The 72089-nt window shown below is 34.3% G+C and overlaps 3 protein-coding genes across 4 annotated transcripts; all 3 read right to left on the reverse strand.

Moving 5' to 3' along the window:
• Positions 1-24492: 24492 nt before the first annotated feature.
• On the reverse strand, positions 24493-33066 carry LOC146882030 (disease resistance protein RPV1-like). The gene is made up of 5 exons (XM_085668079.1): positions 32558-33066; positions 30976-32077; positions 30583-30858; positions 29702-30478; positions 24493-24977 (listed from the first exon to the last, which is right to left on the reverse strand). Exons 1-5 carry the CDS (start codon positions 33049-33051, stop codon positions 24579-24581), a joined length of 3048 nt encoding a protein of 1015 aa, XP_085524205.1. The 5' UTR covers positions 33052-33066; the 3' UTR covers positions 24493-24578.
• Positions 33067-33313: 247 nt separating this feature from the next.
• LOC114167037 (disease resistance protein RUN1-like) lies at positions 33314-37723 on the reverse strand. Its single transcript, XM_028051948.2, has 5 exons — positions 37104-37723; positions 35907-37011; positions 35492-35767; positions 34602-35354; positions 33314-33877 (listed from the first exon to the last, which is right to left on the reverse strand). The coding sequence occupies exons 1-5, from the start codon at positions 37610-37612 to the stop codon at positions 33314-33316; spliced, it is 3207 nt and encodes a 1068-aa protein (XP_027907749.2). The 5' UTR covers positions 37613-37723.
• A 9476-nt stretch (positions 37724-47199) lies between these two features.
• On the reverse strand, positions 47200-53362 carry LOC114167038 (disease resistance protein RPV1-like). 2 transcript variants are annotated; one of them, XM_028051949.2, is made up of 5 exons: positions 52783-53356; positions 50027-51128; positions 49643-49918; positions 48768-49547; positions 47200-47781 (listed from the first exon to the last, which is right to left on the reverse strand). In XM_028051949.2, the coding sequence occupies exons 1-5, from the start codon at positions 53277-53279 to the stop codon at positions 47335-47337; spliced, it is 3102 nt and encodes a 1033-aa protein (XP_027907750.1). In that variant the 5' UTR covers positions 53280-53356; the 3' UTR covers positions 47200-47334. The 2 variants fall into 2 exon arrangements, with proteins under 2 accessions (XP_027907750.1, XP_027907752.1); XM_028051951.2 differs by lacking the exon at positions 48768-49547 and having other exon boundaries at positions 52783-53362.
• Positions 53363-72089: the final 18727 nt, after the last annotated feature.

The following is a 72089-nucleotide window of genomic DNA, read 5'->3' on the forward strand; positions in this document are numbered from 1 at the left end:
AGGTGTGGTAGCAAGACACCTCGAGGTACTCATCAGAACATCAGAAGACATAAAACACGAGTAATATGGTGGTGGCCATGTGATAACGAATTTCATTGAGAGTACCTAGTTTTGCAATAAATTTGTAAACATTTATGTGACATTTTTATATTTATTTCAAGTTTATAATTTATGGATTTTGGATTATTTGCTTATGTAATAAATGTTTTAAATTCCTCGTGTTTTAAGGATCGAGACATGATAAATGATGTTTTATATATATATATATATATATATATATATATATATATATATATATATATATATATATATATATATATATATATATATATATATATATATATATCTATTTTATTTTATTAAAAATTCGTAATATGCAGTCAGGATGTTACAAGAGGTGTTGAGCTCGTGATTTTGACGTGATTGGTTAAATTGTATATGTATGAAATAAATTATGCATCATTCATCTATGTACATATCTCGAGTTTTTGGGTTTCTGGAAATTTTTCCAAAAATCGCCTGGCGGACATTCAAACCCAGGTTCTCGGTTTCCGCTTTGAATCGCCTAGCGGCGAAAAACTATCACCAGGCAATGTATGCAAGGCTATTATGTTTTGGATGTTATTTAGTTTTTGGGAACTTGACGGACTCATGGGAGTCTCTATAATCTGGGATGCTGCGCAATTAGACTAATTGTGTGGTGATAACCGATAATTTCTATTATTCAATGGAGATTGATATATGTAAGTACTAGGGTTGAATATTTGGGGGATTTATGTTATGAAACAGATTGTGTAATCAATAGCAATACAATTCAGGTGTTGGAAATTTTGATGTAATAAGAGTAATTAATTGCATATGCGTGAAGTGTATAAAGTGGAAAATAGAGAAACTAGCCTGGAATCAGACTTTGGGTTTCTCGCAGGTGCGTGGCAAAATTTTGGGTTTCCCAGGACTGATGCACCACCTGGTGGCAGGCTAGGTGCCGCTAGGCGCCAACACAAAGGCAAGGGGTTATGCATGGCTCTTGGGTACAGTGGTGAGTTGGGTCTCTGCGGAAGTAGAATTTAATTATGATATAAATTATAGGTCATTAGATAGAGGCCTAGGATAGTTTATTTATGAATTAGTAGTATGAATTAACTTGGGGTTAATTGGGGTTTGGGAAGAATCATGAAAATAACAACACTACAGTAAAGGCGTCATTAAATTATAGTCCTGTTGGATTGAAATGCATAATACAATTAGGAACTTCAGTGTCAATGAAGATGCATGAGTTGGATATGAGGTGAATTATGGGTTAAATTTGGACTCTTAGGGGGGTTGAAATTGGGTGTACATGGAGGTAGAAATTGGGAACAGTGGTAGCATCTTTGCGATATGAGGTGACTTTGGCATATTGATGTAAGCATAGGTTGTATTTGGTTATTTCAAATGGATGGTATGGTGGAATTGGTGAATAGATTTGGGAATAAAAAAATTAGTAAGACCATGGAGTATAGGTTACCATTCATTTGAATGAGACTTAAATAACTGATCGTACTGTGAGGAACTTGTAATGGTCTAATTGTATCCTAGTGCGTATGAAGTGAAAACCAGTAAACTCATGTACTAGTGTAGCGCCTGGCGGTGAGGTTTGAATCGCCAAGTGAAAGCTACAAAATAGAAGGTCCTGGAACGCGAGGCGTCTAGCACTGAGTGTTGTCCCGCCAGGCGATATCTGCAGGGTAGAGGCATCAAAGGCCCTTGGCACCTAGTAGTACGCGGCCCCTGTCACGCGGTCTGAAAGCAAAGTTCGCCTGGCGGCTCAGGAGTAGCACCAAGCGATAACCTAGAGTCAGAGTGCCTGTGTTCTTTTGATGTGTGTGGTCTACAAGGCTTTAGTGATACCTTAAAGGCCAACTTACTGGAGTGTTCTTTGAGTTTTGGCTCGGAACGTATCCCTTGAGTTGTGGCTCAAGATGGCGGATGAACACGAAGAACTCTTGAGTTGTGGCTTAGGTTGGCGAGTGTTACCGTTGCGACTGTGCGAGTTGTGGCTAGTACGGATGGGTTCAGATAGATTGCCCTCCCCAATATTTAGCTGACGAGTTTGGTAGTCTTGGGACGTTACGAATTATGTTTGTATTGGGAACTCCACTTGGCGTTACGGAGTATGGTCCGTAGCAGGTTTCCTGCACGTGTTCTACAAGTTGTGGCTTGTAGATGTAGCAGCAAGACATCTTGAGGTATTCATCTAAAGACGTAGAGTATGGATGACATGGTGGTAGCCATGTTGTGTGGAATAAAAGGATATGAGTTCCTTTGATATTTGTGCATATACTTGATTGTATGTATGTATATATCTTTATATTATTAGCTCACCCTATTTGTTTGTGTTTGACGATTATCATGTATTACGTTTTAATGGGAGCAGATGATATTGCAAGTGGTTCTAGTGAGGTATAGAGCCGGAGCGTGGGCTATCTTGGAGGATTTTACTACGAAGTTTTATTGCTTTGATGGATTTTAAAGATGTTGTAATCCTTTTATTCTCGAACTTGGTTTTCTTATTTCATATTTATAATGTTAAGGATTCTAAGCTTTTGACGTTGTAATAAAGTCTTCAATTTTCCCGCATTTTTGGGAAAGGTTGTATAATAAATTATGTTGATTTATTATTTCTCTTTCATTTTATTGAAAATTCGTAATATCCGAGCAAAATGTTACATGTTATATCCACTTTCCAACCTCTATATAAATAAAGGCTTAAGTTCACCTCCGTAAACACACAACTCATGCTTCCTTTCATTCTATCTTGTTTCTCCATCTTTCCCATCTTATACTTCTGTTATAGTATTTTGGGTTAGGTTATTTATTTACTCTTTTTAAGAGATAGTTTTGCTAGATTCTGAGATTCTCGAAAATTATGAGAAATTCTTGTTATATTCTAAAGTTTGCACAATACACCATGGATAAGTCTTTTAGAACAATGAATCTACACGCGTCGAAAAGTCTTTTTGGTTTGTGATTTTGTCACCTACTACAACACTTCGGATGGTTCGACATAGTAAAATACGGGCACAACTCTTAGGCCACAAGTTTGGTGGCATTCAAAGATTTTTTTGAAGCTCATCAAGACACCAACTAGATTCAGCGTATCTTTTGGAGAAAACTACTACTGCTATTTGAGACACTTCTATTGCTCGCAATAGTTTCTTGCAGCTCCATTCCCTTGAGCAGATTCTCCTCGTCAAGGAAGGTTTTCACTCCAGCTTGAGAGCGAAGAATGGAGATGAGAAACGAACTTCTTGCGGGTGTCTACTCCCCTGAAATTGATGAACACGTCGCATATCCGTTCGGATTTGGATGATGGTGGAGAAGACTCGAATGTCATCAAGGGAATTGAGGTCAACGGTTACTACAGAAAGCAATTATTCAAAATACAGAGAGATGATGATCTTTACTGCTACCAACCTTTCCCTTCGGTAACTTATATACAAAACCTACCACGCTTTTTAATTAGTAAAGCTTAAATTACTTTTGAAATTTCTAAATAGCTGTTCGAAGTAAAAAAAAAAAAAAAAGAAAAAAAAATATAGTCTCTATATTAAAAACGTGACCTGAAATTGTTAGAAAAAATATTTTTTTCAATTTTAAAACCTAAAGGTTAATGACTTAAATTAAATTAGTTGGTTTACTCAAAAATATAAATTTTAATAAATTGAAAAGCAAGCTGACTCCATCCTTAAGTTAAACTTTTCAATGAATATTAAAACATACGATTATTTTATTAAATATTTAAATAATTAATTTCTAAGATAAATGTTTCTGTATAATTTCACCTATTTTTAAAAAAAAAATATGTTAAATATTATTATAAAGTTTTGCATTTGAAAATTGAGAATTCATTCATCATTTGACTTCACATAAAACATATTATTAAAAGGGAAACAAGAAAAATAAAAAATCATAGGAAACAAGCCAAAAGTCGTACTCAAAAGATAAAGAACAAACACCTTACCATAAAACTATACAACCTGAAGCATAAGGGAGTTGATATTCTAAAAGAAAAAAACATTAAGACAAATAAAAGCATGAAGGGAACTAAGCCACTTGAACTCGAGTTGATATTCTAAAAGAAAAAAACATTAAGACAAATAAAAGCATGAAGGGAACTAAACCACTTGAACTCCTGGCACTAGTGCAGAAAAGGGCTTTGGCAACGGTTGTTTTCAATACTTTGCACCGGTTCCAAGACCGAAGCATATTGGGACGAGGCCAAAAGGGAACGCTTTTGGTCTCGGTTATGACCCGAAGCCACAGAGAACCTTTCTGCCTCAGTTCAAGTTTACCCGAAACCATATATCTCCACCTTTCTGCTTCGGTTTAATCCTACCCGAAGCCATATGTGCCATTAATTTTTAATATTTAAAAATTGAATCATCTTTTAGACTCGGTTTTGGTTTGAATTTGTTGTTTACATTACTACATTACTTTTGCTTGAATCCTCTGTCATCACCCTCATCGTACCTCCACCCTTTGACCAAATTTTATCACCATCATCATTTCCATTCCCTCATTCATTCACCTTCATCGAAACCAATCATCCTCATATTCCTTCTCCTGCATCCTTCTCCTAGAATAGAACCCTCCACCATCATTCATCACCACATAGCCAGTCATAATCAACCACCAATCCTCACCCTTTTTTGCTTGTTCATTCTAACACGGTTGGTATCATCAACGCACCGAAAAAACTCATTGTCCATTAAGCTGCTGCAAACCAATTCCTCCAGTTATCACCACCTTCCGCAACACTCTCATTCGTAGAACCACCACCTTAACATCACAACACCATTCCAACCTACAAACATAACATACAAGCAAAACACAAGAATCACAACTTCATCCCTGCAATAAGACATCACACCAGATCAGAACCCCCATCCTAGTAGAAAGCTCTCACGTTCCATCTTCCCCAATCGTTCACACCCAAGAACAAATCAGAAATAGAGAAACAGAGCGATCGTTGTCGCGGCGGCCGGAGGGCTGGTTTCCTTGGTGCTCGCGGACCCAGTCTCGGTGACTGGTGTGGTGGTAGCGAGTTGTAGGACCTAGAACGTTTCTCTTGTGCAGAAGAAGAGAGATAGGGTTTGAAGACGAATGCGCGCCAGCGTGGACGCCAACGACGGCTGGAATCATTGACGTAGTCTTAGGCGGACAGGGCCGCGCAGCCGTGAGAGGGATCGACGTTGTCGTGCAGTCACACGAGCAAGAAGCGGTCGTTATCTTGCGATGGGGAGGAAGGAAGAGAAAATGTGTCACTGCCGGCTAAGCTCCTAGCGGTGGCCGGCGTTGTCACAAGGGTTCATCACCGGTTAGAATGGGTGCGGCATAGATGGGTGCTGATGTTTGCTTTGTTCATGCGTGAGGTGAAAGGGAGAGGGGATCCAGGAGACTAGCGAGACGCAGAGAGAGATGGAGGAGATGCAGCGCGCGCGAGGAAGAAGTAATAGGGTTCGCATTTTTTTGCCCTAATTAAACTATATGGCCTCGATTCAATTAATAACCGGGGCATATAGCCCTATTTGTCCTCGGTTCAGTGCCACCCGAGGCCAAAGACGTAACGGCTAGTGGCATTTTTAAAATTTCTAGCCACGTTTTTGGCTTCGGGTCTGTTCAACCGAAGCATATAAGCACCTTTTGGCACCGGTTTTTTTGAACCAAAGCCTATAACCCCTTTTGGCTTCGGGTTTTTCTTGAACCGAGGCATAAAAGTTGCCTGAAATTGCAAAAATGTCACCGCGCCGTTATATGCTTCGGTTCCTTGCCAACCGAGTCCTATAAGGCGAGGTAAAAATGAAATTATGCACTAGTGTGGCTCTTACCATGATGACACTCAATAGTTGCTACCTTGACCGACAGTCCAAACAGTGACCCGCATTGCAAAAGTTAAAACTGAAACGTAATTTACAAGACTCCAATGAAGACAAATATTCTCAAATAAAAAATTATATTTTAACTCTCATTCTTTATTTCCTGAAATAGTTTAGTCTGGACCATTAATTCTTTTAAAAGAAAATATAGTAGTACATTAATCAATTATCTACACTAAGTTACGTCAGGAAACAAAGAATTAGAGCCCTACATTGATTTGTTAAGTGACCTCTTTTTTGACAATTCCAACAAGTGATATCATTTTGGAATTTTTGTTGTGATCTCCCTCTAGACTTTGATATGCCTCGACCTTAATTACAACCTTTCGGGCTACTTCTTCCTCTAGTTTCTGTACTCAATCTCGAACCAAAATTAGAACTAGAAGATTCCTCTAAGATTTTCTAGTGAACATCTTCGCTTAAGATCAAGTTGTGAATGTTATCAAGCTTTAACTTGCTATTACTTGCAGAATTACTAACTGTAGTAATAGTTGCACTCCAACTTTCCGGAAGAGATGATAATAAAATTAATGCTCTCACCTCATCATCAAATGTTATCTGCACTAATGTCAACTGCGCAATAATTGTATTAAATTAACTAATATGATTAGTAACCAAGTTACCCTTACCCCTTTTTAGGTTGACTAGCCTGTGAATCAAATACACTTTATTGGCTATAGATAGCTTTTCATACATATTTGACAATGCTTGCATCAAATCTATAGTTGTTTTCTCGTTTATGATGTTGAACGCAACATTCTTGGCTAATGTCAACCGAATTACACCGAGTGTCTGCCGATCTAACAACTCCCATTCTGACAGCTCCATGTCGGTTGGCTTTTGCCCTATTAAGGGTAGATACAACTTTCTCTGATATAGGTAGTCCTGTATCTACATCTTCCAGAACTCGAAGTCACTACCATCAAACTTCTCAATCCTCACCTACCCATCTTCCAATGTCATTGCTTCTGCTGCTTTTGATGAAAGCTCTTGTTGCTTTGACGAAAGCTCCTGTTGCTTTGACGAAAACTCATGTTGCTTTGACAAAAGCTCTTGCTGCTTTTGATAAAAGCTCCTGCTACCTTTGACCAAAGCCCCCACTACTTCTCTAAACTGAGATTCCTAAGTAGAAAAAAGAAACCAAATCTTTTCTGATGTGGAAGATCAGACAAGCTGCAACCATCAAGCATACTAAGAAAAATGGCTCTTGATACCAATTATTAGGAACAAGGCAATAAAGGAAAGAATAAAGGAGAGAAAAATAGACACGAAGAATTTAATGTGATTCGATGTACATATATTTTTTTCATACAACATACATCCTTAACTCAACCATGCATTTTGCCATCATATAATCCCTAACAACTCATCCGGAAACATACAATTCACTTTTTTCACAGATCAAAAACTCATTTGCACCACTAGAATCCGCATTTACCAATATAAGCTCATGTGATGCAACAACAAATGACTTATCAACAAAACAAAAATTTACTTCTCAATTCCATAATAATCTTATAATGAGAATAACATTTAACAAATAGATAAACCATTCTGTACATTGTTTCAACCCAAGACAACAATCAATCACGTTCACATACAAACTAAAAATTAAATGGATAAATATTTTGGTTTCTGAACTTTTAATAAAAATTGAAATTAGTGTCTTTTCGAAATTTTGATTCACTTTAGTCCCTCAACTTTTAAAATGTTTATTGTGATAGTATTGACCATTTGCTAACTTGTATATCAGTGTTCTAGAATGGTACTTTATTTTCTAACACGTCAACAAACATGTGAATTGAAAACTTATTTCTGGATTTAATTTAAATTTAAATAAGACATTGCATTAAAAACATTTTCTATTTGGAAATGTCAAACAGTGACAATCAAAACGAAAGCCTTTATCTGTTTAGTGATTTTGCTTGCTCAAGAGGACTCCATTAGTGAAGAACACTAGTGAAAAGTACTAGGGTCACACAAATGTTGTTGAAGAGGACTGCTTTTTGAAAGCTCGTCATCAAAGCTCTTGAAATCGCGTGTGGGGTTAAGTGCAACAACAGTACAAATAAGGTGATTGTTTGTGAGTTCATTTTGACGTCAACATTGGGAGTTTTTGTTCAATACATTGTTATTGTGTATTTCCATTTTGATTGTTGCATTTGGGTTTAGGTTTATTTAGTTTTTTTATTGATTGTTGTATAAAAATGAAATATATGGGTTCATTGTACTCTTCCATCACATGGGCAGGTTCATAAAGACTAGAACGAGGGATTTCCATTAAGAGGGTGGAGAGAAACATCTAGTGGGAGGTTTAGATCATGTGGTCATATTTTGAAGCCTCAGCGATGGTAGGGAGTTTAAATATATGGGTGACGTCAAACTTGTTGGGTTTTTAATAAACTTAAATGTATTAACCATTACGGATAACTAGCCGTTGTAAGAAACTAGCCGTTATGAGTGGTTAATGTACTAACCGTTGAAGTCTAGGTAGTTAATGAGTTAGCTGTGTTTTTAGTACAACAGTCAAAAAATGTGAGTTTATAAATTGTATCGTATATTGTATGAATATACAACAACAATAACAACAAGAGGTGAATAAAGTTTTTTTCACAAGAAGAGAGTTTTTGTCTATATAACAAAACTTTGGTGGAAGTTGAAGAAAGGTAGGGTGGATAATGCATTTAGAACTTTGAGTTCAGATAAATATGCTATAGAGTTGGCTATATATGCAGAAAATGATAAAGAAGAGATTTACATTTATGTGGAGCATGTTGTTAGTTCAGCGCAAGTTGTGGAATTCATTGAAGGTTCCATCGGTGAAGGAGTGAATGTTAGTGTGCAGGTTTAGGGTATTGATTGTGTTGCCAATGAATAACATATTATTGAGGGTATACTGATGGTGTTGCCAATGAAGAACAGGTTATAAAGGTCGCGGGAATGAAGAAAAATAGGCTAATGTGCGTGGTGATGGTGGTCCGAATGAAGATGAATGGTATAAGGTTGGTGGGAATGAATAAAAGAGGCTGTTGAGGTAGGTCATGCTCATCTTGAAGAAGAAGCTTGTATTGATGCTAGTGGGAATGGTAAAAAACATGTTCAGGGAGATAGGAATGAAGAACCAAATATTGTTCAGGATGTCTTAGATGATGACATTAGTAGTGATAAAAGTCAACATTTTTATCTTCATGACAGTGAAGAAGAAAGAGATGCAGTGGATGATGGTGGCTTTTGAGAGAAGACTACCCCTGCAGAAATATTGCAGATGTATTAAAGCGATGGCAAAAACGTTGGTGTTTGTTCCCATGTCATGGATGATAATTACAACACTGATGAGCTTGACAATGATATAGACAGTCATGGTGATAATCATTAACATGGGGAAAATGACAACTAACGAGATTATTGATAATGTATAAAACGAGTCTAGATTCTCTACTTATTTTTTTGGTGTTGTCTTCCATTAAACATTAAAAATACACTGAGTTGTTATTTTAAATATCTTTTTAATATATTTTAAAAGGTTAAAATGAGTAGTAATCAATGTATTACGAAGACACAGTAGAGGAACAACACAAAAAATCCAACAAATATCCAAATTCGTATAAAACACATACACTACTAGTGTAACAACTTAGAGAGCACTCAAAGCAAAACAAAAGCCATGGAAATACTAGAGGGTGATGGTGAGAAACAATATATACTGCTCTATAACTATATCGCCTAATTGAGAAGGGTTTCTCCTGAAACATGTAAGATGAAAATGAATCAGCCTTGTCCTACTTTGCAAGCACACTGACATTGTTACTAGATGACATTAGGGATTTACAAAGAAATCGTTGGGTATTCAGTTCTTATCAACAAAAGCTGTGAATATTGTTACTTACAATGTGTCTGCCACTTTTGTTAGCCACTCATATTATGACTCCTTAATTATTCGTGAAATGAATCTAGTAAAATTGGTGTGCACAAACCTTTGGCATTTACCAATTTGCCACATCACAGAATACGACACTCTCATGCTCGCCAAGAGCCATGCACTTACATAGGTGTTAAACAATGCACATGTATAGCACGTAACAAACTCACTCACTCTTTGAGATAAATTGGGGCTTTTATTATAGGCATAAATTGAGATAAGAATGCCCACGTAAAGAGGGGATCTTATTATATGAAAACCCCTTCATGGCCAACTTCTTTACACCTTTAAAAAAATGCTTCAAGCATGACAAGATTTCATAACAATAACAATATCTTTGAATAATATACTTCATAACAATACCAAGCAATACAACTCAGTTTCACTTAAAATAATGAAACCCCACCTTACAAAGTATCTTTCCTAATGTACACTACCCCTTACAATTGGTCTTTAGCACAAATATCACATAAAAGATTATTTGTACGTTTCCAAGAAGAAAAAAAACATCTTAATCGGCCCAAGTTTTTCTCTAAAATTAATTTTCTCTTTTACTTCTAAGTTTTGACATCTCCAAAATATTCTACCATTATTCTTCCAAAATATTCAACCATTATTCTTCACTGTACTTGTTTCTAAGAAGTAACAACCATTCTCCACAACCACAAAATTTACCTACCATATGCAAACGATGCAAAAGATGCACATGAACCACCTCTCCCAAACCAACCACCTTCATCCAAGTTTTCCCAAAATCACCATGAAGCAACCAACTAAATGCTGATAGTTACGCTGGAACTTTATTAAAATTGTCGCTATGCTCGAAGGTTGTTGTTTTATTTAAATTTTAATTTTAATTAATGGGTTAAATATGTTTTTGGTCTCCAGTTAAAATTGGAATGTGTTGATTTAGTCCTTTTAACAAAATTTTGTTTAGTTTATTTGACGTTTCAACACGTTTCATGATAGCATTTGAGTTGTTCACAACATTTGACACATTTTCGCTTTCATGTTACTTATGAAACACATTTGAAAAGTCAAATAAACTTAACAAAATTTGGTTAAGAAAACTAAATCCATGCATTTCTAGATATGAGGGATTAAATTGGTCCAAAGCTTTGAAGAGAAAATAATTCTAATTTTCACTAAAAGTTAAAGGACCAAAACATATTTAACCCTAAATTAAATCCAGAAATAAGTTTTCAATTCACATGTGTTTGATGACGTGTCAAAAAATAAAGTGTCATTCTGGAACGTCATTATATAGGTCAGCAAATGGTTAACATCATAACAATACAAGGATTAAATCCAAACATTTCAAAAGTTGGAGAACTAAAATAAGTTAAATTTCAAGAAGGGACTAATTTCAATTTTCATTGAAATTTCAAGAACCAAAAACATATTTATCTCAAAATTAAAATAAGGTTAGCTCCCCTTGACTTGACCCACAACATGTATTTCCTTCTGTCAAAGTCAATCAAATTGCCCATCCAAAAGTAATAACGGCTTGATGCTTAACGGTCAAGACCAAGTCAAAGCGGTTACTGCAGAATAATTTCTTTTCTGCTCTTCTGTACCAGTATATATATTTTATATACTTTTCCCTTTCTTTCTCACTTACTGTAACGACAAAACGTTTACCCACTCATAATACAAATTTCAGTTTCGTTTTCTTCTCTTTCGTGTTCATGACTCTCATAACTTTTCAACTCTTATGCAATGTCAACCAACACCTCTATCCACAGGAATCAGGTTAAACAAGATGGTATCAGAGCTCTTCCCTTGAAGAGCTCTGCTGCGCATCACTCTGATCTTTTACCCTCTTTTTCCTATTTCTTTTCTCTATCTGGTTTTACTCTGTACTTTTTCGTTGTCTGTTTCTCCCTTTCTTCACCATGGCGTCGCAAGATGATTCCAAGATTGTTGCTGGAACTGGTGATTTCAATGCTCCGCACAGTTTTCTCTACCTTCATCCCAGCGAGAACCCAGCAATTTCTTTGGTTTCACCTGTTCTGGAATCTCACAACTATCATTCGTGGAGCAAGTCGTTTGCCACTGCCCACAGTGCGAAAAACAAGGTCGAATTCATTGACGGCACCGCTCCTGAACTTGCCAAAACCGATCCTTCACACCAAGCCTGGAAGAGATGCAACAATATGGTTGTGTCTTCGTTAACCCATTCTGTTTCACCCTCTATCAGACAGAGCATACTGTGGATGGATAAATCTGAGGATATATAGAGAGATTAAATCCAGGTTCTTTCAAGGAAACCTCCTCCGTATATCTGAATTGCAATCGGAAGCTTCTTCCCTTAAACAAGGAAATGCCTCTGTGACTGAATATTTTACCAAGATGCGCGTTCTTTGGGATGAACTAGATAGCTTTCGCCCATATCTGATTTGCAGTTGTTCAACTAAGTGTTCTTGTGATCTTGCTGGAATTTCTCATCAAAGGAAGACGGAGGACCACGCTATGCAATTTTTGAGAGGCTTGAACGAACAGTACAGCAACGTCACGTCTCATGTTTTAATGATGGACCCAATCCCATCTATTTCAAAAATCTTCTCCTATGTTGTTCAGCAGGAAAGGCAGATCGAAGGACACAGCTTCTTTAATGGGGTCGAAGCCAAGATTAATAGCGCCACTGCTACTTGTAGCTATTGCAAGAAAGCTGGTCACACCGAGTCTGTCTGCTATAGGAAGCATGGGTTCCCTGGCAACAACAATACTGAAAACAAAAACACAAGGTATGCTAAAAAGATTTGCTCTTTTGTGGTCGCAATAGGCATACAATAGAAAATTGTTACAAGAAGCATGGCTTTCCACCTGGATATAAAGCAAACAACAAGAACAATGTTGTGAATAGTGTAGACACCATTCAGGAAGCTAAGAATGAATCTGGTGCAGAAGACCAAGATTTTAAATTGTCACAGCAGCAATATCACGCCCTCATGAGTCTATTGAAGCAAAAGAGTGGTAATAACACTGATAATGTATCTGTTAATCAGGTTGGTCCTATTGTTTCTTGCAGCATGAACCAAGGTAAAAATAATTGTTTCTCTTTGACTGGTTTGAACAATCATAATAATTGGATTATAGATTCTGGTGGCACAGACCATATAAGTTGTTCCCTTTCGAATTTGATTTCTTCAAAACAGATATCACTTATAAAAGTTAGTCTGCCTGATGGAACAAAAGTTCAAGCTACACATTTAGGTGTTGCTAAGATTTCTGAAAGATTATACATAAGAGATGTTCTTTTCGTCCCTGCTTTTTCATATAACTTGATATCTATCTCCAAACTTGTTTCCCATTCTGACTACTCTGTTATCTTCAGCACTAACACTTGTGTTATCCAGGACAAGATGTCAATCAAGAAGATTGGTATAGCTGATCTTCAATCAGGATTATACATACTAGCAGGTGATAAAGAAGATGGAAGCAGTCTCTCTTCACGAATTTGCAACAGTGCTGTGAGTCAGAATGTTTGGCATATGCGGCTCGGACATCCTTCTCGTCAAAGGATGGCTATTCTCAATAAGAGGTTCTCCTATATAAGTCTTCCTGATACTACAAGTTGTGATGTATGCCACCTAGCTAAACAACGTAAATTGACTTTTCCCGTTAGTACTTCATATGCTTCCTCTATTTTTGATCTTGTGCATGTAGATATTTGGGGCCCATGTGCTATGACTTCCATGAACAGTGATAAATACTTTCTTACCATTGTAGATGATCATTCTCGTTTTACTTGGGTGCATATCATGAAAAATAAAGCTGAAACTCGTGTCCATCTAACCAATTTTGTTTCCATGGTTAAAACTCAATTTCAGAAAAAGGTTAAAATTATCAGAACTGATAATGGTTTGGAATTTAACATGTTGCAATTCTTTTAACACTGAGGGCATCACTCATCAGACAAGTTGCATTGAGACTCCTGAGCAAAATGGGTTAGTTGAAAGAAAACACCAACATATTTTAAACGTCACTCGTGCCTTATTGTTTCAATCAAATTTGCCTCAAAATTTCTGGAATTATGCTGTCCAATATGTTGTGATTTTAATAAACTGCTTGCCCACTCCTTTTCTTAAAAATTCTAGTCCTTTTGAGATTTTGTATGACCATTCTTTCAATATGAATCAGCTGCACGTTTTTGGATGCTTGTGCTATCTTTCTACTATATCTGCCAATCGGACTAAGCTTGATCCCAGAGCAAGATCAGGCCTGTTTCTCGGACTCAAATAGAATGTAAAAGGATATATTGTGTATGATTTAAAATCACATAACATTCATGTTTCTAGAAATGTTGTTTTTTATGAAAGTCTGTTTCCTTATAAAGCTCAAAATCATGAAAACTTTCCTGAAAGTGACACTGTTGTTTCTGTTCCTGAACAAATCAATACTTGTGATTTAGATCTTCCTCAAACCAGTATACCCAATAATGACTGTAATACTGAAAATGATGTTGTTCACACTCAAAATGATATTGATCATATTGTTTCCAGTGAAACTGACGCAACCCAGCTTGAACAAACTATTAATTCTGGTACTGATGATAATTTTCTGAGGAGATCTAATAGGCATAAAACTGTTCCTGCCTATTTAAAAGATTTCCACACTTCTTTTACGACTAAATCTGATAGTAATTCTAGATACCCCATTGATGCTTATGTTCCCTAGCAAGGCTATCTCCTTCCTTTAAACAGGTTATCTGCTCCATTGACTCTCATGAGGAGCCTGATTCATATGAAGCTGCTTCCCAACACAAGCACTGGCAGACAGCCATGAGTGAAGAATTGACAGCCCTTCAACAAAACAAAACTTGGACAATGACTTCTTTGCCCAAAGGGAAACGTGCCATTGGATGCAAATGGGTATACAAGGTTAAATACAGAGCAGATGGCAGCATAGAACGCTATAAAGCACGCTTGGTCACAAAGGGGTACACACAAAAAGAAGGTCTAGATTACTTACACACATTCTCACCCGTGGCCAAGATCACAACCATCAGGTTAATTCTTTCCCTGGCTTCCATACATAATTGGCATTTAAAACAACTAGATGTTAATAATGCTTTTTTACATGGTGACTTAGATGAAGAAGTTTACATGCATTTGCCTCCAGGTTTTAATGAACATCATAAGTCTTTATATGGCCTTAAACATGCTAGTAGACAATGGTACTTTAAGCTTTCCGAATTCTTATGTTCCCATGGATATAATCAATCCTTTGCTGATCATTCTCTATATCTCAAATTTAACAAATCCCGCATCACTGCCTTGCTTATTTACGTTGATGATGTTATCTTAGCGGGAGATGATATAGATGAAATCAATGCCATTACTGATTTGCTCAACTGCACTTTTAGAATTAAAAATCTAGGAAACTTAACATATTTTCTTGGTTTTGAGATTGCAAGGAACAATAAAGGCATTCATTTATGTCAGCAGAAATACACCCTAGACATTCTAAAAGAAGCTGGAATGCTTGGATCTGCTCCCATGCCAACGCCTATGAATTTTTCCAGACACAAGAGCACAAACATAGGAGAACCTCTCGCAAATCCTACTCCCTTTCGTAGACTTCTTGGTCGTCTTATATACCTCACGCACACCAGACCAGATATCACCTTTGCTGTTCACCACTTAAGTCAATTCATCGCAGCCCCTACCACCTTACATCATCAAGCTTCCATGAGAATTCTGTGTTACTTAAAGCGTCATCCAGGACAAGGGATCTTTTTTTATTCTACCAGTAATCTTCAATTGAAAGCCTTCTGCGACTCCGATTGGGCTGGCTGCCCTACAACAAAACGCTCAGTAACTGGCTACATCATCTACATTGGCAAATCTCCCATTTGCTGGAAATCCAAAAAACAACAAACTGTCTCTAGAAGTTCTTTCGAGGCAGAATATCATGCTATCGCTTCCACCACATGTGAGATTCAATGGCTCCATCACCTTATGCAAGACTTAAAAATTGATCACCAACAACCATCCATTCTTTACTGTGACAACTTATTAGCAATACAAATTGCTTCCAACCAAGTCTTCCATGAAAGGACAAAACATATAGAGATAGATTGTCATTTGATAAGAGAAAAGATCAAGAAAAGGGTCATCAAGCTACTCCATATCAATACTCAACACCAACAAGCGGACATTTTGACTAAAGCTCTCTCCCCTGCTGTTTTCCACAATCTTATGACCAAGCTTGGGCTCCTCAATATATACGCCCAGCTTGAGGGGGGCTGTCAAAGTCAATCAAATTGCCCATCCAAAAGTAATAACGGTTTGATGCTTAACGGTCAAGACCAAGTCAAAGCAGTTACTGCAGAATAATTTCTTTTCTGCTCTTCTATACCAGTATATATATTTTATATACTTTTCCCTTTCTTTCTCACTTACTGTAACGACAAAACGTTTACCCACTCATAATACAAATTTCAGTTTCGTTTTCTTCTCTTTCATGTTCATGACTCTCGTAACTTTTCAACCCTTATGCAATGTCAACCAACACCTCTATCCACAGGAATCAGGTTAAACAAGACCTTCTATACTCCTTCCCCGCTTTTGATCAAATACTTAAGAGAACCAAAGAATAAAACTTTTATAATATTTACACCACTAGATATTATCCCTTTTGACAAATAAAGAAGGAGAAAGAAGTGAGTCTAGACCGCTAGTATTACTTGTTGTAACCGGTAGCATAGGACTAATTTCATATATATATATATATATATATATATATATATATATATATATATATATATATATATATAAAGCATTGCCACGAAGCTTGCTGAAGACACCACCATCACTTCACACAATATTTGTCACCAGTTTTTAGTTTTTCACTTCGTGGAAGCTCTAGAGACCAAATTCTACAGAGCAAACTTTATGTTTTGGAGTATTTTACGTTTATCACCATTATCAACATTCGATTTGTCCGAACAAATAAATAATTTTCAAAATTAAGAAAAAAATAGTAAATCGAGTCCCCAACGGAGTCCTTGATTCAAATATATTTGTTTTAATTAAGTGTTTCAACCCATTGTTTCTATTTTTACCACCCATATTCATGAACCCAATTTCTAAGTACTAACCTCACTCCCTATTTTTTTTCTTTCAACCCCAAAATCCTAACCCACTATTGAGATGCCATGTGGTACTCTCTTTAAACCTCCACATTTATCACTGAAAGCTCAATATTCCCACACACACTCGTTGTCTGGGGACGCACACTTCACACACCTAATAGATTCACTCACCTAAGACTCACTCAACCAACTCACATTCACACATCACGCTCACTATAAAACAGAAAGAAAGGCTCACGCACAGGGGGAAGAGACCCACCATTCTCACAAAGGCGGGAACTGAGGGGTATTCATCTTTCAAGCTATCATTAAATTTCTTCACGCTGGACAGAACCACAACTACCTTGCTTTTCATGAATTCACGGACTCTCTTCCTCTTCATCCTTCAATTTCTTCTTCTTCTCCACGGAACCCATTTCTGGGAATAATACAAGAATAATACAAGTCTTCTCCTTCATTTCATCATCACCTTCACCTCACGGCAAAACTACCATTCTCACTTTTTCCCGCAAGTCCCACCAACAGAGCAATAAGCCAGGGACTCGTTGTTCGCCATCAACTTCTCGCCGTTTGCCAAAATTGTCTCCGGTTAATTCTCACACTCTCACCCCTTACGTTCATTTTTGTTTTCTTTTTTTTTATGGGAAATATAATGTTCAAAATCCTTTGTTAAATGTGCGAAAGTGGAATGGAAATGTGGACTTGGCTTGAGTAAGGTAGAATTAGGGTTGGAGATAAAGAATTGTGAGAGTATGAATGAATCAAGAGAGAGAAATTGGGCTGAGGTGAGGATGTCGCGGTAGCCTTGACCTGAACGACGACTCTGAGCTATGGTTGTGTGATGATAGAAACGGCGGTGGTTTGGGCGTTGTCAGTGGTGATCAGAAAGATCGAACAGAACGAAGGTGAGGGAACAACCCTAATGTGGCGATTGAAGTGGCAGTGGTTTGGGTTGACAAAAGTGTGCGGCGACGTGATCACGGTGGGCAGCGATTTTCGTGAACGGCAAAGCAACCATGACTGGTGATGGCCTGTTTCATCTTTTATGGTTGAGTGTGGCGGTGAGTCCATTAGGCCACGACTGGTGAGGTGGAGAGGGATGAGTCAAATGTTAGGCTGGCTTAAATGGTTTCCTTCTTCACACTCACAACATTTTATTCAATGCACCTTTATTCATTATTGTTTACACCCATTGGCCATTGTTTTAATATTTGCATTCCTGTTAGATAGAAGATTATGTTGTCTGCATCCTTATTTTATGTTATTCATACTCGCGGCCTTCTCCTCCACCTTCAATGGCTTCTTCAGTATTCCAAATGTCAGTATTTATTACCATTATAACCTTACCTAAAATGGCTGTTGAGGTAATTAAAAAAAAAAAGTTACTGAGAATCATGTTTTTAACGGAAACATTGCACCTCCAAATTTCTTCTGTTCTGAATAGCCATTGTGCTTTCTATACCAACCTGCACCTCCAAATTTCCTCTATTCTCAACATATACTGTGTTGTCCAACAAAACGAAATTTTTGTGAAACATTCTGCTCACTCTGGTCCCTGCTGTTCGAACCTCTCAGCGTGGTGGTTCCTGTTCGAATCTCGTGATCCCCTTTGGCACCGAAGTCTTTCTCTTTCTCATCGTTCCCATTCTCATTGTTTATCGTTTGACACAACAAGTTAGTGAATGTTTGTTGTTGAGCTTAAATAAATGACATTGCATGCGGACAAAATAATAAGTATCAGTTTTTAACATCCGGTATTTATACTATATAATCATTATGTCGACATCCACTGAAAATACCCACAACTCTGAAGATTATTGTAAATCGGATGTAGACATTCGTTGCCATTCAGTTCTCATTGTGGACATCCGGTACTGAAGTACATATAGTATTTTATGAATATCGACTGTGGACATCCGGTGTGCATTGTTGTAAACCGGACGTAGATTTTCGGTTTGTATGGTTACAGGCCTCGACATTTGATTTAAAGCCACTTAATAATTAATATTAAAAAAATAATAAAATACATACAGAATATAGATTTTCGTAAAATATACAAATTTTGAAAAATAAATTATAAATGTCAACATTCATAAGTTAAATTTTTATATCAAATGTCAACCTTCATAAAACTCACAAATTTTGAAAAAAATTAGACTACGAATGTGGACAACCGTAACAGAAATTCCAGAACCAAATGTTAACATTCGTTTTCATGCAATTGGCAAATCTAACAAAAAACGAACATAACAAGCACCGGATCAGCAAACGATAAAGCAAAACATGCAGCAGCGAGTACAATTTCAAGTCTAAAACAACTTCTTCTCAAGTATAATACGTAAAACAACTTCTTCTCAAGTATAATACGTAAAAATGAAAAAAAAAAAAAAAAGTAAACAACTTACCTAAAGGAAGCCTTACGGATGTGGGAGCAAGAGGCTTGCAAGAGGCTTGCAAGATGCTTGCAGATGTGGGAAAGCAACACTATACTTGCGGATGTAGGAAAGTGGGAAGGAAGAGAGGTTGGCAGGGAGAAGAGAAAGCACTTGCAGATGTGGAGGAGTAACTTGGTCAAAATTGGGGGTGGGACTGCGCATTAGATAGGAGTGAGAAATAGGAGAGGAAAATTTACTTATATTTTAACATAGGGTAATTTAGGAATTTTCAAATTTATTGGCGGTACAGAAGAACCCATTAGAGGTGCAGGAAGAAGCCTCTTCATACTCCTACATCATCTGCATCATGTTTTAATTGGGCTTCATGTTTTTATAATTACAATAGTTTTACTATTTGTCATTTCATTTTTTACGTAAAGATATTTCTTTGTTGATCATAATTACAAATTAAAATTTTTATAATAATATTGAAAATTATTTATTATCACGTTAAATATCTGAATTTTTTGATACTTTAAATTTTTATTTTTACAAAAATTAAAAATTTTAATTATCATGTCAAAGTCTCAGACTTACTTAATAATTAAATCCTTATCTCTTAAATAAAATTTGATTCTTACGAAAAGTTTCAAATTTATTTGATAATTAAATTTTTGTTTTTTGTCCCTTAACTTTTAAAATTAAAACTAGTTCTTCTTCAAAACTTTTGTCAAATTTAGTCTCCTAACTTTAGAAATATGTAGATTTAGTCATTTTAACCAAATTTTGTTAATTTTATTTAATATTTTAATTGTGTTTCATGATATTATTTGAGTTGTTTACACCTTTTGACATATACTCACTTCAATGTTAGCTAAGAAACTATCTTGAAACACGTTTGAAACGTCAGATAAACTTAACAAAATTTGCTTAAAAAAACTAAATTACGAATTTTTAAAGTTGGGGGACTAAATTAGACCAAAGTTTCAAAGATGGAATAATTCCAACTTTTACTAAAAGTTAAGGGACCAAAAACATATTTAACCCTTTATTTTTCTCTCATTTTATTGTCTTATTCTTAACAATTGGTATCAAAAGCCAATTTCTTAGTATGATTTGTGGTTGCAGCTTTATCTGATCTCCCACATCATAAAAGTTTTGGTTTTCTTTCTTGGGAATATCACTTTAGAGAAGTAATTGGAGCTTTCTTCGAAAGCATTAGGAGCTTTCTTCGAAAGCAATAGGAGCAACGACATTGGAAGAAGGGAAAGTGGGGATTGATAAGTTCTATGGCAATGACTTCAGATTCTGGAAGATGCAAATAGAGGACTACCTGTACCAGAAGAAGTTATATCTACCCTTAACAGGGTATAAGCCAAAATAACATGGAGTAGTCAGATTGGAAGTTGTTAGATCGACATACACTCGGTGTGTTCTGGCTAACATTAGCCAAAAATATTACGTTCAACATCATGAATGAGAAAACAACCGTAGATTTGATGTAGGTGTTGTCAAATATGTATGAGAAGCCATCTACAATCAATTAAGTAGATTCGTAGGTAGTTAACCTCAAAATGGGTGAAGGTAATTTGGTTACTAATCATATTAGTGAATTTAATACAATTATTGCGCAATTGACATAAGTGCAGATAAGTTTTAATGATGGGGTTAAAACATTAATTTTATAATCATCTCCTTTGGAAAGTTGGGGTGGAATTGTTACTATAGTTAGTAATTCTACAAGTAATAGTAAGTTAGAGCTTGATAACATTGGCAACTTGATCTTAAGCGAAGATATTCGTAGGAAAAGTTTAGAGGAATCTTTCAATTCTAATTTTGGTTCAATATTGAGTACTAAAACTAGAGGAAGAAGTAGCCAGAAATGTCGTAATCAAAGTCGAGACAGATCAAAGTCTAAAGGGACATCACAAATAAAATTCTGAAATGACATCACTTGTTGGACTTTTCCAAAAAAAAAAGTTACTTTACAAATCAATATTTGTCTTCAAGGAAGTACAACAACAAAAAGAAGCAAGATGATGATCAATCAGCAAATGCAACAATTGATGAAATTGAAGATGCACTAATATGTAGCTTAGATAGTTTTATTAACTCATGGATTATGGACTCAAGTGTGTCATTTCATACTACATCTTCCTTAGAACTATTATCTAACTACGTTTCATGAAAGTTTGGAAAGTCTACCTTGCAGATGGAAAATCTCTTGATATTATAAAAAGATGTGATATTAACATTAGAACCTATAATGGAAGTGTGTGGACTTTGAGTAATGTCAGACATATTCCCACCTTAAAGAGAAACTTAATATCTATATGGCACTTCGATGATGAGGGGCATTACACCACTTTTGGAAATGGACATTGGAAGGTAATGTTGTTGTTGCTCATGGAAAGAAGCAAGGATCTCTCTACATGATTGCAAATAAGTATATGATATCAATTGCAAAAGTTGGCAATAGTTCCTATTTATGGCATTAGAGACTTAGGCATATGAGTGAGAAAGGAATGAAGCTCGTGGTCTTAAAAGGTAAAAAAGCTAACTTGAAGCATATTGACGTTGGAGCTTGTAAACATTGTATCTTTGGAAAGCAGAAAAGGTTAGCTTCTCCAAAACAAGTATAACGTCTATAGTTGAAAGATAAGAACTAGTGCATACAAATGTTGAGGGTCAAATCTAGTGAAATTCTTTGGAGGTTCACATTATTATGTAACATTCATTGATGACTCTACAAGAAAGATGTGGGTTCATTTTGTTAAAATGAAATCTTATGTGTTTTTTGTGTTTAAAATGTGGAAAAAGAAGGTCAAGACTCAAACAAGTTTCTAGGTTAAATGTTTGAAATATAATAATGGTGGAGAATATGACAGTAGTGAATTTAAGGAGTTTTGTTCAAAGAATGAGATCAAAATGATCAAGACATATCTGGGAACACCAAAACAAAATGATGTGGCAAAAGAATGTACAAAACCTTAAATGAGATATCAAGATGTATGTGAATTAGTCAGGACTACCCAAAGTATTTGGGGCAGACGCAATAAACACAACAACTTATCTCATAAATAGAGGACCATCAGTTCCTTTAGACTATCAGTTACCTAAAGAAGTATGGTCTGAAAATGAGGTAAATCTTTCATACTTGAAAGTTTTTAGTTGTGTTTCATATATTTTATTAGACTCTAATAGTAGAGATAAACTGAAGTCTAAGGCAAAATGATGTTATTTCATTGGTTATGAATCTGACATGTATTACTATGGCTTTTGGGATGACCAAAACAAGAAAATTATCAAAAGTAACAATGTTATTTTTAATGAAAATATGTTCAATAAGAAAAGACTACAAAATTCATAAATGAAAATAAAAAGTCAAAGCAAGTACCATTAGAAGAAATTTCAGAAAGTGATGTAGTCAACAAAATGCATAATGTAGAAATAGAGCCTGAGTCAGAATATGACAAATAGTAGAGTCAGAAACTCCTGAAGTCCTGATTAGAAGATCTAACAAACAATTGTAGCACCACAAAGGTATTCTCCTTCATTACATTACTTGTTGACTGATGTTAGTAAGCCAAAGCATTTTGTCGAGGCTATGCAAGGAGATGAATCTATTAAGTGGGAGATAGGAATGAAATATGAGATAAAGTCTCTTTAGAAGAATAAAACATGATTTTTAACCAAGCTACTAGAAGGAAAGAAGGTTTTGCAAAACAGGTGGGACTATAGGAAAAGAAGAACCACATGACAACAAAAGATATAAGGCTAGACTCGTAGTAAAATGGTTCCAACAGAAATAAGGAATTAACTTCACAGAAATTTTCTCTCCTATTGTCAAGATGACTACATTCAGAATTATCTTAAGTATAGTAGTTGCAGAAAAGCTTCATCTAGAGCACTTAGATGTCAAAATTATATTTCTACAAATGGATCTTAAGGACAAAATCTTTATAACACTTCCAAAAGGTTTTAAAATACAAGGTAAAGGTAATCTTGTATGAAAGTTTCATAAAAGTTTCATACAATGTTACAAGAAGTGTAATGAGTTTAAGAGAAACTCAAAAATTCACAAATGTGAAGAAGATCATTGTTGTTGCATGAAAAAATATGTTGACAGTTATATCATTCTTGATTTATATGTTGACAACATATTGATTGTTGGAGCTAATATGGCAGAAATTAACAGGTTGAAGAAACAGTTGACATAAAACTTTGAAATAAAAGATCTTGGTCCAAATAAACAAATTCTTGGTATGAGAATCTTCATGGACAAATCTGACGGTATTATGAACTTATTTCAGGAGAAATATATAGAAAAATCACTTAATAGATATAATGTTGGAAATGCTAAAACCAGGAATACATATTTGGGAACTCTCTTAAAGTTTTCAAAAAGACAATTTTCTCATACAAATGAAAAAGAAAGTCACATGTCTAAAGTGTAATATGCATTTGCAGTAGGGAGCTTGATGTGTGTTATAGTTTAAATCATACTTGACATAACACTTGCAATGGGAGTTGTGAGTATGTTTCTATCAAATCTCAGAAAATAGCACAAAGAAGGTGTGGAGTGAATATTGAGATATTTGAAGAGCACTTTAAAGATGCATTTGTTTTTTAGAAGTAATCTTACTTTACAAGGATTTTCTTACGTAGACTTAAGAGGAGATTTGGATTGTAGAAAAAGCACAACATGTTACATTTTTATATTGGGTAGTACAATTATCAATTGGAAGTCTAAACTTCAAGGAAGAGTCTCCCTCTCAACCCCTAAAGTGGAGTATGTAGCTATCTTAGACACAACGAAAGAGATGATATGGTTGAAGAACCTTCTAAACGAAATACGAAAATAGCAGAATGACTCTCCGTTGTTTAGTGACTGTCAGAGTTTTATGTGTCTTGCTAAAAATCCAATTCTTCATTCTAGATGCAAGCACATTGAATTGAAGTATCATTTTAACAAAAACCTGATAAATGATAGAGACTTGTTTTTGTTGAAGATTTCATGTGCAGTGAATCCAATGGGAGAATTGTTAGTATTAAGGAGCTTGATTTAGTCCCATATTGTTTAGTATTGTAAGATGTTCTCTATTTTGCTATATAAGCAACCCTCTGTAAAGTTAGATATAAACACAAAAATAAAATATTTCCTAGTGTAGTCGGTGGATGTTGGCATACAAATTGTATGTTGAACCACATTAAATTTTTGTGTCGTTTATTTTTGTCTCCTTTTATTATCTTATTCCTAACACTAGTTACATTGACATTCTGTCAATTGATCCATCACACACTAGATAGACACTTGTCTTCCGGACTTCAAATCCATCCCTAAAAATAACAAAAATCCCCACCTTATCTCCATATGCCAGATGTGATATCATGCCCTGCCAATCTACATCATTAAAGGAAGTGATTGTGTCTCGCTTGAATAATTGGATTGTGCACTTTGTATAATTAACAATTAAGACACTATCAAGACAGTCAGTTGGGTCTCCAAAGGTTGATGAATGCTCAACACATAATATCATTCCATCCGTGTGAAAATTTTTTGGCATAGTGAAATAGACCGAGTGTCCCTCATCCATATAAGTTAACCAATGAGGATAATTATCACTAGGGAGAGAAACATTACCCGTCTGTCTGGCTGCCAATCCCTATAGCATGAGAAAAATAGCTTAGTAATTTTGTAATGGTTCTATTCATATGGACTTCTTCAATCATTTTTATTTCAAAGTATTAAACATAAAATTTAAGAAAATAACATCATAATAAATAAATTACAACATAATTCTTGTAAGTAATTTGCTTAGAATGTGGAATTAGGCTCGATAATAAATACTACAAAACTTTCTAGTACGGTGAAATGTTATACCACTTATATATTATAATTTGACATATCACTAATCATTTTGAGATCTCCAACACATTCACTCTTACTGATGATTGCATATATCAAGCATATTATGAATAGTTCAATAGTTGTATGATAACATATGTTACAATATGTCCAAGTAACTTCATCCTACAAAATCAACTTGTAAGATAAGTTTTAAATTAGCTATATACTATAATTTAGTCATAACTCTCCTTGATTTGAGACTTCCAACAAATTCAATCAAATTTTGTTTAATAGTTTTGGTGTGTATAAATCAGTCAATCATCAGTGTTAGATATTTTTTAGATATTGTTTGATATTGTTAAAATATTGTTAGAGATATTTTTTAGATATTGTTTGATATTGTTAAGATATTGTTAGATACTGTTAGATATTGTTAATCAAAATATCAAACAAAATATTATATTTACTCTATTTATTTTTAGTTACTCTTTTTAGTTGTACCTCTCTCTATTATAAATAAATTACCCTATGTATGGTTTATACACAAGGGAGATTAATCTCAAACCATATTTTCTCTATATTTAACATGGTATCAAAGCCCTAAACGATCCATGATTGAGAAGGGATCCTTGTAGCAATTCATCTTCCTAAACCCTTAGCCTTTAGCCCTTAGCCTTACGTCTCTTTCGTAAATTTTATGATTAAGGGATTCTTGCAATAGTTCATCTTTCCTATGCCCTAAGCCTCTTTCGCAATTTTTCAGATTTCACGTGATTGCAATTTTGCAATTGTTTTCTACTTTGAGGCGTTTCTAGAGGTTCTGCCCCATGTTCTTTATGTCATTTTAAGGAATTTGCAATCATCTAATATTGGGATTTGTTTTGTTTGTTACTTCTGTTGTGTGATTCACATTTTTGTTGTGTATTCGATTTACTATGGCATCTCATTGTGATGACCGAACTCATCCTCGCAAACAGGGAAAAAGGCGTCTTAAGTATGAACATTGTGGTAAGCTAGGTCACAAGATTGACAAGTGTTATACATTACATGGTCGTCCTCCTCGATTTGTTGTAGTTGTTCAGATCGATCTTTCCCCACCTTCGTCTGTTGGGGATCCTCCTTCTTTTGTTTCATTTGATACACCTGCTATGTTCAACAAATTTCTCAAATGGCATAAGAATCAACAGTCTTATAGTTCCACTGCATTTGTTGCACACACATGTATGTCGTTTGCTAGTCTAACCCAATCTTCTTCTCCTGGTCCTTGGGTTTTTGATTCAGGAGCCACTGATCATATTACTAGTAACAAATCTTTGTTCTCTTCTTTATCCTCTCTTAATCCTTTAACTTCTATGATACTAACTGATGGCTCTAAAGTATCATTTCATGGTGTTGGCATTGCTAAACTTTTTCCTTCTTTAACCATTGATAATGTCCTTTATATCCCTAAGTCTCCTTTTATCATGTTGTGCATCAGTCGTATAACTCATTCTCTGGATTGTGTTGTCTCTTTTACCAACAATTTTGTGTGTTTACAGGACCGGAGTTTGAAACAGGTGATTGGCACAAGATGTGAGTCACATGGTCTTTATCATCTTCGTCCCTCTACACATGGTGATGCAGTTATGGAGTCTCCCTCTCTTCTTCATGCTCAATTAGGTCATCCAAGCCTTGCCAAGTTATAGTAGCTTATCCCAACGTTATCCAAGTTGTCTCATTTGGTGTATGAGTCATGTCAATTAGGCACGCATAGGTGTACTTCCTTTCCTCAAAGTGTCACACGTGGTGCTTCGTCCCCTTTTGTCATGGTTCACTCTGACATTTGGGGACCTAGATGCGTTAAGTCTATTTTAGATTTTCAATATTTTGAATTATTTCATATCTTTCAATCTTTTTTTTAATGAAATTAAAACTCAATTCGGTGTCTCTATTAGAGTTTTGCATAGTGATAATGGTCGTAAATATCTTTCTCATTCTTTTAAACAATTTATGGTTTCTCACGGTATTCTGCATCAAACTTCTTGTGCTTATACACCTCAACAAATAGACATCTTATTGAAACAACTCGCACTCTTTTAATTCATGGAGAGGTTCCTCAACATTTTTTAGGTGATGTTATTCTTACTACATGTCTCATCAATCGCATGCCTTCTTCGGTTTTAGATAATAACATACCTCATTCGCTTTTATTCCCTCATAAACATCTTCATCCCTTACCTCTAAGAGTTTTCGGGTCTACATGTTTTGTTCATAATTTCAGTCTTGGTCTTGACAAGCTTTCTCCTAAATAACATAAGTTTGTTTTCTTCGGATTTACAAGATCACAAAAAGGATACAAATGTTTTTCTCCTTCTCTTAACCGTTATTTTGTGTATGTAGATGTCACATTTGATGAGTTCTCCCTTTATTTTAAGAGTCAACCTTCACCTCTGTCTCCATCCGATCTTGTCAACACTCCTAGTACATTTAATGCTCTTGTTGTTTGTGACATTCTCATTTTGTCTTCTTCACCATCAGTTCCTGCTCGCTATTCAACTTCTTCTCCATTACCCCTTCAGGTTTATAATCGCTAAAACCAATCACAACCACCACCATGTGACTCTAATCAAGTGCCAACTACTTTGTCTCCTCCGACTCTAACACCTGAGTTTGACCTTCCTATTACCCTCCGAAAAGGTATGTGTTCTACATGTAATCTCTCTCCCCACTATATTACTTTGAGTTATCATCGATTGTTATTACCTTTTTATACATGTCTTTTCTCTATTTCTTTTGTGACCATTCCAAAAATTGTCTATGAAGCTTTAGCCCATCCTAATTGGCATCAGGTCATGAAGCTTTTATCGCCATGGCTGCTCTTTCAACAATGGCCTCTTTATCAACTGGATATTAAAAATGTTTTCCTCAATGGTGATTTGTAAGAAAAAATCTATATGGAGCAACCTCTTGGGTTTGTTGCTCAGGAGGAGTCTTCTGGGATGGTATGTCGTCTTCGCAAATCCCTATATGACCTAAAACAGTCTCCTAGGGCTTGGTTTGAAAAGTTTAATAATGTTGTTCAACAATTTGGTACGACTCGGTGTAAAGTAGATCATTCTGTCTTTTATCAACACTCGAATGTTGGATGTGTTTACTTGATAGTATATGTTGATGGCATCGTTCTTACAAGTAGTGACAACCATGACATCTCTTAGCTGAAACAATATCTCTGTCACCATTTTAAAACCAAAGATCTTGGCAAACTTAGATCTTTCTTGGGTAGTGAGGTGGCATAGTCCAACAATGGTATTGTTATATCTCAAAGGAAGTATGTCATTGATATTTTGGAGGAAACTGAGTTGGTGAGCTCAAAGTCTGTTGATACACCAATTGAACCCAATATTAAACTTCTGCCAAATCAAGGGGAGCCTATATCTGATCCTAAACAGTATAGAAGAGTGATTGGGAAATTGAATTATCTTACAATTATTCAACCTGACATTTCCTTTCCAGTCAGTGTGGTAAGCTAATTTCTTAATTCCCCATAGCAAGATTATTGGAATGCAGTCATTCATATCTTAAAGTATATTAAAGGATCTCCTGGAAAAGAATTGTTATATGGTTCTAATAACCATACAAGAGTTGTTTGTTATTCAGATGTTGATCGGACATAATCTCCTTTTGATTGAAGATCTACATCTAGGTATTGTGTCTCCATTGCTGGTAACTTGATCTCGGGGAAAAGTAAGAAATAGAGTGTTGTGGCTAGATCTAGTGCAGAAGCATAATATAGAGCTATGACCTCAGCTACTTGTGAACTTGTTTGGCTCAAGCAATTACTTAGAGAGTTATAATTTGGAGATGTCACTCAAATGACACTTGTGTGTAACAATCAAGTTGCTATTCATACTAGCTTTAATCCCTGTTTCATGAGAGGACCAAACACATTGAGATTGACAATCATTTCATTCGGGAAAAGATTATGTCTGGAGACATCAAGACTGAGTTTGTTAACTCAAGTTATCAGTTAGCAAATATTTTTACTAAGTCTTTACAGGGGCCTAGAATTGATTATATTTGTAAAAAGCTTGGCACATTCGATTTGTATGCTCCAGCTTAAGGGGGAGTGTTAGATATTGTTCAGTTATTGTTTGATATTGTTAAGATATTGTTAGATATTGTTAATTACAATATCAAACAATATCTTCTATTTACTTTATTTATTTTTAGTTACTCTCTTTAGTTGTACCTCTTTCTATTATAAATAGATTACTCTATGTGTGTGTTTATACACAAAGAAAATTAATCCCAAATCCTATTTTCTCTATATTCAACAATCAAGATATCGATCTTTCAACACAATTTTCGTTATACATGTGTTATGAAGCAAGCATTGCAAGCATAAGGTGGAAAACAACTTCCTAGTGGTTATAGAAGGGGAAGGTGCTAAAATAGTGTTAGGATTAAATTTAATATTTTTTTTAAGGGAATGTTTCATGTTCTTTAAATTAACAGCTAAAATGAATAGTAAAAGTGAGCTGAGAGAAAAAGAGATGGAACCTCATAAATGCTCTTGCGAAGAGTATTGAAGACTTCTTCTTGATAACCTCCAAATTCAATCAAATATGATCTTAAGGGATGGTTCGAAATTTCGGGTGTAGAAGGTCTTATTTTCAACGTAGTCCAAGTAGCACCACGAATTTCCTCCAAAATTGTTCTTACTTGAGATATTTGATACTCAGTGACACATTGCACTAAAACAGTACGCAGATTTAAAATGCTGCTAAGGATTGGTGCTAGATCTCCCAAATCATTATTCTCCGTATTCATGGAAATTAGAGATAATGAAATGCCTCGAAATGGACGAATATGATACAGGGGATTAAAAGTATGGGACATCCAAGACCAAATGATTGAACGAAAATCAGCTAGTAATAATCCTTTTTTCTCGTCTAGAAGTATGTATCCAATGCTTTTTGAGCTTACCACTGAAATGGGAACTTGTTTCACACCAGTATCTTCAGAAATTAGAGTTATCAAGGATTCCAAGTGCAGTATATCTTGTGTAAAGATACCAATCTTCAGACAACCAGATAGGATAAGAGTTTTCAAAGATTTCAACTTATATGTCTCACTTGGGAGATTGCTTAGGTTTATACAACCTTTCAAATTTACTAGTAGAAGATTGTGTAGATCTCCAATGGATTGGTGTACCTTGCGCAAACTTGGACAATGCTTGAGAATGAGCTTCTCAAGATTCGGTAATTTTGAAAAGTCTGGAGTTTCTGTCAAGTACTTGGAATGACTAAGATTGAGGATTTTTAGCAACGGCAAAACCTAAAAAAAAATAAAGTATTTTTACAAAATAAATAAGTAACAATTGTTACAATTGTAATTACCCTATGAGTGTGAAAAGAAAAAAATGGGGATGTAATATATACCTCGGGTTCTTTCCACACTAGTCTAAGGTTACTGCGTTGGAAATCCATCACAATTGCACCTTTCAAGTAAAAGTTGTTAGGTATGGATTCTAAAGGAAATCCTTGCCAGTAGATCCATCTCAGTTGCTTAGAAAGATACCCATAATCTCCAGTCATTTGTACATGATCCAGTTGCAAGAATCTCAACATCTTCATTTTCTCAAAAGCATAAGCTTCGAAGAAATCACTGTTCGGTAGCTGACAATTCAGAGACAATCCCACAATAGCTTCTGTCCCCTGTGATGATAAGAGAAAATAAATAAATTAGGAAATCATATTGTTAGCCCACTGGAAAATGAAACAAAAAGGAAAACACCTTCAAGTTTCAAAATGTTCTATGAAGAATCTACTTACAGTATTCTTTTTCAATACATCAAGTACATCCTTGCGAAGCCACAATCGACTGCGCTTCCCAGGTTGCATTGTCGAACTTTGACGCACAATCTCTCGTCCCATATCCAGGAGCAAACGATGCATTCCAAGTTTATTGTTCTTTTCAATTTTTATAAGACCACGTTTTATGAGAACTATTATTCCAATATCAGCATGCAGTCCACAACCATTTAGTATTTCTGTAACATAGTCTCTGTCTTTACCAATAAAAAAACAACATACATCGAGAAATATATCCTTTTCCATTACACATAAGCCGTCAAAGCTTATTCTTAGTATGTTCTGAACTTGAGTATTGGGAATTATTTCTAGTTTTGACAATACACTTTTCCATTCATTCTCTGACCTCTTTCTTAAAAAAGAACCAAGGATTTCAAGTGCGAGTGGTAGTCCACCACAATAAGTAACTGCAGATTTTGCAAGTTCATTGAAGTCTTCTCTCGGTTTTGCTTCTCCAAAAGCATGCCAACTAAAAAGTTCAACAGAATCACTTTCGTCCAGCTCATCCATCTCATAAACATAATCAACATTAAATTGATAAAGCAGGTCTAAATTTCTTGTTGTTATGATTACTACACTCCCTCGACTAAACCATTTACCATTTCCACATAGTTGTTTTAATTGGTCTATCTCGTTCACATCGTCGAGCACAATGAACAACCTTTTTCCAGAATGTCTGATCTCATTCATAGTTTCTTCCATCTCACCCCTCTCTATCTTCCATTTTGTTTTAAGGACATCTGAGAGAAGTTGTTCTTGTAAATGAACAAGGCCTCTGCCATCTGTTTCACAAACTTCTCTAATATCTTGAATGAAACTTTTACCACCAAATGTATAAGGAATTTGATTATAGATGGCTTTGGCTAAGGTAGTTTTACCTGATCCTCCTATTCCCCATATCCCTATCATACAAAATTCGGTGGGTTGATTTTCAAACAATCTAATCACATTTTTCACGTGGGATTCTAGTCCAACAGGAAATTTAGTTATAGACAAGACGCGGTCTAGTTTAGCAAGAACAGACTTAACAATTTCCTCCACTAGCTCAGCATCATTCCTTCCACTTCAATAGATACAAAAGACGCAAATGTCAAATAAAATGAGAGCATAATAGTATAGAAGGTTTGTTCAGATAAACATGCACTTCCAAGAAAAACAAAAATATAATAAATCTGATTCTCCAAAAATTAATTTTTAATTACAGAAACCGATTTTGCTTCTATTTGAAAAAGTTTTCTACTTTGTACATTTAGAAAAAGAAAAAAAAATGAGATGAATATTTCCATAACAAACTAAAATTTGCAAATTAATATAATGTGTATATATATATATATATACATACATACATATATATATATATATATATATATATATATATATATATATATATATATATATATATATATATATATATATATTAATTTAGTTTAAGTAAAAACATATTTTTTATATTTTTATTAAAAATAATTGGATTAAAACATTTGTTTTATTTTCTATTCTGAAAATGTTCAAGAAAAAGTTTCGAAAGAATGGATGGGTTTACCTGTGTTTGGTCTCATCCCATTTATGCAACTTGCCAGCTTCGGTGAGTGGGCTGCTCAACGTAGACAACCCAGTTTCTAGATATTCTCTTGTAAATATTCCTTGTGCAGTTGCTTTCAGCGCATCTCCAAAACCACCATTCTGAATGTGTGCATCGGATGGGTCAATTTCGTAAAAGACAGGCATAACCATTAAGCCGTGAATTTTGTGACATTCAATGATTCGTTCGAGCTCATCAAGACACCCAAGAGATTCACTGTATTCTTTTGTTAAAACAACAATTCCAATCTGAAACATTTTAATTGATGCCACAAAATGTTCCCACTTCATTCGCATGGCAAGGAGGCAAGGTTCTACTCCAGCCTGTAAAAGGGCAGAATTGAGATGAGAAACAAAATTCCGACGGATCTCGTCTCCCGAAAAATGGATGAACACGTCGCCTTGGATTCCGGTTTCTGAGAAAGACAAAGAAGAGGATGAAGAGGAGGAAGCCATCAAAGGAATTGAGGTCAACGGTCAGAAGAGAAAGAAGTAATGCAGAATTACACAATACACATACAGATGATGATATTTTAGTGCTGCTACCCACCTTTGCCTTACACTACTCTTATATAAACATAAGACCACACATTGTCTCCAGATTTTTTATTTTATTTTTATTCTGTTGAACCTTCAAAATAGATCAATTTCAGTATATTAAAAGAGTTTTTAATATATTTTAAAAGGCTTAATATCGATTTAATGCAAAAATTGAAAACTATGACAACTTGTGACAGTGTACTGTACCTGTCATATCCATATCATTTGATTCACCATACATTTCCAAGAGATTTGATTCAGAATTCATAGACTCAATTTTGATATCATTTGCTTCACAATCCATGGGCTCAATTTCTATATCATTCGATTCACCGTGAGTCGGCTCAATTTCTATATCATTTGATTCACTATAAATCAGATAGACAGCAGTTTTCTTGACCACCAAGTCATCACCAAAAGTCACAAAAATCTCCACCTTGTCTCCACCTCCCAAATGTGATATTATCTCCTTCCAATCTTCATCATTAAAGGAAATCACAGTGTCTTGCTTGTGTATCTGCAGGGTGCGCTTTGTGTAATTAGCAATTAAGACACTAGTGAAACATTCGGTCGGCTTCATTTCGGGGTTTGAGAAATAAACAATACACAAAGCCATTCCCTTCATGCCACGGTCTTCAGGCACAGTGAAATACACCGAATGTCCATCACCTGTATGGGCCGACCAATAAGGATAATTGTCACCTGGAAGTACAACTTCACATGCCTCATTGCTTGCCAATCCCTATAACATGAGAAAACAAACTTAGTCATTTATGCAATTGACTCCTCACCTTATCATTCCAAAATTACAAAATGAGCATTTTTAATCAAATAAAAGTGAATTGTATAACTTTTGGGGTAGGCAAACTGATATGAATTAAAGAGAGTCAATATAATTTCTCATTTTCTCTTTGTATTTTATATTATATTTTTAATTAAGAACCAAATAGTCACATTCGAAGATTAAAAACTATGAGAAGGTGAATCATTCATATTTTCATAAGGAAAATAATGATGTATACAGTTAGGATTAATGGCTACACTAGCGGGACTTGGTTACTTAGTGGGAATTAGTGTAAAATTAAGGTCTTATTATGATGGTTTAGAGTGACACATAATTTAACCTAAGAATGATGTGTTCGTAATGTTCATCTATGACACTAGCATCTTTTAACAAATATTTTTCTATACACGCTGGAGATTTCATCCCCGACCAATTAATGCATAAATTGAAACACAACAATGATAATATAACAAACAAATTTGATTAATAGTTTTGTTCTGTATATATACATATATATAAACGGCACATCAATATGAATTTATAATGAATTTAAAATGAGAACGTGGTTATTGAATTTTCTTTTAGACGCATCATAAGGATTATTTCAAGTTCTCTTAAATAGTAGCTAAAATGAACATTGAAGGTATAGTAGAGAAAGGAAAACACTAGAGAAGGAATTAACCTCAGATATCCTATTGCTGAGAATATCGAAGAATGCTTTGTAACTTCCAACTCCAATCAAAGAAGACCTCAAGTGATGCCTTGAAATTCCTGATTCTCTAAAACTTAGAGCATCTTCAACCAGAATTGTTTTTACATGTTTAGATAATTGAGACTCTGTCTCACATTGCACCAACACACTTCGAAGATTTGGAAGGCTTGTAAGCATTGGTGCAAGTTCACCAAAAGTATTATTCTGTGTAATCATGGAAACCAGATAACATGATGTGACATAAAACGGATGAGTATATAAGAGGGGATTCATTGTTGGTGACATCCAAGACCGGATGATAACAGGAAAAGCATTTCGTGCCAGTCCTTCAAATCCGCTTAAGGATATATATCTAATACTTTTCGAGCTTACTATTGAAAAGGGGACCTGTTTCACATAAATATCATCAGCAATTAGAGTTACCAAGGATTCCATCTGTGCCATATCTTCTCCCAATTTGTCAATCTTTGAACAACCAGAAAGGATCAATACTTTCACAGATTTCAACTCATATATCTCTTTGGGGAGATTGGTTAGGCTTGTACAATCCCTCAAATTTATCAATAAAATATTACGCAGATCACCAATGGATTTGTGTATCGCTAATAAACTTGGACAATCTTTGAGAATGAGCTGCTCAAGACTTGGTAGTCTCGAAAAATCAGGGGTTTCTATCAAGAATCTGGAGTGACTGAGATTAAGGACTTTTAGCCACTTCAAAACCTACAACAATGTTGTTTTTTTTATGGACAAATATTAGAGAATAAAATAAAAAATGAAATAGTAGTAAATAGAAATAGTTAATCTTTTTATTTTAATCAATCTGTAAATTTTACAAGAAAAAGGCATGTTATAAATACCGGGGATTGTTTCCAGAGGAATCGAAGATGACTGTGTTTTAAATCAATCGCAATTACATGATCCATATAAAAGTTGTTTGGCAGAAATTTTGAAGGAAAGCCTTGCCAAGATATCCATCTCAGTTGCTTAGAAAGGTACCCATAATTTCCAGCAAGTTGTACATGATGGAGTTGCAAGAGTCTCAATCTCTCCATTTTCTGAAAAGAATCGGCTTTGAAGAAATCTCCGCTAGTCAAATGCATTTTCAGAGCCAATCCCTCAATAGCTTCTGTCCCCTGTGATGAAAAGAGCAGAGGGAAATAAATTGAGAAGTTTTTTTTGTTCGCTCAGCTGAGTCTAACTATACTTATACTGCACATGGAAAAGAGAACAGTCTTAAAGAAAATGAAAACCATGCATATGAAATGTACTTACAGTATTCTTTGTCAATACTTCAACTACATCCTTTTGAAACCACAATCGACTTTGCTTCCCAGGCTCCTTTCTTGAGTCTTCACGAATTATCTCTCTTCCCATTTCTTGTAGTAAAGAATCCATTTCAAGTTTGTTGTTCTTTCTTACTTTGATGAGGCCACGTTCTATGAGAACCGGTATTCCAACATCAGCACATAGGTCACAACCATTTAGTATGTCCGTGACATAACCAATGTCTTTACCAATAAAGAAACAACATACATCAAGAAATATATCCTTCTCCATGTCATTGCTTAAATTATCAAAGCTTATTCGTAATTTCCGCTGAATCTCATCATTGGGAATTTTTTCTAGCATCGACAACACACCTTCCCACTCTCTCTTTGACGTCTTGTCAAATAAATAAGAACCAAGCACTTCAAGAGCCAGAGGTAGTCCTCCACAATAAGCAACGACGTTTCTTGAAAGTTCACTGAAGTCTTCTTTTGGTTTTGCATCTCGAAAACAATGAAAACTGAAAAGCTGAAGGGACTCGTCTTCATCCATTTTATCCATCTCATAAACATAATCAACTTCAAGTCTATAAAGAAGGCTAACATCTCTAGTAGTAACGATTATTACACTTCCTTGACCAATCCATTTACGATTTCCACACACAGCTTGTAATTGGTTGTACTCGTTCACATCATCAAGTACAATGAGTGCCCTTTTTCCAGCAAGTATGTTCTCGATCAAAGTTATCCCCATCCCAACGCTATGTATGTCCATCTTCTTTCTCAGGACATTTGAAAGAAGCTGTTCTTGCAAAGGAAGATACCCTCTACCATGATTTTCACAAGTTTGTCTTATATTCTCAATGAAACTTTTATTCATGAATGCACGGTGAATATGATTGTAGATAGCTTTGGCAACGGTAGTTTTCCCCGATCCCCCCATACCCCAAATCCCTATCATGCAGACTTGGGAGGAACGAGTTTCAATGAGCCCAATCACTTCTTGCGTACGGGATTCTAGTCCAACAGGATGTTCTGTAATAGACAAGACTTCGTAGCTCAGTAATTTCTGAACGTGGTCAACAATTTGCCTCACTAGTTCAGCTTCATTCCTTCAAGTTCAACAATAATTAATAAAACAGTCACTAACATATCCTTCATTCAGTCTCAAACCAAAGAAATTACGAAGGAGTAATTGGTTTACCTGAAACTGCTGACATCCCAACCATAGAAACTTGCAGCTTTGTTGAGTGCACACCTCCACCTGGACAAGGTATGCTCCAGGTGTTCTCCTGAATAAGTTCTCCGTCGTGCAGTTTCTTCCAACAATTTTCCAAAATGACCACTCTGATAACGTACATCGGAAGGGTCAATCTTGTAAAACACAGGGAGAATACTTTGGCCCTGAGTTTCGTTGCATTTGATGATTTGTTCAAGCTCATGAAGACACCAAGCGGATTCAGTGTAGGTTTGGGAGAAAACTACAATCGCTATCTGAGATCCTTCTACTGCTCGCATGCGTTCATGATGAGGCTGCATTCCTTTGAAAAGACTCTCGTTGTCAAGGAAGGTGTTGATTCCAGCGTTTGAGAGGGCATAGTGGAGATGAGAAACGAACTTCTTGCGAGTGTCTTCTCCCCTGAAGTTGATGAACACGTCGTGAATCCGTTCGTGTTTCGATTTCGAGAACGACGGTGAAGATGTGAAGTCCATCAAACCAATTCTGGTCAACCGTTGGAGAAGGGAAAGCAATAATGGAGAAATGCTAGGGAAGATCCAGAACACCACTTTCTGCTTTTTAGTCTTCTGAATGAATTACTAAAATAGAATATTTTCATCAGAAATGCTGAGAGCAGACTCAGAAATGCTGAGAGAAGACCCAAACATTTTCTCGTTCCGTTTATGATATTGTTTAGAATAGTAGAAAGAACTCTGACGTGAAAATACAATACATCAGAAATAAATATAAATATTTTATTTTTGGCAGAGTAGAAATACAAAAATATATAAAAAAAAAGTTGTGTGATTTAATAGAAAATAAATAATTTAAATTGTATTTTATCTCTGCTATATAATATAAAATATAAGGATAAAATCGTCATTTTGTATTTTAACTTATTGTACTTATCATATTCCATATCCTCTCTCATCCTTTCTATTAAACTAAGAGGTTTAATTTACTTGATATTACATCTATAATCTCTAACAAACTCAAGTCAAGTTGTATTAAATTAAGTTGATACCTCCAATGATTTATCGTACTGGTTTTTGTTTTTTTCTTTTTGAAATGGTATTATCAACGTAATGATGACTTGACGTGTAATAAGTTATCAACGATCTCATGTAATTCTAATTTAACCTATACAATACAATCTTATGCCAATCAATATCAAAAAATTTAAATTTAAAATATAAATTATGTAAATAAGTGATAAAAATATTTTTAGTAAACTAGAAGTACGATGAAACCGGTGTAAGCACTGACTGTGATCAAGAAATATTTTAAAATGATAATCACTTTTTTATTTACGAAATGTAAAATATATAAAATTAAAAAAATTAAAAAATATATATTTATGATGGAAAAAGAATTGTAGGACCAAGACCTCTCTTGTCTAAAGCTCTCTCGCATGTCGATGGTTATGTGTTAGAGCGTGTGTATTGATTTCGGTTAAATCAATTTTATTACAAAGTTGTTTTTCATGTTATTATCTTATTATTATCATCAAAAGTAATTTTATTATTGTACAAAATTATAAATTTTGTAAATTATAATTGGGTTAAATATTTTTTGGTTTAATTAATCGTAAGGTACCCAGTTTGGTACTAGAGTGTCAAATTGGTACCGGTTTTTAAAAAAGTGTCAATTGCATCCCAACTTTTGAAAATTGCTTCAATTAGGTCCCTTTCAGACAGAGTTGACTAACGCCGTTAGTCAACGTGCCACGTGTCAATCTGTGGTTTTTTTGATTTTTTTTAAAAAAAATTTTAATTTTTTTTTTAATTTTTAATTTTTTTTTAAAATTTTTTAAAAAAAAATTAAAAATGCCACGTGTCAAGTCCCTGTGTGTGACACGTGGCATTGTCAGTGCCACATGGCATTGTAATGCCACGTGTCAGTGTCACTATTAGATGTCATTGTGTTGATTTCGATTTGGTCCCCACATATGTTTTTTTGTTTCAATTTAGTACCTAAGTATGTGTATCTGATTCAATTTTGACCTAATTTTTTTTTTAATAATTAAAATATTTTTGTAATCCATTTTTTATAAGATTAAAAATAATTAAGTATAAATATTTTTACAAAATTAAGTACTAATATTTATAATGTTTCTCTCAATTTCAGACCAAATTTATTATTTGTATGAATGTTATGCTATTTGTAAGTACTAAAATGACTTTTACCACTAAATTTTAATATAAATATCAAATACTTAATTTTTTTTAAACTTTTATACTTAATTACTTTTAATTTTATTAAAAAATATTTTAATTATTAAAAATTATTAGGTCAAAATTGAATCAAATACACATAAGTAGGTACTAAATTGAAACGAAAAAACATAAATGGGGACTAAATAGAAATCATCACAATGGCATCTGATAGTGACACTGACACGTGGCATTACAATGCCACGTGGCACTGACAATGCCACGTGGCACACACAGGGACTTGACACGTGGCATTTTTAATTTTTTTTTAAAAAAATTTAAAAAAAATTTAAAAATTAAAAAAGAATTAAATTTTTTTTAAAAAAAAAAATCAAAAAAAACACAGATTGACACATGGCACGTTGACTAACGGCGTTAGTCAACTCTGTCTGAAAGGGACCTAATTGAAGCAATTTTCAAAAGTTGGGATGCAATTGACACTTTTTTAAAAGCGGGTACCAATTTGACACTCTAGTATCAAACTGGGTACCTTACGATTAATTAAACCATATTTTTTTTTCCTTAACTTTTAGTGAATTTTGATTTATTTGACATTTGAAATGCGTTTCATAATATTTGACTTAACATTAAAACAAAAATGTGTCAAACATCAAATAAATCGAACAAAATTTGATTAAAATGACTAAATTCATGTATTTTAAAAGATGAAGGACTAAATTGGTCCAAAGTTTCAAAATGAACTAATTTCAAAATTCACTGAAAGTTAAAGGACCAAAAACATATTTAACCCATTATAATTTTATAATTTATGATTTTAAAATTTTATTATTTTATAATATAAATTATAAAAAAAATTATAAAATCATAAAATTATAAATTTATAAAATTATAAATTATAAAAACATGAAATTATAAAGTTATAAATTTATAAAATTTTAAAATTATATGTGACGACAACTATGCAAGTTTACAAAGTGATACAACAAGATAATAACACATTAACACATTACATCACTAAATTAACAAAAAAAAATTAACCATGAAAACTAAATTCAAAAATTTAGATCGATTAAATACTCAATAAATCATAAAATTGATTAGGAACTCAATTTGAATTCTTAGACTAGAAATTTAAAATATAATTAAACCTTTAAATATTACAATTAAGTTAATATGATAAAAGGTATTTTATAACTTTAAATATTTAAGAAATTTATTAAAGAGTTGTTATTATTTTAATATAGTAAAAGGTATTAAATAACTGTTATTTAATATTTGAAGGAGTTGTTATCTACTTATTGATTCAATAATATATAAAGAGTTATTTAATGAATCATAATTTGTAGACTTTAATATTTATCAAATTACCATGCCAAATTAGTGTCTTCTGGTTATAAAATATTTGCTAATGCTTGTAGTTTTGAGAATTGCTTTTGACTATACAAATTTAGGATTAACACCTTTTTCTTTCATCTTCTGGCTTTCTGAATTAATATGTTTCTTCAACCGCCACTTCTTAAGTTCTTCTAATTTGTTTCATCGGTTTATATAAAACATTGCATAGATACTATAACAACTACAATTAATACTTCTCACAATAAAGCTACAATAATTTGGCTATAACAATGAACATCATCATATATAAAACAAACATACGAAAATTGACAACCTTACCTTTAATTCAAATATGCATATGAAAGGCTGGCCGTTTTCTGCATTTCAAAAACCTCAAAGAGTATAATTTTCATTAGGGTAAGAATTCCAAAATGTAAAATCTGCATTCGATAATGGTTTGATCTATTTTGTAATAATTATACGTGACATATACTTTGTACAATATTCAAAGTACCTTGATTCCAAATTGTTGTCTATTTTTGTTGTATCTAGTTTGTGACTGTACGTGGTTATTTTGATTCTGTTCAGGTTGGTTATGTAGGCATTAATCAAAAAAATATTAAAAAAAATTCAATAACAAGCTTCAGTTATAGCACAATTGAAGTATGTAGTGAAGAATAGACTTTGGATCTAAGAAGTCTATTCACCCACTTCTAGTTTTGAACAATTTTGAATTATTTTTAAAATAATAAAAAACAGGCTTTGATTAACAAAAGAATCATATAGGGGAATATATTTCGATGATATTGAGAAGTGAAACATTCATTGGAATAGGATTCGATTGTATTTAGAATCGAATCTTACTCCTGTTCTTCATGTTTTAAATAATTATGGATAATGGTTAAATATAGACTTTGGTTGTCGAAAAAATCGAAGCATGTAATGTAATTATAGGCTTCGGTTGCCTTCGAGAACTAGTGAATATTCTTTTATTTTTTATTTTAAATATTTTTGAATTGTTTTAGTCTTCCGGTTGTCTTACCAATCAAAGTATATTTTTTGAAGTATAAGCTTTGGTTATTAATTGAAGTCTAAACCTCCTTTTTTTTATTTCATATGGATATACTTCATTGTAAAACTGAAGTATAATGTTGAAAAATAATTGATGTCAAAGTCCTTCGATGTACTAATGAATACATTTTTGAAAACAGAAAAGGATGCCAGGGAAGTTTTATGGAGTGAAAGTTTGGCCATGGAATGCAAAATCAACTTTCAGTATTGATAAGCTTGATAAATGATAAATACTTGGTACTTAAGCTTATTAACCTTTTTTATTTGTCTTTATTTCATGTGTTCATCCGCAACACTCGCCAACCCCAGCCACAACTTAAGAGTTTCTCGTGTTCATCCGTCATCCCGAACCACAACTCAAGAGATGTTATTCCGCCTTCCAGGCATAACCAAAAGCCTTGTAGATCACGCCTATAGAATCAACAACCCAAGGTTGCAACAGCAAAATTGCCTGGCGGGAGACACGTACCGCTAGGCGCTGCTCACTTCCAGACCGCTTGGCGGGGGACGCGTACCGCCAGGTGCCAAGCGCCTCTGAACCATCAATTACTATAGCCACTGCCTGGCAGGACAGCCCACACCACCAAGCGCACGCACCCCAGTAGACCATTGATCCTGCAACTATCGCCTGGCGGAACGTCATTCACCACTAGGCGCCTCGCGTCATACAGAACCCCTCTGGAATAGAGCTATCGCCTAGCGGATTTAACTCTGCCGACAGGTGCCATACTAGTGCCTGCACTTAACCTCATTGTCTCCACTTTGCTATAGAACCTTATTATGACTAATACCACATCGATTTATACAACACTTATTCCCTACTCACACTCTAGCTCCTATTGTCTTGTAACAACACTCTCTTCCCATTCAAATCATGGAATTCACCCTCTAGTTTCTACATATCATCACCTAATGCTCTTATCCAATTACTACTTCCAACTCCCAAAAGTAGCACGAATCTACTTTTCCCAAAGCCAGCATCCCCTGCAACTCTCGCAGACATAAAATTTTCCAATTTACCGAGAAGGCGCCTGGTGGCAAGCCCCATGCCGCCAGGCGGTGCATACGGTTCTGGCGATTTCCCAGAATTCCCGCACCTGCACTGCTCCTCTCACTCCATACTACTCCAATCCAAATGTACCACACACTCCCACTCAATCCCGCTTCGTATGATATTAATTCGTAATCAAACCACTTCCATTAATTTCATGATACGATCAAATCCGACAATTTCCAATCCTAAACTAGCATTCATAGTAATTTCACTAATTTAAATCCTCAATCTCATGTAATTCAGCAATATAACAAACTCAGTTGATGAAAAATCTATGGAACCACGGTTTTCCTGAGTCAGAATGAACCCAAACACATCAAAACATCAAAATTGAGCCAAAATGACTCACATCGCCTGGTGGTAGTTCATCACCGCCAGACAGCTCAACAGAAATCCAGAAAAATTGAACAAAACACCAAGCGTCGCCTGGCGGTCGGGAATTTACCACCAGGCAACTCTTCTTTGGAAACCCAGAATACATTATGGTGGGTCGCTCACGGCCGCCAGGCGGTTTCTAGAAATTTTCCAGAAACCCAGAATTTTATGAACAAACAAAACATATGCATACAATTCAACATACATTTCATGCAATCATGCCTTAAACATAAATCTAACGATTAAAACTCCCCTAACCTGGTTTTCTTTGCTAAACTTTGACACTTGAAAGCTCTCCCTTGATCACCAACGACCCTCCTTGGTTCTTCTCAATTCAGCCCCCAAAGCTTCCCTCAATCCTCACCACTCTCTAATTTTCGTGCTCTGTTCTCTCAACTTAATGGCAGCCTTGCAAAACCTTCGAAAAGTGTTTAATGTGGGTGTTTATTGTCATTCATGGTTACATTATGGACTGTTTTTCAGCCACCTCTAGGCTGCCATTCAACTAGGGTTTCCCTCAACTTTTCATATTCAAGCCAAAACTAAATTATGCAAATCAATGTTAAACCATCATGCCAATTCATGTTTCTTGCTAATTAATATAATTCAAGGATTATATCATTCCATCACATGATCAACATATATTTAAAAATAATAACAAATTAATAACACACAATAAGCATACATAGGACTTAAACCCAAGTCCTTTCACACAACCAAGTATTCTCAACCATTTGAGCTAATACTTTTTAACGTCATACAAATTAGAATTAAATGTCATAAAGACTTCCACTACCCGCATTTATTAATTAATTATTTAATTAATTAAATTCTATGGGTCTTACAAAAATTATCGTCAAGGGCACTTTGGGACGAAACTACAATAAATTCTTCCATCTACTCGTGCGAATTCTTCAAATCCGTATACTATAGATGATTAGGAGTAGTTAATCTCCATTTTCATTAGGAATGGATGTAATGAATTCATACTTCATGTAACTTTTCCTATGCAATGTATTCTCTTTTGTATTCAATTGTTTTATCTTGATTATTAATGTATATGATAGGAATATCATGCTAATTGTTGTTACCAATTAGAGGTTTAACATATGGTTTAGAACTTGTATCTAAGAAAATAGAGTAAGTATGCTTTTAATATAAATGTGAGTACGTTAGAGTAAGAGTGGTCATGGATTGAATTTCTAAAGATCCAATCCATATCTATTTAAGATCCAAATAATTGGATCAGATTTTGGATCCAAATCTATTTTTGCTACATAACTAGATTGGATTTTTTGCTACCCACGAAAAAGCCACAACCCCTCTACTTCTTATGCCGAAGAAGATTGGAAAAGTGGATTTTCCAATTTTTTAAATTCATATAAACAAAATGGAAAACTGATCTGAAAAATAGAGTAGATATGGATCAAAATAAAAAGTAAATTTAAAGAAATGAATTTTTAATGAATCAGTTCAGACCAAGGGTAGAATAATTTGATGGACCTAGATTTTTATCCATCCCTATGCTAGAGATATATATTGAGTAATGTTATATTAATTTGATTCATGAAATCCAATCTTAGATTTCGTAAAGTTCAGTTATGAGCACTGTATTAGCAAAACTACAAGGGCTTCTTTTTCCTATTATCTCTAGACATTGTATTACATTTTTTTATTAAGCAATCGGTTATATTCTCTAAATAATCACTTTGCTGTTACAAAATGAATTTCTATTTAATATAATTTAATTATATCTATAGTTGACACTTAACTTTACAACATATGTTCTCATGTCGAAGTTGAATATATCAAGCATCCAACTTGTAAATGGTCCAATATCAGTCGGACAAAGGTGATACGAAAGGTCTTACAAACTTTAGGATAAGTTTTGATGATAAGAGAGTTTAATCTAATTTAATTTTCCTATCTAATATTCAATGTGTCAAGTCTTTAACGTGGAAAAGTGTAGGAGAGATTCTACACAGGTGCGGTTAAACGGTTTGAAAGACCTAAAACAAACTTAACAAATGAAGTCTTTTATTTAAAATTTATTTTTTAAGCTTTTTTTTATGTAAAATTACTTATTAAATTTTCATAATTAATTTCATTTAACATTTCTATCTCGATAGATAATAGGACTAATTCATTTAATCTTTCTTGAGATATTGTTGATCTTATATAAGTTTTATTTATCTTTAACTTTGAAAAACTCTTCTCGACAAAAACTACTTACACTAAAATTATTAACATTATTCTATAAGTTTTATATATACATTTAGAAAATAATTTATTCTTTTTATATAATTAAGAATGTCAATTGGTTTATGATTTTTCAAACCTATAATTTCCCTTAAGATATTTAATTCTAAAGTTAAATCAAATCCATCAATATCCAACGAATTATCATGTTTAAAAAAAAATTCAAGGTTTAAGCATTTTTCTTTCAAAAATGAAATATCTACAAACCATAATATACAAGACATTTGCTCTTTTTTGTTTATAGTTTTTTTTATGCAATTAAAGTCTTAATTCTTTTTTTTTTAATTTTTAAATAACCTAATTCAAAATTTCTAATTGACATATCTATATATTTTTATATGAAATAAAAAATGATAATATATAAAACACTACTAACGATAAATATATAAAATGAATGAATTAAAACAATAAAACATAGTTCTGGTTGTCAAGAAAATAAACTCGATGGTAGACTCGCAGTATCTTGAAGTCTCAACTTTTTTACAAACTTGCAAAGTTGGTTGATTTTAAGATTAATCATTAATAAAAATAATTATATTGCTCTTCTAAACTCGATAGTAAGTCTTTTTTTTTTCCTAAACTTGAATTATTTTTCTATAGAAAACTTAACTTTAAATTATGCTCTAATTAATCTATTATCCACCAAAATATTAAACCATAATCTAATTAATAGTTCTGCAAAAAAATTCAGTTTCTCCTCAAGATATATGCAAAAAAAAAAAAAAAACTCTCAAAACCTATAAATCTAAATGTATCGAAAAAACAAAACTAAGCAAAAGAAACACATGTCTAATTCTAATACAAATACAAAATAGAATAAAAATAACAACAACACAAATAGAAATAAAAAACATATTAACCAGAAGTGAGGATGAAAAAATTGATACACACGAACAACATGAGATTCGAGAGATTTAAGGGATGTAATTTTCCAAAACCCTAGAAAAAAGACAATTTTGGATTCTTTGATGGGTTTTTTTGTGTTGTTCCTCTATTGTGCCTTCATAATATATTGATTACTACTAATTTTGAGATTTTAAAATATATTAAAAAGATATTTAAAATACCAATACAGTGTATGTTTAATATTCAACAAAGGACAACACAAAAAAAAAAAAACAAATAGAGAATTTGGACTAAAAAAAGACAATTAAAAGAAAATAAAATAAGGAGAGGTAAAAAAAATTAGAAAGATAAAAGAAGAAAATAGAATCCAGATTGATTATAAGAAAATAAAGATAACTAATCATTCTCTCTTATAAACAAAACTATAATTTACTAAAAGAACATTTTAACTCATTAATTACAATTTTTACTATCAATAAAAATTAACATAGACTAATAATAATTTAATTAATTTTTTTTCCAAACATAAACTTATAATTAATTTAATAGAGCTATATTAGTAATAAATTATTTTTGTGAGACCTTTTTTATCTTAAATATAATTTTATAATTAGTTTAATAAAGGTATATTAATTAGTACTAAAAAAAATTTGAGGTCTTTTTTTCTTAAACATAATTTTATAATTAATTTAATAAAGAAATATTAGTGGTGATTTTTTTTTAGGCATTCTTGTTCTTGAGGCCTAAAGTCTAAAACGAGTGTTTTACTCTTTATCCTTGAACTAATCCTGATTCTACATAGAATTAAAATAAATTATATAAGTTTGTATAAACTTCACTTTATAAACTAATTTAATTTTTTTTTACCGAGAGTTAGACTTAAAAACCATTTTTTAATACTTGAAGATCAGTGAGTGACTTTTAACTCTGCCTAGCAAAAACAATTTATTTGGTAAAAATCAATGGATAATTGTCATCCAAAAAGAGAAAATCACATTTTCTATGAACAAAGACTTAGTTATCTATGTACTTACTAACAATTATATTCCGATGATTTATAAGTCATTATAAAAAAAAAAAACTTCATGTTTCTAATACTCTATTACCCTTGTCTCTTCCGGCTGCTTTCTTGATCCTTAAGATTCCTCTTCCTGCTATAAACCTTCATAACAGGTTTTTTTAGAAGATAGACAGCTGTGTTTTTTATCACCAATTCATTCCTAAAAGACAGAAAAATCTCCACCTTGTCTCCAGCTTCCAAATGAGATATTATGCCCTGCCAATCTGCATCATTAAAGGAAATGACCGTGTCTCGCTTGTATATCTGGATGCTGCACTTTGTGTAATTAACCAGTACGACACTAATAAGGCACTTAGTTGCTACGGTTTCAGGTGTTGATAAATACACAAAACACAAAGCCATTCCCTTCATGTCCCAATCCTCAGGCACAGTGAAATCCACTGAATGTCCCTCGCCTGTATGGGCCAATAAAAGAGGATAATTACCTCCTAGAAGAAAAGCATTACAAGATCCACTGGCTGCCAATCCCTGCAGCATTAGCAGAATATCTTAATTAGTACTTAATTAAAACAAATTTGGCCCTAGTTTTGTTAAATATAAATCAACTGAAGATCATCAGGATCAATTTATGTACGTCTTTTGTTGCAAAAAAAGGGAAAGAAAAGAAACTCCAAGAAATCCACCTATACCAGCAGGAAAAGGAACCCAAAACCGCCTTACCAAAGAAATGCAGGAGCCAAACTCAAGAACGTAATGCCGAAAAAATGATGCAAGAGATTAACAAAGAAAAAAAGAGGTAAACACAATTTGAGGTTCAACCAATGTTTCCAAAATCCAAGGGAGAGAGCAACTCCACCTTGAAAACTGGAATCCAAACCAAGATACAACGAAGAACACCTTTCTTTTTCACTTTTAAGATAATATCTCAGGAAAACCCCAAACCACTTGTTCTGGCTCTCTCTGATCTTTCCTCTCTGTCGACTCTATTCTTTCTGAGCTCCTTTTCGGACTTAAAAGAGGACTTTTTTTCACATTCAATTATTTTTTCTTATGAGGGGTCCACACTTTGCTGTATTTATACGTGAAAAGTGACAATGACTTTCACAACATGAAATTTGAACATACAAGAGCAAGAAATAGACTATCTGAATCGGACTAATGAAGAAGAATGCTACTTTCAGACGAAGCATAAGACAATACTCGTTTTTAGTAAGAAACAACATCTCTTAACTCATATCACAAGAAACACCAAGCAAGAGTAGCAGGAAGTAATGGAAATCAGTTTCCTAGTGCATAATATAAAACCAAATTGAACAAACTCAATAAAAATAAGAACTAAATTAATATTTAAGTCATTTTTAAATGAAGCTGTGTGATTATTATAGAAAGGAAAAGGTGCTAAAATAAGGCGAGTATTGAAGTTTCCTTTAGATACCTAGGATTATTTCATGTTGTCTTAATTAATATCTAAAACTAATAGCGAAGGGAAGTAGACAAATAGAAAAGGAAGGAACCTTAGTTATGCTCTTGTTGAGAGTATTGAAGTCTTCTTCTTGGTAGCTTCCAATTCTAATCCAATGAGATCTCAAGGAATTGTCTGAAATTTCTGATGTACAGGATGCTATTTCTAAGTCAGTGAAATGTACCCCTTGTACGTCATTCAGAATTTTTCTTACTTGTTTAGTTATTTGAAACTCCGTGTCACACTGCACCCAAACACTTCGAAGATTTAAAAGGTTGGTAAGGATCGGTGCTAGGTCACCCAAATCAATATTTTGCATATTCATGGAAACTAGAGATGCTGAAATGCCACATAACGGATGAATACAAGACAGGGGATTCATTGTTAGTGACATCCAGGACCTAATAATAGAAGGTAAAACATCATGGGATAATCCTTCATACCCACATGGGAATAGATATCCAATGCTTTTTGAGCTTACTATTGAAAAGGGCACTTGTTTCGCAACAGCATTTTCAGCAATTAGAGTTGTCAAGGATTTCATCTCCACTATATCTTCTTCCAATGTGTCAATCTTGGAACAACCAGATAGGATGAGAGTTTTCAAAGATTTCAACTTATATATCTCTCTCGGAAGACTGCTAAGGCTTGTACAATCCTTCAAATTTATCAGCACAATTTTACAGAGATCTCCAATCGATTTGTGTACACAGCGCAAACTTGGACAATATTTGAGAATGAGCTTTTCAAGATATGGTAGTCCAGAAAAGTTAGGGGTTTCAGTCAAGTACTTGGAATGACTAAGATTGAGGAACTTTAACATAAACAAAACCTACAAAAAGATAGCATTTAAAAAAAAGGAAAAAAAATGGAAATAATGGTAAATGTTATCCTTAGTTTAAGAGAAAAATGGCATGTACTACATACCTTGGGTTCTTTCCACAATTGCCTAAGATTACTGTGTTTGAAATTAATTGCAATTGCATCTTCCAGATAAAAGTTGTCAGGTATGTATTTTGAAGGAAACCCTTGCCAATAGATCCATCTCAATTGCTTAGAAAGATAACCATAATCTCCCGTGAGTTCTACATGGTGAAGTTGCAACAGTCTCAAACTACTCATTTCCTCGAAAGCATCAGCTTTAAAGCATTCTCTGTTCGTTAAATTCAATTTCAGAGTCAATCCCTCAATAGCATCTGTCCCCTGTGATGAAAAGACCAACGAAAAATTAATTGACAAAACTTAATAGTTAGCTAGGCAACACCTGTAATGCATATGAAAAGGAAAAGTCTTTCGAGTTTCGAAACTTACGGTACTATTTGTCAACACATCACGCACCTCCTCTTGAAACCATAATCTACTGCGCTTCCCAGGTTCTTTGTTTGAACCTTCGCGAATAATCTCTCTTCCCATGTCTTGTAGCAAATGATGCATTCTGAGTTTGTTGTTCTTTTCGACTTTTATGAGGCTACGCTCTAAGAGGACAGTTATTCCAATATCAGCAAATAGTCCACAACCATTTAGTACCTCCGTGACACACCCTCTGTCCTTACCAATAAAAACACAACATACATCAAGAAATATTTCCTTTTCCATTTGATCACATAAACTGTCAAAGCTTATCCTCAGTTTCTCTTGGACTTGGGTATTGGGACTTATTTTTAGTTTTGACAACACACTTCTCCACTCAATCATTGTCCTCTTACTCAAATAAGAACCTAGAACTTCAAGAGCTAGAGGTAGTCCACCACAATAAGCAACTGCATCTTTTGCAAGTTCTTTGAAATCCTCTCTTGGTTTTTCTTCTCTGAATGCATGCCTACAAAAAAGCTCAAGGGACTCATTTGCTTCCATTTCCTTCATTTCATAAACAAAATCAACTTCAAAACTCTTGAGTAAACGTAGATCTCTAGTTGTAATGATTATTACGCTTCTTTCACCCATCCACTGAGTATTTCCGCATAGTGCTTGTAGTTGGTCAAACTTATTCACATCATCAAGAACAATGACCGCCCTTTTTCCAATAAATCTGTTCTCAATCATACCTTGTCCGATTCCATTGCTTTGTATCTCCACCTTTACTTTCAGGATATCAGAAAGAAGTTTTTCCTGCAAACGAACAAGCCCTCTTCTTCTATCTGTTTGACAAACTTCTCTAATATTTTCAATGAAACTTTTATTCTCGAATAAACGATGAAGTTTATTGTAGATGGTTTTGGCAATCGTAGTTTTACCGGATCCTCCCATTCCCCATATCCCTATCTTACAAGAATTTCTGGTTCTTTCAATAAATCTAATCACTTCTTGCACCGGATGATCTAATCCAACAGGAAATTTGGTGATAGGCAAGGCATTGTAATCAAGATTGGCAATAACGTAGTTAACAATGTCACGCACTAGCTCAGCTTCAGTCCTTCAAGTGCAATAATAATTATAGATAAAACAGAATGGTCACTTAGTACCAAATTAAATCATTAAGTTCAAATATATGTCTCAGTTAAGAAAATCATAAAACATAAAAGTAGTTTGTTGGGTATATAAATTAATCCTTAACTAAAATTTAACTACCTCTTAAATTTAATTTTCAATGGATTAAGGGTTCTAGGATATTGGAGAACTAATATATAATTTAATGGATAAGTTAAACACAAAAAAAAAAAACATCGATTCATCCAAATTTACTTTAAAAATTAATTAATAGAAATTAGTTTTCTTAAACTTTTATTAAATCTGATTTTTAATTTATATAAAAATTAGATTTAATATATGTTTTAAATTAAAAATAAGAATTAAATATATTTTTTGTTATCAAATTATTTTTTTAAATTATGTTTCTTTTAAATTATATTATAATCATGTAAAACACTCTACATAAAACTTATAGGTTAAATTACTCTTTTGATACTCTATTTGTCAAAAAAGTTCAATTTGGTCCTCAAGTTTTTCGTTGTCTCAATTTGGTCCTCATTTTCTTAAAAATGATTCAATTTAGTTCTTGCCGTGTTAAAGTCAGCGCCACGTGTCAATTTCTGGTTTTTTTTTATTTTTTATTTTTTTTTTACACGTGTCACTTCACAATCGTGTCACGTGTCAAAATGACTCAATTTGGTTCCTATATTTGTTTTTAGTTTAATTTAGTCCCAACTTTTGTAAAAAATGAAGCAATATTGTCCCTCTTTAGATTGACACTTAATTTAATCTTTGTATACAACTTATGATAATATTCTTAATAAAATTGACGATTTTATTAAATATTTGTAGAAATAGTTTTAAACAAGTTTTTTTTAGTTTTATTATTAAACAAAGTTAAACCCCAAACTTAATTTTAAAAATTAACAATTTTGTTATCATATATAAAACCATTAAGTGTATCATATTATACAAACTTAGTGAAGATTAAAAATCAAATAACTTGTCACACATAAGTTTAGGAACTAAATTTTAAGTTCAAAACAAAACTAAAGTCTAATGTTTTTTATAGAATTTAAAGTTAATTTAAAATATTTATAGAAATATTTAATAAAAACGTTACTTTTAGTAAAAATATCACCATAAGATTTATAAAAAAGTAAATTTAGTGTCAATTTAAGAAAGGACAATATTACTTTATTTTTACAAAAATTAGGACTAAATTGAAACTGAAAATAAATATAGGGACCAAATTGAATCACTTTGACACATGACACGTGTAAAAAATTAAAAAAAATTAAAAAAACCAAAAATTGACATGTGGCTTTGATTTTAAACTGGTCAAACTGACCAAAATGAATCATTTTTAAGAAAATGAGGATCAAATTGAAACAACGAAAAACTTGAACCAAACTGAAATTTCTTGACAAATAAAGGGACCAAAAGAGTAATTTAACCAAAATTATATTATAATCTATTGTGTATCTTCATGTTATATATAAAACATTTCACATCTGAAAAACATATTTTAACTTATTTTATAATTAAGTAAACAATATAAATTTAGATTAAAGGTAAAATATAATTTTTAAAAATAATTTAAAATAACCCTAAAAATAGAAATAATTATAGCGAAGTTGAAGTGGTGATTGATTTACCTCCAATCCTTCGGATTCCACCCAGACAAATTTGCAGCGTCGGTGAGTGTGCGTCTCCAACTCGACAACGCGAATTCCAGATGTTCTCCTGCATAGCCACTTCTTGCAGCTGCTCGCAACGCATCTCCAAAATCACCCTTCTGCTGACGAACTTCGGATGGTTCAACATAGTAAAATACGGGCACAACTCTTAGGCCACAAGTTTGGCGGCACTCAAAGATTTTCTGAAGCTCCTCAAGACACCAGCTAGAATCAGCGTATCTTTTGGAGAAAACAACTATTGCTATCTGAGACACTTCAATTGCTCGCAATAGTTCTTTCAGCTCCATTCCCTTGAGCAGATTCTCCTCGTCAAGGAACGTTTTGACTCCAGCTTTTGAGAGCGAAGAATGGAGATGAGAAACGAACTTCTTGCGGGTGTCTACCCCCCTGAAATTGATGAACACGTCGTATATCCGTTCGGATTTGGATGATGGTGAAGAAGAGTCGAATGCCATCGGTGGAATTGAGGTCAACGGCTCGGAGAGAAAGCAATGATTCGAAATAGAGAGATGATGATCTATGACTTACAGACCCACCACACTTTTGATTTATGAGTTAGTAAAGCTTAAATTATTTTGAAATTTCTAAATAGCTATCCGAAGTAAAAAAGAAATTAAATTAATTGAGTCTCTAAATTAAATATGGTGATCCGAAATTGTTTAGAAAAAATATTTGTGACGATTTTCAAACTTAAAGGGTTAATCACTTCAATAAAATTAGTTGGTTTACTCAAATATTTAAATTTCAATAAATTAGAAAATAAAATGACTCCCTTCTCAAGCCCATCCTTTCAATAAATATTAAAGCTGACAATTATTTTATTAAATACTTAAATAATTAATTCTAAAATGTTTTTTTACATAAATTCACCAATTTATTTGTTTAGATTCATGTTAAATATCATTACAATTTTTTGTATATTAGCAAATTTGAAACATATTATTGAAAAAGGAAAAAGAAATCAAACCAAATCCATATTAAAAAAATACAAAATAAACACGGTACAAAGAAAACTATACAAGTGTTGGGTTAAAATAAAAACATAGTTTTTTTTGGTTAATTACGTTTTTGCCTTTCAAGTATCGAGCGGTTTTAGTTTTCGTCCATCCTTCAAAGTATTGAGCGATTTAGTCACCTTTAACAACGAGGTTAATTTATTTTTTTCACAACAGAGTAACGTGTCAGGATCCTGTTTTAAGCCATGTCTAATGTTTGATTTGATTGGCACATGGAAAATAAAACAACAAAATTAATTTTTTTTGCACGTGAGTTATGCTGCAGAACAATTACTAAACAACACTGAGGACGAAAGAGGTTGCTCATGAAAGGGAGTGTTGTTTTCACGAAGCCCCTGTTTGAGTTTGGTATCATAATGGTTTCTACTTGATATTGCAGATAAATTCATATTGTAACTATTTTAAATAGGTTGATGAAGGAGAATCGGAAATTGAAGGTCATGTAAAAACAAAAACCGAAGAAAATGAAGTTTCATTTGAGAAGGATAAGGTTGTACTGATGAAGAAAATTGATAAGTTATGCTACTTTTATTTGATGTGTTGTGGGCATTAACACTTTTATTTTTTGTATTGTTTTTGTTAAAGATTAATTGTAATTAGTGTTGTAATATTGGTTAGTGCAAAGTAATATGGTACTTTAAATTGTATCAGTGGTGTACTAAACCTATGGTACTTTAGTTTGTTGGATATATGAATTATCCATCTAAGAAGTTGTATTGCAATTCATGATTTACTTTAGTTTTAAATTAGTTTATTTGTGAAGGACTCAATAATGCAATTATAACTAATAAAAATCTCTTTAAAATACACGTTTTAATTAACTGTTATTACGTTACGTTTTATCAGTAATTCCCAGTAATTACGACATAGCACATGACTGTAAGGCAGAAGAAAATTGCTCCATCCACATTATAAAAGAGAGGTTTCATGATAAAAGTCATTACACCAAATTATGAAAAGCGTAGTCAATGAATGAAATATACTTAAATGCATCATTAACTCCAATATCAAAGCATCCACGAATATCCAACCTAATAAGCAATTACACTTTATATAAAACAAACGTGGTCTATAGCATTGAAATGAATAAAATATTGTACATCAAACAAATGGTCTGTATCGTAATATCTTGGTCGAATATTACTAATTTAAGAAAATAAGAAATAAGAACCATAAGAATCTCGCATTTAAATAAAACATTTTTCCCAAAATATGCGAAAGTTTAAAACTTTATTAAATGCCTTGAAATTCAAAATCCATAAATTCAACTCCCAATTTACATAATTCCAAAACTGATAATAAATCACTGTTTACCAAAGAGTAAAACAAAATAGTCCATAAAGATGTTCCCCTGCTAGCTCCTCTCCGGCTCTAAGCGTCACCAGTTCCACCTGCGACATCATCTGCTCCTGTGTATCGAATTACATGTTCATCAATAAACATAAGCATATAGGGTGAACTAATAGAATAAATAACTCATAATAAAAAAAAAAATAGTACATACACACACCTATCGAAGAACCACTATCCTCCAATACCAAAAAACATGACCACCATCATGTTCATACACATTCTACGTCTCCATATGATGACCTTAAGATATCTTCTCCTGCCACAACTCATAGATACACACGCGAGACTAACATGTTACGTACCACATCCATAACGCCAGGTGGAGTTCTCAATACGAACCATAATTTGTACTCTCGACACAAGATTATCAACATCACTGGCCATAACCCAAGGCTGCCCAATCAAATGGAGACCATCCGTACGAGCCACAACTCACATACTCACACCAGTTACCAATATCACCAGGCCACAACCCGAGATCACCATGTGTTTACCCTCCATCCCGAGCCACAACTCAAGGTATATCATTCCAAGCCACAACTCAAGGGATGTCATTCCAAGCCACAACTCAATGAATGCTCCAATAAATCTCCACCCTAAAACCATCATCCAAAGCATTTGAAGGTAACTTAACCCCTTTTGAGGACTACAACCCTCATACCCCAACATTCACTTCTTCCATTATCTGCCTTCTGACTACACCCTTTTGATGATATCCTTAAGTTGATACTTGCTGCCACGAGGGACAACTCGCCCCTCCGACTATAGGTCCCACCTGTAGTCCACAAGCGGAAATTATCCAATTACAGACTACAATATGTAACACCGAATGGAGCTCCACAATACGGACCATAACCTGTATTCATCATGAGACTACCAGTTTCACCGGCTACAATTGTGAAGAGCAATCAAGTGAACCATTCGTACTAGCCACAACTAGCACGCTCACACTGGAATTCCAATGCCATCAGGCTCCAACCTCGAATGGCCATGTGCTAACCTCTCATTACAAGCTACAACTCGTAATGGCTCTCAAATAGTCATCTTCTCAAGGCCTCCATCCAAACTTGTATAGAGTCCTCCCTCACAATCCAACTCTACACATGAAACTGTCTGGCGCAACACCCACGTCACTTGGCGAAATCACTCTCCAGAACGCCTGGCAGGACACTTGGCGCCTCTAAGCGCCCACCCACTGAATTTTTATCCAGGCCTAGTTCTACAACACACCGCCTGGCGGGACCTCTTACTTCGTCAGGCGCCAGCTCTCGAGTTTTTCTCCTATGCTCCCTTTGCGGCCTATCGCTTGGCGGTTCAATGTGCACTGCCAGGCACCATACCAGTGACATGCCAATTATTGGTTTTTATCCTCTAACTCAGTTTCCAATGAACCCAATTTCACAAACCACTCACTCCAAAATATTAATACATATACTCTTATACTTAAAAGGGTTCAATTTTCAATCACACAATTAATACCATAATTCAATCCTCATCACTTATAAGCATGTACATTCATCATTCACATTTAGGTAACCATATCTATCAAACAACACTTATCCCATACTTAGACTTATCCAACCCAAAACATGCTTACAGACATAAAAATCAGTAACTGATCCATGCATTTTGTACCAAATCACAATAATTTAACTTGACATCATGTTCCTATACTTGCCCAAAATCCATCATGATCATGCAACACACGATCATCTTGATATAATCAATAGTGGCCTTTTTCACGCACTTATAACATCATAAATTCCAGCTAACATATATAGATTTATATATTCAGCAGGGCTCAACAAGTACTACAAAAAAACATACTCATCAATCACACACACACACATATTGTATATACATATATATATATATATATATATATATATATATATATATATATATGCATTCACCAATCAAGGTCATACTAACACGTAAGCACACTTAATAATCTAATACTAATCATATTCTTAGGGAATTCAAACCAACAATCATGAGTAACATATATCTCTAGCTACAGACTTGCAATTCAAATTTCCATCGTTCAAGGTAAAGAACAATATGTTATGGATCACCTGTCAAAATTTTTGCTAAATCGGACGGTTAACGAATTGAGAAACGCAGTGTTACAAAAACTATGCAAACTAGAAAACCGTAGTCGCCCAATGAAACAAGACCAGAGACCTGGTGCCTAGAGGTAGGAAACCACTGCCCGGAGGTCCCTACTGTGCAAAAAAATCTGAGAAACAACGTAATTGTACCTACTTTGGTCAATTTAAAGCCACTCAACATGCAGAATTTAGCAAATTTTCTTTGTAGTACTCACATATTCATATCACACAATTAGTCTACCAACACTTTTCCCCAAAGGTACAAGACCCAAACGAGACCCTAATTTCCCCATAAAACTCACAGAACAGAGAAAACAGCCCATGTTTGCGCTCGTCGCCTAACGGCAGTTCATTTCTGCCAAGCGATTCTTAGCAGAAACCCAGAAATTGGGTAATTTCTTCATGAGTCACCTGGCGACTTTGAAGGCCCGTCAGGTGTTTCTGGAAAATTTCCAAAAATGCAATACCATCCAGAAAAAAAAGCATAACAAATATTCATGCTTCTCATACAATCAACATTTATGTAATTAAAATTTAAGAATGTGGTACAGCTCCCCCTAACCTGGATTCCTTGCTCACGTTGAAATTCCAAGTCCTTCCACACCCCACCTCTTTGGCTCCACTATTTTCCACTTCAAAAGGCCTCCCAATTCACTCTCAACTCAGTTTTCCAGTGTAAGTTGTTGGTATATACCAAAAGGACTCTACCTCCCCCTAATTCCACTCTTATTCTCCCTTTCCAACCCCAATTTTAATTTTCTTAAAGGATAAAACGAAATTACATTAAAATGAGATTAATGGTCATTCAATTGCTATTCTATGATGATTTCCCCGCCCCTCCATCTGCTGCTCAAAGCGGCTAGGGTTTCTAACCCTTCTCATTCATGACCAAAAAAAAGAGAAGTAGCAAAAAGGAACATATTTCACATAAGTCAAGATTCGAACACACAACCACATAATTATCAAGCCAAGGCATAACCAACCATCCCATTCATGTTTCATGATAATTTCTATGCATCTAGGATTATATTATCATGCCCCATGGTCCAACATATTATTAAAATAATAAAACAACTACATTAACACCCTAATGTCATAGAAAGGACTCAAACCCAAGTCCTTTAATAGTAACCAAGTACTCTCAACCACTTGAACTAGTATTATTTCTTGTCTTCTCTCTCCATATTAATTAACTTAGGGGTTCCCGCCCTCGCATTTACTAAATAAATATTTATTTATTTAATTTTTCTGGATCTTGCACATAGCCTTTAATTGAATACAATAATCCACAACTAGTGCAACATAACAAAAAGGTGGTCCACCATAACTATGCCCACTGGTACAAAGACTCCCTTAGTGGGGTACAAAAGTGCATAGATATTACGAAACTCTTAAATAAAGGCAACAAAAAAGACAAATGCTCCATTCAATTTCACATGGGTTGTGCAGAGGCTATGGTACTACTTGTTTGAGACCCTAATACTTGTGCAATCGTGCTTCTAGTATGTGTTCTTGGTGTGGATCCCTTTCTACTACTCGAGCTTTGGTTTGATGGTTCTGTAGCGTTGCTACATTCACTCACAGTTGCAGTTCTTTATGTGTTTGCCTGTGAATTGTGTATGTAAATTACATTCAGTATTGTGTTTTTAGAAAAACATGAAAAAGATGATGTTGTACCTTTCTAGTTCTCATCCCCTCTCTACAACTTCTGATATTATGTCCAAATTGCTTATATATGCTACACTTAATGATGATATTTTTCTTTGAAAGTTTGGAATGACTAACATGTTCATCAGTTTCCCTTCTTCGTAGCTTTTTAGGCCTCCCATGTGGTGTTTTATAAATGGGTGGGAGTAGTTATGGTTGCTTGCTTTTAGGCCAAAGTTGTTGTCCATTGAATGAGGTAATTTGAGGCCCATATCAAGCCTGATAAGCATCTCTTTTGTAATATGCCTGAACATAATTCTCAAGGTTTTCTATCTTATAGTTAATTGTTGCCACAACATGTCTAAAAGGTATGTCCACCAAATCCCAAAAATAACAACTGCAACTATGGTTACTTAGATCAACCACAAACTTTTCCATTGTGAACTCTTGAGTTACTTCAAACTTAGCATCCCTTACCCACACAAGAAGCCAATTCAACCTTTTTTCTCACTTCCCTATCAAGCTTTTCTCGTGGTTTAGGCATAATAGCTCCTGGAAATGCATTTAATTTTTATCATAGTGTGGCAAACCTACTCATGATGTATGACTTAATTCATTCCATCATAGTAATTGTCACAATCGAAATCGCGATGGGAAGACAAACCAAAGATAAAACTTGAAAAAAAAATAGAGTTTGGAGTCACCACCATAGTTTATTCTCGAAAACTACGAAAAAACTAAAAAAATAAGACAACAAGGTCTACGAAAACCAGATTTTGGGTCCGAGAGTCGGTTACATGTAAGGAAGTTGTTAACACCCTACAACATCCGTCCTAAAACGATACCTATAATTAAATGTACAAAAATTATGTGGTTTCAACATACTTAATTTTCCCCACAAATAAGAAAACAGGATAAAAGAGAAACATTTTTTTTTTAATTTTTGAGCCCAACAAAAATGTACCTCATTCTTACGTATTTTCATTCAAAATTAAAAATCATAGACCATGTAGTTTTAAATGAAAATCTATTTGAGAAATGATTTTATTTTTATTTAGTCAACCCAATAAGGATTGACATCCCTCCTACATATTTCCATTCATAATGGAAAGTAAGGGATCACAAAGTTATTAATGAACCTTTTAGAAATTGTTGATTTGATTTTTATTTTTTTATAATTTTAAAAACCCTGTTATTTTTTTGGTATTTTTAATTATTTTGAAATGAGTGTAACGCACGTAAGCAGCCGGACAGACACTAAAAGTAAACAAAGAAAACTAATTTTTATTTTTAGTTATTTGTATTTTTTACATTTTGTGGAAAAAGAACTAATGTCCATAAAGATAAGGCCAAAATTATGTGTAAAAAAATGTGTACAATATTAAAATAAAATATAGTGAAAATTGGAAATACATAAATCAAAAGAAAAATACTGGCAGTGACATACCTTCTAAATTTTTTAATTTCTCTTCTTCTCTACCAATCCCTTTCTTTCGTTTCCTACATTACAGTTACCTTTTCTCTTCTTCTTCTTCTTTTATTTTGTCTCCTTCTCTAAGATTTTTGTTCTTCTCCCAAAAGAGGTAAAAATGAGGTGAGTCGGTGGTAATGCAAAAAAAAAAGAGAGAAGTATAGAGAATTTTTTTTTTATCGCCTTTCATATGATGGACTGTGTATTTATATACACCCATTGCAATACCAATGTAATCCTAACCTTAATTGTAATAAACAATATAAGAAAGGAATTTGTCATCATAGTAGCACACTATGAAAATCAAATCAAAACAAATAAGAGAGCATAATACCAATCATCATACAATAATATTGATTCTAATCATTAGAAGAGACATTGTTTCTAATTATTATAATCGTATCACTATTTTCTCTATCAAGAACTTAAGGTAGAAGAGCAAAGAGTAAGGTTGAAAATATATTGCGTTGTTGGGGTCATGAGAAAGGTGTGTGATAATTAAAAACAAATTGGGCTCTTCCTTTTTTTTTCATTTCTCTCTTTTTTTTTTGGTAAAATTAAAGTTTGAAAATCTTTAAAGAAAAAATTATTTCACCTTTTTATTTACCATTAACTAAAAATATTTTTTTATATATTTTTTTTCAAAAATAAATTTATTCACCCGGACGAAATTAGGTGTTAACAGTTGTCCTCTATTTACGTAGATTTTACTAAATAATATGAAAATTGAATATTTTCATATTATCGTAGTAAAGGATAAGTAAATATAGAAATACTAATTTCGTTCGGGTATTAAAAGAAATATAGAAGTACAAAAAAAATGAATCAAAAGGATTTAAAGATGAATTTTACCATTCCCAAAGAGAGGGTTTCTATCCAAATAAGAAGGAACTCGATGACCATTACCATGTAGAGGGTCACGATCCAAAAGAGAACTTGGATTTGTCTATGACAAGGTCATTATCTGAATGGAGAACCTGGATTCGACCATTGCTTAGCAGATGGCCAATATTCAAAAGGAGAACTTGGATTCAACCATTGCCTAGCAGAGGAGCGATATCCCTATGGAAACCTGAATTCGACCATTGCCTAATAGAGGGCTGATGTACAAAAGGAGATGGTGACCATTACCAAGCAGAGGGTACCAATTCGACAAACCATTTTTTTTTACTTTTTGAAAAAACAAATTAGACCAATCCTAAGGAGAGGGTCTATATCCAAAGTATTCAATGACCATTACTATGCAGAGGATCTCGATCCAAAAATCCTTATCTTTTTTTGCAATTTTGACTTTTTGAAGAATAAAAAGATTAGACTAATCCCAAGGAAAGGATCTATATCCAAAGGATTCACTGACAATTACCATGTAGAGGATCCCGATCCAAAAATATTATTATTTTTTTTTGTTGCAATTTTGACTTTTTGAAAAATAGATTAGACTAATCCTGTGGAGAGGGTCTATATGTAAAGGATTCAGTGATCATTACCATGTAGAAGGTCTCAATCTGGAAGACATGGGCTTGACCATTCCCAAGGAATTTTATTATCCGAAAGGATAACCTAAAATTTGATCTTGAAGTGTTGGCAAACACCATGTGAATGCCTAACATTAGTGAGACCTACACAAAATATTTATCCTTGCAAACTTTTGTGTTCAAATTTTCGTTTTTTAGTGATTTGTTTTTCTTTGAACACTTTGTACATGGTATGAATTCTTGTTGAACATTGATGATGACATGTTATGATTTTCTTTTAGAACCTAGATGATGATGCATTCATGGATGTGTGGATACATGCTAGAATTCATATCATAGCAGCACAATACAAAAATCAAATCACAAAAAATTAGAGAGCATAATATCAATCATCATACAATAATATTAATTTTAATCATTAGAAGAGATACTGCTTTTAATTATTAGAGTCATATCAGTCTTTTCTCCATCAGAAACTTAGGTAGAAGAGCAAAGAGTAAGGGTGGAAATATGTTGGATTGTTGGGCTAATGAGAAAGGATGTGATAATTAAAAACAAATTGAACTCTTCCTTCTTCTTTTTTTTTTCTTTTTTCTTTTATCTTTTTTTTCTTTTTCTTTTGTTAAAATTAAAATTTGAAAATCTTTAAAGAAAAAAATATTTCACCTTTTTATTTACCATTAACTAAAAACATTTTATATTTTTTTCCAAAAATAAATTTATTCACTCGGACAAAATTGGGTGTTGACAGTAATGATTGGTCTTTCCCTAACCAGTAAAATAGAATTATTAAATAACTCAAACAGATTATTCATTAACACATCACGCATAGGATAAGTAATGAATGTATGTTTACACCATGACTTCCTAAGAATTGCAACTAACTAATTAAAAGCATTATGATTAATATTCTTCTACTCACCTATTTTTTTCCCATCCCGTGCAGAAAGTTGTCTTTGTAGCCCCCATCATAAGGTCTCTAATGACTACACCACCACCAAATTTCTTCTTGAAATTGCTATATAGTTGCCTCAAATAGAACCGATGTTCCACCCTCATTCAAAATCTCATCAAAGATAGTCATAAGTCCCTACAAACAAATGTACGACTGTGTATAAATATGATCTCCAATCCCACTGGTACAAATTAATTTACTGAAATTAAATTTACCTTTTGTTGATCTGAAATGAAAATGCCACGATGCCTTTCAATGATCCTGATATCGTATGACTAAGATGTATAAGGATTTAAAGTAGTTCTTCTGGTGGAATGGAATGAAGACCGATGTCGCTGACTTTGTGGCATCATGCTTGGTGTGTCAAAAGGCTAAAATTGAACACCAGAGACCAGGTGGTACACTACAGCCACTAGACATTCCCCAGTGGAAATAGGATAGCATCGCCATGGACTTCGTGAATCATTTGCCGAGATCTACTAAAGGGCATGATTCAATCTGGGTGATCATGGACAGATTAACTAAGTGTGCCAATTTTCTAGCGATTAACTAGAAGCTGTCAATGGACAAGTTGGCTAAATTGTACATTCGAGAAGTAGTCAGACTGCATGGGGTGCCAGCTAGCATCGTATCTGACAAGGATCCGAGATTCACTTCTCATTTTTTGTAGTCCCTACAGGCAACTTTGGGGACCCAATTGCGGATGAGTTCCGCATATCTTCCTCAAATGGATGGTCAGTCTGAGAAAACGATCCAATCATTGGAGGATCTACTACGAGCATGTGTATTGGATCATATGGGAAGTTGGAGTGAAATGTTTCCTTTAGTGGAATTCACGTACAACAACAACTATCACTCCATCATTGATATGGCGCCATATGAGGCCTTGTATGAGCGGCGATGTAGGACACCGCTATGTTGGAAGCAGGATGGTGAGTCACTGGTATTGGGTCCAGAGTTCTTACAGCAGACATCTGATAAAGTCAAAGCCATCCAGAATCGAATGAGAGCAACTTAGAGCAGACAAAAGTCCTACGCAAATAAGAGGAGGGGACCTTTGGAATTTGAGGCAAGGGATCACGTATTCCTCAAAGTCACACCGACGGCCGACATTGGAAGGGTGACCAAATCAAGGAAGTTAACTCTGAGATTTGTTGGGCCATATCAAATCCTGAGGCAGAACGGCACCGTAGTGTATGAGATTACCCTGCCACCGCACCTAGCAAATTTACACAATGTATTTCATGTTTCTTAGTTGAGGAAATACATAGCAAACCCGTCACATGTGCTGGAGTCAGATGACATTCAGATCAGGGAGGATCTAACGGTGAACACAGGACCAGTGTGGATACTAGACTCCCAAGTGAAGAAGCTGCGAGGAAAGGAGATACGGACAGTGAAAGTGCTTTGGGATGAGGCTACAGGAGATGACCTGGGAGATGGAGGATCGCATGAGGCAATCCTATCCACACTTGTTTCCTGGTCAGTTCAATTTTTTAGGACGAAAATCTTTTAAGGTGGGGGGAATGTAAGACCCATGAAATTTAAATAATTAAATAAATAATTATTTAATAAATGCGAGTCTTAGGAGCCTTTATGGCATTTAATGTAGATTGTTATGACGTGGAAAAGTACTAGCTCAAGTGGTTGAGAGTATTTATTTGTGTGAGGGGACTTGGGTTCGAGTCCTATATATGCCAATTGTATGATATTTTAATATATGTATTAGTTTAATGTTATGTTTGAAAGTGCTTAGTGATAATATAATCCTAAAATTGTAGGAATATCAAAAACACGAATTGGTTAAATTGGTTGTGCATTGACTTGATAATTGAAGGGTTGTGTGATCAAACCTTGCTAAGAGCGAATTAAGTGGACGTGGAAAAGTACTAGCTTAAATGGTTGAGAGTACTTTGTTATGTGAGAGGACTTGGGTTTGAGTCATGTATGTCAATTGTGTGTTATGATATAATTGAATGTGAGTAGTGATAATGTAATCCTAAAATTATAGGAATTATCATGAAATATGATTGGTTGAATTGGTTATGCACTTGCTTTTTGATTAAGTGGTTATGGGTTCAAACCTAGCTAAGAACAAAATTTAAACTCTCTTTTTGCCTAATAATCTTTTGGCGTGAATGTGGAAAGGTAGAGGGAAACCCTAGATACTAAGAAGGGCAGCTTAGTGGGGCTTGAGAAATCAATTGCTAATGGTTATTGAATAGCCATTAATCAATTTTTAATTGATTTTCGTTTTATTATGGTAAAGGGTGATTAATGGGGTATTAACTTAGAGAGAAGAGAGAACTAGAGGGGGAAAGCACTATAATTTCGTATTGGCATTGGGTAGAGGTTTTTCAGAAGAATTGTGCTGCCTGGGAGAGAAGAATTGAGGCTGAAAACTAATATTGGAGTTGGAGAAGAGGCTAAGAGAGCTTTTGGGTTAGAGACACGTACCAAGATTCGAATTGGGAGCAAGGATTCCAGGTAAGGGGAGCTACTTTTGTGTGCTTTAAATCTTATATGATGTTCTATATATTGCATGAATCCTATTACATGATTTTCCCTCATAAAAGACGTTGTTTTCGTGATTTCTGGGTTTTTGCCCATAAACCGTCTGGCGGTAGCGTCTGAGCCGCCAGGCGACTCATCAGTCTGTGCCTGGTTTTGCTGCATTTTGCCATGATCCGCCTGGCGGCGATGAATGTCTGCCAGGCGACGCGACACTGTTCGCGTTTCTTTTGATTGTTTTGATGTTGTTCGCGGGGAAATCAATGGGATTTCTGGAATTTATGTATGTATACCCTATTGGGTGCTTGGTTGATATGACTTTGATTAGAATTGTGGGTATGGCAAAGTGTAGACAATACTCGTGCATGATAAACCATGATCATATGCGCAATGGTGGGAGGGAGTGAAAATTGGATTGATTTCAGCGAGTAAAAGTCAATAAAATTTTAAGAATTGAATTGAGAACATAAAGTCCAGTTTATTATATATGCATTGTTGCAATTTGATGCGTTTAGTAACAGGGATGGATTCCAGAAAAGGTCTGAAATCACTCGCAAGTATGGAGAAGCCTAGGTTTAGGCTGGGTACTAGTGTACCGCCTAGCGGCGCTATGCTTGCCGCCAGGCGATGGCGAGGTGCAGTTACTAGGTTGCGAGTTTAGGCGGTGGAAAATGGAGAGAGAAATCTAGGTGAGTGATTGGTACTTAGAATTTATTGGTAGGAAAGTTAATAAAAGAAAGGGAGGATGATAACTCTAATTAAAAGGTTCAGGTTTGGAAAGTATAGATTTGCTTGGAGGTGTGCAATTGGGACACGATATGGTATGTCTTAGTGAGTTAAGGTATTTGTTATGAATTGTGTAATATGGATTGGAAACTACATGAGTAGAATGTGAATTATTGTTGTAGTGTAATTTAGGCAGGTTATGTGTTATGATTACTGTGTTGTGTGGCAAAAAATTGAGTTAGGTGGAGTCAATGGATAAGGATGGGGAAAACCTCGTAAATCCTAGGACTGTTATGAGATTGGGAATGGGAAGTGCAAGTAGTAGAATTACTTGTGGAGTACCAGGGAACCAAGAATAAGACCTTGAAGGATGAAAGTGTAGTGATACCTTGGACGAGTTAATAGATTGTGAGATAAATTGGTTTGGGTGCAAAAACCAGTAGGATTACGCTATTGGTATAGCGCCTGGCAGCACGATTAGATGTGTCAGGTGATAAACTATCAGAGATGTGCACTACAGCGTGTGGCGCCTTGCGACAGGATGTGCTCCGCCAAGCGATGTTTGTGAAATAGTGGGGTTGGGATAGACTTGGCGCCTGGCGATAAGGAGTGACCCGCCAGGCGGTCTGGGCAGATTTCGCCTGGCGGCGCTTAGGCTGCGCCAGGCGATAATGCTGCCATTAATGGTTTCTGTGTGTTGTTTTAACGCAATGATGCGATACTTGGATCGGGAGATGTTGTGCCATGAGCGGGTAGGTTCATGGATGGTGGTGAACATGTGATGATATGAGCGAGGAGGTTCATATCCAGTTACTCTCGTGTGGGGATACGAGCGAGGTAGGTTTGTATGTTCCGTGCTCACACTTGAGAGATGTTGCATGCGGGGAGGTACGTAGCTGGTGGATCACATGTGTTGGACTACGGGCGGCTAGGTCCGTAGAACAGGACTACGAGCGGGGAGGTTCATAAAGTAGGACTACGAGCGGGGAGGTTCGTAGAGGCAGGATCACGAGCGGGCAGGTTCGTGCGAGCATCATATTCCTAAGTCCGAGGCTAACTATTTGTGTGTTTAAAAGGTTGAAAAGCCTTGAGGATAAAGGTCTTGGCCAAGAACTAATTAGAATGAATAAGATGAGTGTATGACTTATCTTCTGTTATTGTATATGTTATTTCTAATTTTTTTGTTCACCCTTTCTGTTTGTGTTTGGCGATGATCGTGTGATTCATTACACGAGAGCCGATGATGATACAGGTGATGCTGAGGATGCTTAGGCGACGGAGTGAGAGCTAGCTGGTGTGAGATCCAGGAAATTTAGGAAAAAAAAATAATAATTAATGGAATAAAGAAATGAGGGGTTGACTACCTTAGGAGAATTCTTTGATAAAACCTAGACAAGAAATAATGGGAACCTAAGCGGTTTGGAGCACTTAACTATGTTGAAGGGACTTGGGTTCAAGTCCCGAGTAGGCCATTAGTAAATTTAATTAATTCTGTTTTATTTGGCAATTATATTGTGAATGTAGCAGCATGACTTAGGTGTATATGAATGGGTAAATTGACATGAGTAACATGATGGCTTGTTGGTTTGCATGTGTTGATGGATTGGAAGGTTATGGGTTCAAATCTTGACTAGGGTAAGTAGGCCATTTATATTTTTATATTTTTGCTAAGTGATGGAAAAATCTAGAAACTGTAGAAATCCCCTGAGAAACCAGAGAGGTAGCAGTTGGGGTGCAGTAATGGTCATAAAACTTTGAATTTAAATTAATTTCGTTTTATTATGCGTATTATTTATTTTGGGCTGAAGTTGGGGGGAGAGAGAGAAGAGTGAGTGGGGAAAACAAAGAGTCATAGTGTGTGTGTCAAGTGAGGGCTGAGAATTGCAATCCAGGGAGGAAAATTGGAGTGGAGGCAAGGAGGGGAGCTTGGGAACAAGGAAGAATTCATTGGAAACTGTTTGAAGCTAAGAAACCGGGTAAGGGGAGCTTATTGTGTTTCTTTCATATGAATTTCTTTTATTATTAATGTATATTAGTAGCAGATTGTAATTGTGAGATTGGTGTTTTGTTATTTTTATGCTTCGATAAGGTTAAGAAATTAGTGGTTTATGATTTTGTGTACTGTATATAGGTAATATGTTATTTCCGATTGTAAGATTTTTCGTTGATTGTCAAATGCAAAGATAAAGTATCTTTGTTTAATCGCTTCACGGCAATGGCACTGCGATAGATACCATACGGAAGTGGTGTGTGTAGAAAATCTTGGGATTGGTTATATTAGATTATTGGTTTATCTTATATAATTATATATGGTTGGATATCATTTCAAAAGCATGCAGATTATAATGTATACTATAGCGTAGAAGTGAGAAGTTTGTAAAATATTATATTATATAATATATGGTATACATTGAATAACATATGAACGATACAGTGCTTTCTATTAAGTGGCATAATACAAATACTATTAAAGTACATGACAACTTTGGGTTTTGATAATTTAGAGCGAGAATATTTGTATCAAATATATATATGTATGTGTGTGTTACGGATGACAATTGAGGTTTTGTTTTTATGTTATAACTTTTCAGAATAATAATAGTATATTGGGTAAATAGTATTGTTATTTTTAGTTAAAGTTAATACGGTGGAAAAAAATGTATGTGTTATTTTTATGAGAATATAATGTTTTAGTGAACGATTGTGCAGCTGCTTGTTTTACAGGGAGTAAATCTATATATCATGTATCTTTGTGGTTAAAGTGCAGGTTGTCTTTTCTTTAATATAAAGCTATTAATGGTTGAAGGTATATGGTGTGTAAATTTGTATGAGATATGTTTTTGGTAGTTTCTTTACATATAGGTATCAAAGTTAAGCCTTTTAGTCGTATAAAAATATTAACAGGATGCAGATGTATGGACCTTTGCATAGGAGAGTGGTATAATATATAAACATTATTAATTCTTTAATAAGAAAACAAAATTTTGGGTGGTTTTGATATTATATGCATATAGAAGGTAAAAGGTTTGATTTTATATTATTGTGATAAAAAATTATATCATATTATATAACTTGTTGGAAGTTTGAATAACGGGTATTTATTTTACAATTCAGACGTTATACACGTTAATTTTCTTTTACATTAGGATAATGTGTAATTTAATTAAATAATATTATTTTATTGCTAACATATAATTATATTATGTTAATTATTTAACGTTAACACATTGATGTTATAATTGTGGTCTTGTGTATTAATCTCTTGTTTAAGTCAAGCTGTTGTGAATTTATGTATGAGTACAGGATGAGGTAGAATGCTAAATATTGGTTTTGTTGTGTGCCTGTGATGATTATTGTGTTAGAATCAATTCTATAGTGTCTGAACCAGTAGAATTCATTTTACTGGTGTGGCGCCTGGCAGCGGATATGCTTCCGCCAGGTGATACGTCACAAATATAGGGGGCCACTAGCACGTGGCGTTTGGCGTGGGTCCATTGCAGATGGATTTGCATGGATGTGTTTGATGGCTTGGTCAGGGATATGCTGGATTAGTTACGAGCGGGGAGGTTCGTAACGGAGATTTGAGATGCGTGATTGATGCGGGCGGGGAGGTCCGTATCTATTGTACTCTTGTGTGGGGATACGAGCGGGGAGGTTCGTATGTTCCGTGCTCACACTTGAGGCTGCTATGAGCGGCGAGGTTCATAGTAGGTGTTCACGCATGTTGGACTACGAGTGGGCAGGTTCGTAGAGTTGGACTACGGGCGGGGAGGTCCGTAGAGTTGGACCACGAGCGGGTAGGTTCGTGGGAGCATGATAATCCCTAAGGACCAAGGTTGTGGTTGCATCTTTCTCATATAGGTTATGGGATTGGAAGAATATTGTGATAACAAGATTACCAAACTAAAATTAACTAGGTTAGATTGGGTAAGGGACAGTTTTTATTATCTTATGATTATATTGTTTTCTTTTCAGCTCACCCTTTCTTGTTTGTGTGTTTGTGTTTGGCGATGATCACGTGACTTGTTACGTGGGAGCAGATGTGAATTCAGGTGGTAATGCTGATGCTTAGTGACAGAGCAGGGCTGACGATGGGAGATTTTTCTGTTATATTATATTTTCCTGCATTTTGTAATAGACATTATGATGCTTTTATCTATTACGGACATGTAATAAAGATGGAGTAGTATGATTGGATTATCGTGAGAAAAGTTTTAAATTTTCCCGCGCTTGGGAACTTTATATAGTGTCTGAATTTCCAAAAGAAAATTTTATGAAATAAGCTTTATCTAGTAATATCTATCTGGGGTGTTACAGCTGGGATTAGAGCTAGGGATATTTTTACTATGTTTTCATCATTTCATTTGGAACATTGGAACTTGTAATAACTTTTGGTTAATTTCATTTTAATTTTGTCGCATTGGATATTAATTTAAAGTTTCCCGCGTTTTGGGAATAATAATATTGCGACGTTTTAAATTCATTTTCCATATTATTTATTTAATTAAGTAATATTCCTTAGGAATGTTACAGTTTTCGTATCGTAATGTATGAATATAATGCTTCTGCTTAATCACAATCCTTCATTTTCGCGTTTCTGGAGAAATTCCCAGAAACCGCCTGGCGGCAAGCGTGAGTCCGCTAGGTGACGCAAGCGTGATTGTGTTTCTGGGTGTGTTTTGAATTTTGTGATGGATTGGGTTCTCTTGATTTGTTCATGTGTACAATAGGAATTCATGGAAGTATGAATTTAAGAATTCCTATGTGTGTGGATGAACCTTGGGAATTGAATGAGAGACATTGAATTATGTTAACATTGATAGTGATAGTTCAAATTATGAAAAGATGTCTCCAGAAGGCCCAGAACATTCCGAGAATAACATGATGTGATTAATATCTCAATGAATATGGGAGGATATTAATAAAATAGCATGTCTACAATATTTGGTAAATATAAACCAAATTAGGGGATATTATCATTATTTGTTATTCATTATCTTTTAGCTAGATTATTTAGGAAAGATATAATATCTACTTAAAATTGTAACTGATTTACCTATAAATAAGAATGTTAGTCCCACGGCCAGAGGGGAGAATTATTTTGGCCTAAGTGTTATTTGCTAAGTTTGAGAAGAGTTCGACCAATTGACAAGAACTCAGTTAAAGACAAGTCGACCAAGGTTAAGAAGAAGTTAGCCAAAGCAATGGCCACTGAGATTGCAAAGAACTAGTTTAAGAAAAAATTGGTCACCGAGAATGAAAATAACAACTCGGCCACAATGAAAGTAAAGTCGACCATGAAGAAAGCGAAGAATATAAATATTCATGAAAGGAGCTAACACGATGTGAGGAGTTACTGCATATAGGAAGCCAAGATGAAGACTAGAAGAACTAAGATGATGAATAAAAGAGGCATTTAAGTTTACGAGAGAGTTTTGTTGGATTTTGGAATAAACTTAAATGTATTAGCCTTTGTGGATAGTTAATTTATTAGTTGTTTTGGGTAGTCGTTGGAGTATTATGAGTAGCTAATGAGTTAGCCGTTTATAGCTGTTTTTGTCTATTTTGAGTACAACGGTCAATATTATGTGAGTTTATAAATTATATTGTTAAATGTATGAATTATACAACAATAATATAGGTGAATCAAGTTTTTTCACAAAAAAAGGTTTGTTGTTTAACAAATACTACCTTCCATTACTATTCATTCTCTTTTTCTTTACAAATACAAAATTTACTTTTATTAAGACCATTTTACTCTTATAATGGATTGTCAAATGATACTTATTGGTGTCTAAGAATTTTTTTCCTAATACGAGAGTGAGAAAAGTTATTGGCATTAGTTGAAAATATTTGAACTGAACTAAATTTGTATTAAGAGTTCAATTGCATAAAAAATTGAAATGTTTAAAAAGAAAAGAACAAAGTGCAATCAGTTGGCCAGTTTAATTAAATGGTGAGTCTTGATAAATAAATCTTACTCTCATTTTAATCCTATGG

This window comes from Vigna unguiculata, chromosome 10 (assembly GCF_037176805.1).
Source record: "Vigna unguiculata cultivar grain cowpea cultivar isolate G323 ecotype 2 chromosome 10, ASM3717680v1, whole genome shotgun sequence".
NCBI lineage: Eukaryota > Viridiplantae > Streptophyta > Magnoliopsida > Fabales > Fabaceae > Vigna > Vigna unguiculata.

Bases quoted from the DNA above. Each gene is read 5' to 3' on its own strand.
- LOC114167037 (XM_028051948.2), bottom strand. From the start codon at position 37,612: ATGGACTTCACATCTTCACCGTCGTTCTCGAAATCGAAACACGAACGG. The intron at 37,012-37,103 runs GTAAACCAATTA...TTGAACTTGAAG, and splicing joins TGGGATGTCAGCAGTTTCAG to GAATGAAGCTGAACTAGTGA. The intron at 35,355-35,491 runs GTATTTATAACA...ACATTGTTGTAG, and splicing joins TCCTCTGGAAACAATCCCCG to GTTTTGAAGTGGCTAAAAGT.
- LOC146882030 (XM_085668079.1), bottom strand. From the start codon at position 33,051: ATGGCTTCCTCCTCTTCATCCTCTTCTTTGTCTTTCTCAGAAACCGGA. The intron at 30,859-30,975 runs GTAAGTAGATTC...TTATCATCACAG, and splicing joins ATGTATTGAAAAAGAATACT to GGGACAGAAGCTATTGTGGG. The intron at 30,479-30,582 runs GTATATATTACA...ATTTTTTTTTAG, and splicing joins TAGTGTGGAAAGAACCCGAG to GTTTTGCCGTTGCTAAAAAT.
- LOC114167038 (XM_028051949.2), bottom strand. From the start codon at position 53,279: ATGGCATTCGACTCTTCTTCACCATCATCCAAATCCGAACGGATATAC. The intron at 51,129-52,782 runs GTAAATCAATCA...TTGCACTTGAAG, and splicing joins TGGAATCCGAAGGATTGGAG to GACTGAAGCTGAGCTAGTGC. The intron at 47,782-48,767 runs GTTCCTTCCTTT...CTAATGCTGCAG, and splicing joins TCAACAAGAGCATAACTAAG to GGATTGGCAGCCAGTGGATC.